At 43.5% G+C, this 58,772-nt stretch overlaps 2 protein-coding genes across 6 annotated transcripts; one reads left to right on the top strand and one right to left on the bottom strand.

Annotated features, from left to right (window-relative positions):
• Positions 1-252: 252 nt before the first annotated feature.
• spred2a (sprouty related EVH1 domain containing 2a) lies at positions 253-17,306 on the bottom strand. Of its 4 annotated transcripts, none has more exons than XR_010879306.1 (7): positions 16,974-17,306; positions 9,702-9,879; positions 9,245-9,413; positions 9,044-9,108; positions 3,778-3,933; positions 2,156-3,664; positions 253-2,119 (listed from the first exon to the last, which is right to left on the bottom strand). XR_010879306.1 is itself a non-coding variant. In XM_067259706.1 (6 exons), exons 1-6 carry the CDS (start codon positions 16,997-16,999, stop codon positions 2,987-2,989), a joined length of 1,272 nt encoding a protein of 423 aa, XP_067115807.1. In that variant the 5' UTR covers positions 17,000-17,306; the 3' UTR covers positions 253-2,986. The 4 variants fall into 4 exon arrangements, 1 of the variants encoding a protein (XP_067115807.1); XR_010879305.1 differs by having other exon boundaries at positions 253-2,111; XR_010879307.1 differs by having other exon boundaries at positions 253-1,241; positions 2,159-3,664.
• A 3,706-nt stretch (positions 17,307-21,012) lies between these two features.
• Positions 21,013-48,439, top strand: meis1a (Meis homeobox 1 a). Of its 2 annotated transcripts, XM_067258899.1 has the most exons (13): positions 21,013-21,426; positions 22,664-22,884; positions 23,619-23,760; positions 23,979-24,029; positions 24,297-24,347; positions 24,829-24,972; positions 27,120-27,231; positions 31,036-31,181; positions 38,313-38,389; positions 42,811-42,869; positions 44,316-44,405; positions 44,899-45,000; positions 47,546-48,439. In XM_067258899.1, exons 1-12 carry the CDS (start codon positions 21,415-21,417, stop codon positions 44,955-44,957), a joined length of 1,164 nt encoding a protein of 387 aa, XP_067115000.1. In that variant the 5' UTR covers positions 21,013-21,414; the 3' UTR covers positions 44,958-45,000; positions 47,546-48,439. The 2 variants fall into 2 exon arrangements, with proteins under 2 accessions (XP_067115000.1, XP_067115001.1); XM_067258900.1 differs by lacking the exon at positions 42,811-42,869.
• Positions 48,440-58,772: the final 10,333 nt, after the last annotated feature.

Genomic DNA, 58,772 nt, shown 5'->3' with positions numbered 1-58,772 from the left:
CTCTCTCTCTCTCCTACAAAAGGAGGGCTGGGAAACTAGCCTACTACATTGGGAGTCATGCCTAAAGCCAAGACCACAAGTTCTTTATGAAAGCCACAAACCTATATGTTTGAGAAGCTCCTGTGTGGTTTAACTTAAACCCTTGTCAGCGAAAATGAGGACATGGGTAAATAAAACTCACAATTGCGCACACACACACACACACACAGTACAGTGGAAAGTACGCATTATCCAAGCCATGCTTTGGTTAGTTTCCATATGATGTATTGGGATTTGTACAGATCTCAATGTCTCTTTTCTCATTTTTTGTTTTTAAAAGCAAGTCGCGTTCGTCATATTAGGAACAATAAAAAAATAGAACTTAAAATGTACATAATACACTTGATATATATTGTTTAGCTTTTTTACAGAGGTAAAAATGCATATTGTAAAAAAAAAACACACAAAAAAAAAAAGAAAAACTGAGAAACCAATCCATTCAACAGTTTTTTTTTACATAGCAATTATTATTTTGAAGTATACATGAGGACATAAATGAAGGGGATGCTTCAGGCACTTTCCTTTAATAGTTAAATGTGTGCAGGAGCTAGACACTGCACCAAACAGACAAACTGCTTTTGGTTAACTTTTCTTACCACAGATAGAAAAATAAAACTTGGATCTTCTCTACAATGAATGGCAACAGTATTGCGAAGCTTAACAAACAGGAACATACAGTAGAGAAATGGGGGAATAGAAGGTGGTGGGGGTGGGGACGGAAAGACAAAGACATGGACACAACAACAGCTTTTAATACAGACCCCGCAACTTTAGTCACACAACCCATACAATTGCAGAAATAGCTTGGTAGGTGGATGGTTATGATCAGTTTACCTATGGCTGCAATATACAGTACAGAGATGTCTGTCTACCACACTGAATGCAAATCAAGGTCGGGCACTTCACAGCAATTTGCGCATTGTTCATAAGTTGTTTTTTTTCCTTTCTGATTGGTGTTGTGCTTTTTACAGAGAAAGATATACCTTAAAGGTTCCTCCCATTAAGGGTAAGGTTAGAGGGTGGTATCAATTTGAGGCTGGTTTTTGTTTCCGCTGAACATACATGCATACTTTCCAATCGCACAGGTACTTACACACGCACATGCATACATGTCTTGATAGAAGCATTATGTTGATTCAAGCATACGTTTGTGCCACCGTCTTCCTGACTGATGACTTCATTGGACAAACATCAGGCTCCTCCTGCAACAAGTTGTAATGTAATAATGAGACAAAGAAAACATGATGGGGTTGAAGGTAATAAAACTGGAGACATGGATGAACCACTTTTTTTCAGTGCAAACAGAGAGCCTCCAAGTACTGGCCCTGGGACACTCACTGGATCCCTTGTGTCCAAAAGTTAAATTATAAGCCTGAATGGGGCTGGCACTTTAGGGCACTCTTTATCGACACTTTTGTTCTTTAAGGAATGGGGGGAGGGAGCTGAGCAACCAGGTTCAAGTGTTGGTTTCTCTCAAGCTTAAGTTGACTGAAGTTTAATAGCAATTCCCTGATAGTTAGCGTGGTCGAGTATCCTTTGAAAGACAAACAAAATTAAATAAATGCAAAAGCACCATTGACACTGTAGAGTGGACAACATCCATCTCAAATGCGACAAAATCTCTTCGTTTCCTCCTGGCTGGGTTTACAACGGGACACTTGACTCAAAATAATTCCTCCGTCCCTTAGGCTGGTGTCTCAATTTAGCAAGGAGATAAATAAAACTATTTCAAAGAATATTAAACATGTAAAACATTACATTAACCAAATTTGAAAAAGTCACCTTGCGTCTTTTCCTACATTGTAAAAAAAAAAGGTTGATTGATTTTTTCTCTCTCCCTAAGTCACTGAATAGCTAGATTCTATACATAATTGCTGCACCTCATTTTGAAGTTTTGGCTTTCGTAAAAGTCACAACAATAGTATTTTGAGATACATTGTTGCCCATTCTCTTTTCATTCTCTTTTCACAGACAGGAAGTAACACATATACTTGCACATGCAAGTGTATGCACGTGACACTGATTCTCATACATGTGCAAAGCGCACACACACACACTCACTCACTCACTCACTCACTCACTCACTCACTCACTCACTCACTCACTCACTCACTACTACCCTAAAGATGAAGTGTCTGAAGCAGTATTTCCTTATCCAATCCTCAAGTATCACGTCATGTTGTTTTTGTGTTCTTTGTTCCGATTGATTTATCAAGCAGCTTTGTATACATTGAACCTCGCCTTCTCATTTATCTGCGATTAAGAGAATTTATAAAATATTTTTGGTCAGGGTCATTGAATCCTGATTAAAAAACTCTGGTCTGAGGTCAGTTAAAGTTTTCCTTTCTTTTGTTTCATTGGCTGACAGGTGGCAGGGGGGGGGGGGGGGGAATAGGGAGAGGGGCATGATCACAGTTGATTTAAGTGCCTCTATTAACATGAAGGAACCAGCTTGATCTTCGATTGGTAAGCCATGGCGAGGGAAAGCAGAGCGTCCGTCAAAAAACGCTCACTCTGACCTCACGCAACACTGAGAAAAAGAAATATTCAAGCCTTCTAAAACACATGAGTGTAAAAATATAAAGTACCTGTTTATATATATTTATATATAAATGAATATTCATTGTTTTAGTCTTTGTAATGCAAGACGTGGAAGCCGTAGGGTACCCCTATAGAACAAGGACAGAAAACAAAAACAAACAAAAATAACAATGGGAACCTTTTTTTTCCTTCTTCTTTCTTTCCACCGAAAGGAAAACGTCCATTTAGAAAATAACTTGATGAGCCTATTGTTTTCCCATCTGGAATTTGGCGAGAAGACAAAACAACAACAAAAAAACAAAATACGGAAAAACAAAAGCATAGAGGGCCCCCCTCTTCCGGTCCCTCCCTTGAGTCTTTGCTCCCTCTGCCCTGTCCTGACCTCCAACTGGAGCGAGGCCGTGCCTCAACCGACAGCTTTGTGCTTGCCACCGCAGCAGTGGCACGCCACCCCACAGCGGTAGCAGGCGCGCAGGGGGCCGTAGCAGCACATGCATGGGGCCAGCAGCGACAGCCCCACCAGCGCCAACCAGCGGAGGCAGAAGCGCTCGTCGCTGGTGTCGCACGAGCACGGGTCCGAGTAGTCGCCCTCCGGGTCCGACATACAGTGGTAGAGCAGGCTGTCTGCACACCACATGAAACTGACCCGGTGGATGCATGTCTGGATGGGATCGGGCGCCTCCTGGCAGCGCCCGCGCCCGTTCTCCTCGTGGTTGAACATGTCCCGGCAGTAGACGCAGCGCGAGCGCTCGCCGTCCTCCTTCCGCCGCTTCCCCTTGGGCTGCAGGGCGCGGGGCTGGGCCGTTACCACCGCCCTCGGGATGCCGGTGCGGTCCACGCAGCCAGACTTGGAGTCGCGGACGTGCTGCGGGTCGCAGCCCAGGGGGTAGGGGTAGGTGTAGTCGTGTTTGGGCGCCTCGCTTTTCGCAAAGTGCACGTAGGCGTCCTCTGGCTGGATGAGTTTGTCGCGTGTGGCGGTGGCGTGCCGGTAGTCCTCGTAGCCCGTCAGCCAGGTGCGCTCGCGGGGGTTGATGCGGACGATCTCCTCCTCCTCTTGGAAGCTGACGTGACGGGTGAACATGGGCTGTGGAGGTCAGATCAAATCAAAACATTAGTATTTCAACATGCGCCCTAAACAGGACGCTGGGATCAGTCGTCCCCAGTATATAGTCTGTTTATTTCCTTCAAGGCACTTACCTGATCTAGAAAGTAGTGGTCCTGTGGTCTGTGCTGGTCGTAGAAATGTCCCAGGATGCAGTGGTGCCTGCGGGGCTCACAGAAGCTGGGCGGTGCCAGGGCCTGCATGGGAGGCTCCTTCTTCTGGGACGAGTTGGAGGAGCTGTCAGTGGCATTCTGGAGGAGACAAAACAGAGGACCCACTTTGAAACGGTGTCACCGCATTCGTCGAAGACTGCATTGGGGAAACCAATCTCTGCTAGAAAACTAGCGACTTGAATTTCCCTTATTCAGTTCTTGCTGGTCACGATTCATTCCATAAGATTAAGCTACACACTCACCGGACTAAAGTGTTTTCAAGATAGCAAAAGCAGTCTGGTAGAGTTCATCAACTAATGACACTATGGTAGTCTAAACCGAAATTGGGCCCTGAACTCTACTGACTGTTTTGATGTGATTACAACGTTATTATTGCCGTTGAATACAGGCGGACAAAGGGAAAGATGCATTGAGGTGAACAATGCTTTTCCCAGGAACCTGGAAGATCGTGAGATCACGTCACCCCAATGGGGATGAGATCCTACCTTCCATTGGGCTTTGTCATACAGAGAGCAACCTGCTTACGGAACGCAGTCAATGGGCCGTGACTAAGGTAAGAGCATGGTATGGCAACGATTCAAATACCCCTACTGCTGTATGCAATTAACCAACGCTCAAGCAAAAACTAAAAATAATAGAATGCCTTCAAGGACAAAAGAGTGGTTAAAAAAAAAAGTTTTTCTGAAGTTTCCTTTATTGAGGGTAGGTTAAATGAATTCCAGCTAAGCTTACGACTTTCAGCCTTCGAGCGTCGAACGAGACCAGAAGTGCGGTCGATTGCGTCACCAGCGGTGTCGACGCGGGGCACCGCTTTCATGTGTGTTTGCGAGCGTGTGTGTGTTGGGGAAGGGGGGTGACTTTGTAGAGCTAACTCAGCCTCACCACAACACTGCGCTTTCCAAAGAGTGCGCCGCCCGTGGGCTGCGTTACACACCAGTGGTAGAAGGCAGCTCTCGATGCCTCCGCGTCGCGTTCTCATGAGATGGGCCATAAGAGAGTTGGACGCGAGCGGATTGGACGGCCTTAAGTTATAGAGGCCTAAAATAAAAACGGCGTCTCTCCGTTGCACGCTGCCAAGAGCTTGGTTAAGGATGGAGAAGAAAGGGGGAAAAAAAGTGCTTCTGAGGCTAGCTGGGGCCCCTGTCTGATGGAGATGATTACAAACACAGACCCGTTCAGATATTTACTCCACAGCAGGCTTTGAGAACGGGGGGAGTGGGGAAAGGGGGGGGGATGGGCAGAGGGGAAAATGCAATGCTCCAGAGAACTCCTAATAGCACGAGGCGAAAGGAATGCAAATAGGCTAAATTGCCCATGTTCATCACAAAAGCCACGGAAGTCCACCAGGCGTGTTGATTGGGGAAGATGTGTAGCGCGCCTCGGATTTCAAAGGCATACCTCAGCAGTGTTTGGAGATTTTCATCATCGCTGGGCTTGGGAAGTGAATGGAAGGGAATTAAGGCTGGAGATAAAGGCAGCGGGGGCTGCATCTGGTGGGGAGTGGGGGGGGGGCGGGCGGTGCCATTGAGATAATTACAGAGCAACGCTACCATTGCCCCAGCACACACACACATACACACAGCATGCACACACAGACACAGAGCCCCAGTACTATTCACTTTGCCCTCCAACACAGGAAATAGCCAAAAGGCTAGGGTGTTGTGTGTGTGTGTGGGTATGTGTGTCCCTAAATGCATGCATAAGGGATATATTTGTGCATGAGTGTGATCCTGTTCTGAGTATGATTGCTGTGGCTGGGTAGTTTGGGGGTGGGGGTATATTTGTGGCTGAGCTAATTATCAATTTAGCCTCCAGACCAGACCAGACACAGGAATGGAACTCGCAGCAGCTGCCGATTCTAAAACTACCTCCTGGCCCCATCCACACATACGATGGACACACAGTCCGCTCACCAGCCCATTCACACTGACCCCAATACGCAAAAGGTAGGACCAGGCACCTCCTAGAAGGTGCAAGGGGGAGGTTTTTAAAGCCTCTCTCTTATCAAAACCCCCCACTCCTTCCCTTATCCCATTCTACAGCCGATAAAAGATTGAAAGGAGTCATTCCAAGAATCGGTCCAAATTTCCCCAAGTCACCGAGGACCTTCCAAAGAAGAGGAAGTATTGCATCATCCCAGGGAGTGCCTTATTTACTCTTGACTAATATTGTTCTAGCTCCTTTGGGTGGGTGGATGAGGGTAAAGGTCACTTGTCCATTTGTCCTCGGTCTTCCTCCTCTGGGCTTGGGATGTGTCCCTCTGGCATTTTTTCCCCTCTTCCCAAAGATGGATCCTATCTCCTACAAGTGACCCCCCACCCCTATTCCAGGCTGCCTCGGAGGCCCATAAGGGAATGCAGCTCGGGCTCCAAAATAAAAAAGAGAGAGGGAGCGAGAGAGAGATCAGCAACAGAGGGGAATTAGCCACGTTCCCCTGAGCAGACCTGCCTTTTTCTAAGTAGGGCCAGCTATGTAAACAGGCAGGCAGTGACAGATTACTGACGGCCCTCTTCCCCCGGCCTGGACATCCTGTGGAAACGACACGCTAGGCCTTTTTTTCTCTCTCTCTTTGAAGCCATCGCCATCAGAAGGGTAAAAAAAAAAAGAACCGAAAAGGGAAACGAGTGCGAGACCTGGGCTTCCCATCAGATTTAGGATGTAGGTAACACATGAGTTACAGTGGAAGGCCTTCACAGTCCGTAGAAGGGAAATGTATGATATATTATTCGAGTTGTATTGAAACGCCACACTCACTCTGGTATCTTTAAAAGGTAAAATGGGTACAATTAAAAATTTAAAAAGTGTCCCCTATCAACATGTTGTGTAAGCAAACTACGCTCTCTTAAGAGTTGTTTAGCAACACAGACAGCTCAGTGTCAGTGGAATGTCCATTTCTCATTTTTAGAGCGTACGGCTACTATCTAGCCAATTACATCCCAGCAATCCTGTTCCAGCTAATCACCTTCTGTGAGGCAGCTTTTATTCCTTGGCTTATGTTATGAAACCACTGTCAATCACACTCGAGCTGGAGGAAAGTGCGGAAGTTCAGAAAGAATTGCGGGGGCTGTTTCTCATATTTGAATTTATTCTAGATAATATTACCTACTGCAGCTTTAAGTCATGGGGTACTTGAGACAATAATGTATTATAGTTTTCCCTCTTTTGAGATTTTCAGTCCTGTCTGCAACATGGTTGAGCAATGGCTTCCAACCAGACATTTACAACACATCCATCATCCACTAGGCTCAATCTGTCTCAGAATTACTTCACTCAAGGCATCTCGCCATCACATCAAGGTGGTTCTGATTATAACAAAACATCTGAACCCCACGAAAAAAAAACAATTAGCAACGACAAGATGAGAACTCAAGTCAGCTCTTCCAGCATTGTGGTTCCTGGTAGCGTCGAGGCTGGTTTCAAATTCTCATCACATGCAGAGTCTTCTGCAATACCGCAGGATCGACAGTGCTTTGCTCTTCCCGGGCTACGGCACTTCAAAGTTAAGTGTTAGCATGTTCGCTAGCTAGCGCTTGTGTGGGCTGAGTGAGTACAGTGGGTCATGCAGCAGTGGTTCGGAGGCTGCCAGGCTCAGGCTCCACACTGCGGATGCACCACTATGACTCATGTACGTCTCTCCTCTCCTCCCTGGGAAATTAGGCCTATTCAAAAGCGTGATGTAACAGCAACACTCGGCACAGTTGCAGAAATGGAGAATGTAGAGGAATGTAACCCCCTTTTTCATTGTGCCGGACAGATGTATCTGGTCTGCCGATGGAAGGCGAACCGGCTGTGCTTTCCTTGTCAATGGGAAGGCAGTGGAACTGTTGCTGAAGGAAAGTATGGGCAAATGATTAAGTTGGTGACTGCCTTTGGTAAACATATTGGTGGGTAGGAAGGGGAGGGACAATTTCACTGTGCAGAAACTTTAGTCTATAGGAGTACCAAACCAGTAGATGGTTAGGACTGGCTTAAAGGTAAGCACATGAGTAACAGCACCTTTAGATTTGGATGCCACTGAGTTTTCTAAATGACCCAAAGTGTAGTAATGAAATTATTCTCTCTCAGGTGAGGTAATTAGTGGCCATTTTAGCTGAAGTGTCAATTATTATCCAAAAGCAAAAGCAGCAAGAAACAAAACACTAGGCCATTTCTTTCCTCTAGCTTGCACACTTTGTGGAGTCCATCAGCTGAACGATTTGTGGCATTACTGCCTAACTACAGCTGTAGGTCTGACACAGATTACATTAAAACATGCTCTGTCTATATCCAATCGCTGGCTAACAAGAACTACCATCTGCAGAAATCCACCATGGTAGGAGTCAAAACACAGCTGAAAGAAGCATCAGACATGCACACACTCACACACCAAACCCTCTCTGCTCAAACCATGGCCAAACCCCACAGACAGCACTTCCAGACTGAACTGGGATAGAATGAGAGACAACACAAGGCTTTCCCTTCTCTCTCTCTCTTTCACCCCCCCCCCCCCCTCCTACTTCCACCCCTCCCCTTTCCCCCGGTGTTAAATCACAGAGGCAGTTTGCTAGGAAGCAGCTGCTAATGATAGTTTTACAGGGGGTGGTGGTGGGGAGCCAGAGATGGGAGGGGGGGGGGGGGGGGGGGGGGGCAGGAAGAGACCTTGCGACCCCCGCCTGCTGCTCCTCATCTCCTGTGACGGCGACAAAACCAAATGCCAAGCAGTGGAGAGAGAAGAGTCTGGTCAAAACACTACAGGATACATCCCCCCCCTCCCCTTCCCTTCTCATACCCCAGTCGCCCCCACCGCCGCCTGTTACTATCATATCAGCCATCTCTGCTCAAAAACAAAGAGCTGTTTCATTCCCAAACAGGCAAGGGCCTCAAAGCTAAAATAACCACTACCGACCTCACTTTTGAGGATGCATTCACACGCACTTCAAATAGGAGAAGACAAGACTGTTAGTGGAGATGAAGAAAAAACGATGCTGAACCGGGACAGGGCAAAGGTGGCCTTTCCACAGAAACAATATGAGCGTCAAACTTGTCACCTCATGCAGAAAGACAGCAATGACCATAAATGGTTAATTCATCTCTATAGGTAAATCATCCCGGACTACCAAAACAAACAGCGGATTCTCCCATACACAATAAAAGACCGTCTCCAGCTCTGACCGAAAATGAGAAATTAGGAAAAATGGAGGAGACTCACAGTGAACACATCGTCGTCGCCCAATTCCGCCTCATTCTGAATTGTTGAAGAAGAGGTGGTGGACCCTGGGGAACCAAAGAAATTGCATATCGAACAACATGTGTATCACCGTTTCAGTTGGGCTCTTTCACTACCATGGCCATTCTAAAAAGGTTATCTTGAGGTAAAATGGTAACATTTTAAATCACTCCACACCCTTACCTTCCGTCAGGTCCTCCATTGCCTTCCTTACACCACGGTCAAAGGCCCGGGCATCGGCCGGGCTCTGGAACGTAAGGCCGCACTTCTTGTTGTCCACCTTCCAGTGGTGGAACGTGGGTGTGGCCTTGGTGTAGAGCAAATCCTTTTTCAGGAAGCATTCCAAAATCACCTGGGAGGAAATGGAGGTTAAGCGCAGCCCCCTCAGATAAACTAACTTCAAAGCCCAAGGAGAGAGGACACAGGAGATGACACACATCACAGGAAAATGACTCTATCAGACAAAAGAGAAGAGGAAAAGATATAGGAGTCAACGGAAGGGGGACATCTGACCCAAATTCATTGTCGAAGTCTGTACATTCAACAAATGATTCCGTTCTCACGGCCGCAAACAAATTCGGGCTCTCTCATTCAGCTGGGACGCGATCCATCCGTTCGTCGGCGCAGTTTGCCGGCTCACCTGTTTGTCTTTAAGGCGCTCGCCATAGATGAGGAAGCTGCTCCGGCCAAGCAGCTCCGACGACAGCACCTTGCAGACGCCCACCCTGCTGAGGCAACCCCCGTCCTGGGCCAGCCAGCCGCCACTCGAGTCATCCCGGGTCATGACCACCGCTTTAACTCGCACAATGTAGCTGTCACTGCAACAGGAGATAGATAGATAGAACAATGGCAAAGTCAGTCATTAAGCTTGTTTGGTGAACAAATGACAGGGGTACGGGCGCTATACGTTTGTTAGCATAGAATGAAACATTTCATGTAAGAGCATGTTTGTATCAGCATGATACAACTTGGAATGACAGATAATGTTGCTTTTTCACGAGTGAATCTACTGATAAATGCTTGTTGATGTTAATACTTGTTATGGAAAGTACACAGACACTACAGTAAGAACCGTTCCCATCATTCATCCCATGTAACATAAAGGGTGGCCACAACAGCTAACCTTCTATGCATTGTAAACAAAGTACAAAGTACTAAAAACAAAATGGCGGATGCAAGTGGAATTTACTTTTTAGCATAAGGCTGCAAGATGGAAGAACTTTGTGAACCAAAAAAAAAGACAAGAAAAAAGATTAGCGTTATGAGTCAACTGTACATCTGTGCTATGAAAATGGACTGTGAACATTCCCTGCATCACCCCCTCACCTTCTGCCATCTTCCAATGGACACAAACTAGCACTAATTAAAACAGTCCATAAAATGAACTAACCTACATCATAGGCCGTGTTGGAGTTTTTCTATGATAGTGTTTGATACAAAGCACAGAGAAGTTTGGCAGTGAGGTACAAAACGTCAGCTCTTCCAGATGCAGCATCTCCCAAGATGTTCAAGAGAAAAATGATTTCTAGTCTTTTCAAATATTCCTTCTAAAGGACAGTCCGAAAGGGACCTTCCACAAAGAAATGATATGCCATCATAACCCGACATTGGATTTGTATAGTCGTTACATTAAACACCAACAATGCTGCACCCTAATGCACAAGAGTATTTAGTACTGGGTAATTCACTATACCAGGATAACCATTTTATCAAAATGTTTCCAACCAATGACAGATTGAAAATTCTAGGGTGTCCTTGGCTTTTTTACATGGTAAACTGGCCATCTGGCTTTGCAACAACAACAAAAAGAAATAAAGTATATTAGGGATGGTGCACCTCCAACAACACTCCCACACACACAATCACACACAGACATACACACGCTATCTGACAGACAAGCAACCAGGCCATAAGACAGTGCACACAGGAACAAGCCAGAAACAGACCGTAATCTTTACGAGAAACTGCAAAGACAGGTACAAATCAGCAGTATTACATATCACATTAGTACTACATGTCAATAAGTGGGGCGATTTATTGTGAAAAACCCGACAGGCAGCATTTAAAATCATATGGAGGATGACTCCACAACCCACCCACCCCAGAGAAAGATAAGCTTGGGTTTTGTTGACACCCCTGGAATGTGGCAGCCATGATAGGACCTACTAAATAGGAGAGTAATTCCTCTCCCTCTGCAGAGGTCACCCCTCTCCCACATCTCTATGACTGACACACACACACACACACACAATGCATGTATGTGGCTACCAATCACTACCCCGTACACACTACACGCCAAGGCAAACCGAATACTGCTAAAGGAAAAATATGTTCAACGCTTGCCTTTGCAAGCAGGATGGTTGATCCATTTTCTATGGAATCTACGGAACACAGACCAACACATGGATGATTCATAATACTGACCGAGTGCCAGTGCACGCACTCACCTATGATTACACATCGAAAGACCCTGAGAACACAGCTTTATAGGCGCCTAAACCGTTGCCTGTAAAAGGCGGCATTGCCTCGGTCGTCTTGTTCATCCACAGCCAAAACAAAACCTTATCCTAACCAAGCCAGTCACGAGGAGTAGCCCCTCCAGCAACATCCACACAGACAGCGAGAGAGCAAGGAGGACATTGCAGTGTTGACACAGGAAGACATGGTGAAGAAGAAGAAAAACTGAAGAGGCACAAAAAAAAAAAAAAACGCAAAGCCTTGCCTTTTATAATCAGACATCTCTCCTACATCCCTTTGCCACGGTCACAAATTCCTCATGGTCTCCGTCGACAGACCGTCGTTGCGCGCGCGTCGACGCGACACCCCAATCATCCTGATCATGGTTGAAGCAGTGCTGCCTGATTCCAGGCTGTTTGCTCAAAAGTGCTTCCCCACGAACCGTATGATTCAGTCTCCTTGACAAACAGATGGTGCTTGTGTGTGTGCCTGAGAGAGAGAGAGAGAGAGAGAGAGAGAGAGAGAGAGAGAGAGAGAGAGAGAGAGAGAGAGAGAGAGAGAGAGAGAGAGAGAGAGAGAGAGAGAGTGTATGTGTGTATGTATGTGTGTGTGTGTGTGTGTGAAGCATGAGTCATCGGCCGGCAGCCATTCCGCATTTGCCGGCAGCCTGCAGTGGCACACAGCACACACTCCCATCCCCATCCCTCAGAAGGGGGGAGAACGTGGCCTGAGCCCCATCACTACCGCCAGACGCAGAGACCGAGAGCTGAGCTAAGCTAGTGAAATCAGAAAAACCTCCATCTTATTCTCAGTCACGGGGAGCCTCGCACAGCCCGGATGCCATTCAAGCCAACTGGAACCGTCCATCAGTAAGGTGTGTGTATTGTATAACCAGAGAGAGCGTGGTGCACATTCAATGCTTTCACGATGGGTTTACACAGGTCAGAATATGTGGGTTGTATATTACTCAGCTCCAGAGTTCTTTCTTATCGGGAGTGTGTGCTAGGTGTCCTAACTTTGTCAGGCTCATAAAGGTAAGGTCAAAGGTTTACAATGTACAAACCCAACCCTGCAGGTAGGTGTGAAAGGCCTGGGATGATGTCATCCCTCGCTCGGAATAGAGGAGCAGAGGTGATCAATAGTGCTTTTTTCTTTTCCTTCTCTCTTGCCCCCTTTCTGGCAGCTCCTATTGAGGACAGCTCATCAATTTTCCCAAAGCTTTTTTTTCCCCTCTTGCACAGGTCATCAAAACTGGTCATACATCTAATGATTAGGAGTTTGAACAACGATCTGGGTCCCAAACTAAGTTAAAATTGGTCAGTTCATATAGGTCCATTTTATCACTTCAATCTATTGATGACCAAGCATACACTGTCAATGAGCAATGGGTCACCCACACTCATAAGTTTAATAGACAGGAAAGGAATACGATTTCAACACCACGATAATGTTTAAACTGATTATGCATGGCCTGTTATCTAAATGTTTTCAATATCTAACATTGATGTAGCAAGCCTCCAGCCAAATGGCAGGCAAGAATATATGCACTTGTTTATATCTCTGGGAACCTTCATGTGGAAGGTAAACTAAATTCAGAATGAAGATGTCACAGTGTGGCTGGCAGCTGAAATTGGATAGAAAATGAGAAGCATGTAATCTGTGGCTACAGACCACATGCCTGGCGGTTACATTTCAGATGGAGTGCAGTAATGCATTTTATTAATATACACCAGACACTCATCAGCCAACACTACTATAGAATGAGGAGGAATCCCTGTTGGGCCGCCAAAACAGACTTTCCAAAATATACATTTTATAGGGGGGATTAAAAGACGTCACATTTGTGAGGAAAAATCTGTACACCGTGACTCACTTAATCTCATACATTTGCATATCAATTCAGACTTGCTAAAGTGCTGTTTGTTAACTTTGCCTGCTATATTCATTATGAGGTGCTGGTATTAAAGGAAAGGAGCCTCCAAAATGTAACCTTTATACTCTAAAGTGTAATTCCGATAAAGATCTAAATGCATTGCCTCAAGTGGTTTACACCAAGTGGCTTGTGTAGGAAGCAAATACAGAATATGTTGAGTTCCCTAATGTTACTTTGCCTTTGTATAACCCAAAGCACACCCTCAGAATATCTAATAAAAACTTGATCTGGACTTTTGCTTTATCCAAGAGACCGGACGTCAAGTTTTCTGGTGTTCTTCAAATCAAACACCAATCCTATTTAGTACTGCAAAGATGAAGTTACAAACACAAATCTCTCGCACTTAAAGAAATGATAGAGCTATTGTGACGAAGGATGTTTGTTGTGGTGGGGTCTTTCAGAAACTGTTGTGCGGAAACAACTTCCCTCTGGTTGATGTGAAGAAGGAGAGTGCAAAAACAGTCTTGCGATTCAATATCACTAATCCTCGTCAAACCCTTGAAAACCCATTAAACAAATGGATGCACTCTTACTGTAACTGCAGTGCTGCTGACCTAATGCCAAGGAGGTCCCACTAGCCGGAAGTCCCCTACTGAGCATTACCCCTGAGACCTAAGACCAGCACACTGCAGCCTCAGGTGGTCTATACTGACAGTAACAGCACAACGCATGCAAAGTCCACACGTGCTCATGACATCATCATCCCCGTACAAAATGGTAGGATCTCAGTTCCCCCATCTCAGCAGGGAGCTAGAGCAGATGGCGTTTCGCTTCTCCTCTGCCAAACATTTGAATGAGTTTCCTCCCTTGTCACAAAGAGAGTAACTGTGCTCTTAACCAAGTCAACCAAAACAAGGGGGGGGGGAAAGCACTCGGTGACCTTGTGGGCTGTTTTGCATGCGGTCCCTTGTCGACAGATATCTGAAACGTGAGCAGGTCTGTGGCAAAGTCGATAGAGAGGCAGAATGCAGGACCTGTGCGATGCCACTATTGAGCTGGAGTAACGAAAATCCATCTTCCATTAGCCATGTCCTGTTGCCATTTGGGCATCAGATACAACGACAACTCTACCCTGTGACTTACCTCAAAAAGGTAGCTCTTTTGCAAGATAAATATGTATGGTATGGTAGGAGATGGATGTTGGTATTGATATGCAGGCAAAAGACCAAAAAACGCTGCTTTAAACGTACTGGTTTAAACTTGAGTAGTGGCAGTAGTTTTTGTAAAGGTATGACGCCAAAAAGCTAAATATAGCACACTGTAATGGCATTTGTTTCACAAACGTGTGGAAGATAATCTAATTATCAGATCAAGAAGCTGGGAAAAACAATGGTCTTTCCAGATGCTGGGACCATAAGTAGCAGTTAAGAACATGACAAACTGCTACTTATTTAGCGCCACTATACAACCATCTCCTCTTTGCAAGATTTTGAGAACAGCTGAGCCCTGGCAGCTTGAAAAAAAGGAGGGCTGATACGTAATCAATCCTGGGCAACAAGGCTGGGAAGCCAAGGACGGTAACGTTGACCTTTTTCAATGTCATTTTCCATTTTTTCCCCTCTGTGGAACTATTGACAGCTCAGGGTTGGCTGGTTCTGGGGCATCATTCACCTGATCAATACAACTACCCATTCCACAGCCCCACCTTCTGCCCTGGGAGGGGGGGGCATAGATGGGATGCGTTTCTGTGCCAATGGGGAACATAGCAAGAGGAGACTTTTGTATGCAAACTTTAGTTCTACCATGGTTTTGAAGCCCAGGTTCTCTTAATGTCCAGACTGTGCCAGGAGGTTGCTCTTGCTATTGACTGAACCACTCCATTAATCTTCTTTGTGTGTTTTGATTCAGTTTCTCGGGTATCTGGTGAGGAAAACTCTCCTCCAAAAAACCTGTTCCAAAATTCCAAGGACCAATGTATGTTAAAAGTGAATCAAGCATTGCTCTTTTATACCAAAACAGCACTGGGTTTGTCCAGGCCAGGGACAGGACTCAGAACCAAGGTTTACATTCCAGGGTCAGAAAACTTAGGTTAAAACCAGGTTGCTTTTGTAAAATGGGATTAGCTTGGGCAAACTAAATGCTGAATTTATTTGCACTCTGATGAATAGCAACAGTCTTAGTTTTAGACTGTGTGTATGTGGAATTCACAAAGGCTTCTGTTGTGTAACTCTACCATGTTGCTGCAGGCTACTCAAACTTGTGATATCATTTGAAGTATTGAGGCATCCCACATATCCTTTTGTGCACACATGTAAGAAGAGTTATTTTTCCAATTCAACGTGCCCACCGTTCCATCATATTCAATTCCGTCAACGGTTATGTGTTGGAGTCCCCAGCTACTTTCTGAGTAAATATTTCACAAGCCCAAACTATTATATCTCCCTATACATGACCATATGAGTCATGTGTTTACCTGCAGGGGTGTGTAAGAGAACAATAAATCAAAGTAAGATAGCCTGATCCTTCAGGTCATGGGCTATTGCCAAATCTCTCTGCTAGGATAAAGAACTGGAAAAGGGATATAAAGTTATGATCAATGGCAAACCTGTTGCACAATCTGTGCACTAGTGTTACAAATCTATAATATGCATGGGGTATGATTCTCACTTTAAGATTTCAAGGAGTGTGATTTACACTCACTGAAAAATAAATAAATAAAAACAACAGTGGACAGTCCATGCCCAAAATGAGGAGTTTATTTCAATACTTCTATGGCTAATATTATTACTTTGGTGTGTTTATGCCATAAGTAATTTACTGCTTTAGGTATGTGTCTATATAAACACATATTGTAGGAACTGTGTTTCATTTAATGACTGCAGTCATTTGACAGGTAAACTACACGTGAAATTCTGGTAGAATAATCTGTCAAACTGAAACTCGTATATCCTCGAAAGATTTGGCTACGGATCCTAGTCACTCTACCAGTGACACGCGCTCCCCCATCGGGCTCTGCCATTGGTATTTTTATGAATGAAGGACAGTATGCAAATTAGAGCGATTCACCAAAAGAAATGGCGGCTATTGCATATCAGTCCTCCACAAAGAAAGTCTTTCTAACCCCCAACGTCACAATGCAAACGGTGTCTACTTTTACGTGCTTGTGCTAATAAATCGTTTAGCACACGCCATATAAAGTTGTGGGGAACATGACCATCACAATAGCACATTAAATCCCGCTAGGCTATATAGTACATTTTATAAAACTATTCAGCGCAAATCCCTTTACAAAATGTTTCCGATTCAACCCCTCCCCCTCGTCCCTCCCTCTACCTCAAGAGTAGCCTAGTCGTTCAGTGGGGAGTGCGAGGGGGCCCAGCCACCCCGCGCCTCTGTCCACTAGACATTGGGCTACATTGTAACAAAGCATTTTCAACTTGGAGAAAACATGGAAGTTGAACTTCTCATCCCTATGCCAATCGAGTGACATTTAAAAAAGCAGCACAACACATGGAAACTTACGTTACCTCATGCATAAATAAGAATAAAGACAATTTATCCGCATCTATGTAGGCTACTTACTCGTCTGGGTGTGTTTCTTCTGTCATTTTTTCGTTTCACCTACGATAATATCCCACAGCGGGTACATGGTGTGTTGTCTTCATTCTTACTTTCCCTCGTCCTGCACACCTTTTCTCACACGCTGTAGCAATCGAGTTTTCCTATCGTTTTTTGTTGATTGTTTTTGTTTCCCCCCCCTTTCGTTTCACAGTACTTCGCCTAAATTATTCGCGGGTATCCAGGAGCGCATAAATCCGCCTAGAATAGCTCCACCGATTTAATCCCGCCGCGTCCAGTGCTGAAATGCGGTAATTGACAATCGTGCGTTGATGTCGGTGAGGATGGCCCCGTACGAGCCCCATCTCTGGTTACTCCATGTTGGATTCTGTAGGCAGAAGCAACGCCACCGACACTGGAGGTGGAGGGGAGTGGGGGGGTTGCGGAAGCGATGACGTCAGACCCAAAGGACTGCAGACTGTGGAGGATTTTCAGGGATGTCCAAGTCAAGCAATGGGCCAGGGGTGATCTGGACAATGTCTTCTAAGCAAGTGAAAATCTAAGGTGACTTTACACATTTTCACATGGTCCATGCATTAGCTGTAGTCTGCACTACAATTTAGTCGACATGTAGCCTATGGTGTTTCGCATTTAAAGTAGATCCACCTGGTTCACAATTAGGCTACTATTATTTGTGAAAGTGGTTTCACAACTTTAAAAAAAGAAGAAAAAACATCTAGATTTCGAAGATTAAAATTCAAAAATTTGAATCTGTCCGTTTTTAGATCGTTTAGGGTAGCCTACCCTATCTCCATCTGTCGTTTGTGGAGTATATGAAGCGTCATATCCAGCAGCTAGCTACTGAAATTAAGCAACATTTTAAATAATAATCAAATATTTGGATACTACAGCAAGAAAATACTTAGTTTACGTCAAGCTACTATCTAGCCTAGACGAGACAACATAAGAGCACACCAAGCACATTCTTTTATTTCCAGTTTAGACCTAGAGTTATGAGTAAAACATTTTTTTTCATTCAATCAGTTCAATCATTATATATATATTTTTTAATGTTTTGTATTAGTTGAATCATACACCTTATTACATTCACCATGAAGCAAGGCTTGAGCAAAACCCATTTCCTGTCTTATATCTACACCCAGTGGTATACTAATGACAGTACAGCTTGTAATGTCCAACGTGCATTTTGCACGTTGTAAAATATTGCTGTTAGAAATGTATAATTTGAAACAGGAATGTAAAAATTACATGTAAAACCTTGGAAAATCTGATGTATTCTATATGGCATATCACTCTACATGCCTTTCTCTTAGCAGCAAAGAGCAGTTTTGTTTAGGCTATTTACTTTACTGTACGTGATGATATTTATTGACTGCACTATTTCTACTATATGTGTTAATACTGTACATTGGTATTAAATGTAGATTGCAAAGAAAACATCTAATCACCTCGATTGTCAGAGTCTCTCAGCAGTTACATCAGGGCAGTAGATGGAGCCAAAGTCGTAAAGCATGATCCAGACTTAATTACTCATTTGAGTTTATACTGTGATCCAGAATCAGTTATTCATCTCCCATGTTTTCAAGTTAAAAAAAACTACAAACAAGCCTGATTTGTCCAACTGCGTCATTTTCTCGATAGAAGTTTGTGTGTGTACGTGTTTGGGTTCTAAATCAAAGGTCCATATCAAATATGTATTCCCCTTTAAACTTCGAAACTAGAAAATAAACTTAGAAAATAGAGCTCATTCACTGGGGGTTTAAAAACATTGACCATTTGCCCCCCAAAACAGCAACAGCAGAAGACAACAACAGGACAAATACTGGGGCTGCTCAGCTGTCACTATGGCCCAGGCTAGAGATAATTGTAGCTGTGACCTTTATCTGTAGTCTTTCCTTACCCCGCTCTTTTCACATTCCATGCAGATCTGAATTGTCTTGTGCATGTGGAAATGGAAACAAGGATGACAACGCAAGCTTGGATGACACTACACCTCAGTCATCCTAGCTGTGGATACTGGGAAGAGTTAACATTAGACTTGGAGAAATTAGTCAAATTCTGACTTAATTATTATATTGTCATCAAGTTCATTATTTTCACTAGCTTTCTTCTCGTTAAAGGATTGTAAGAAAATTATTGCATAAAATAATAGGGTTTATGTATACAATTATAGTACTATACATAGCATTATGCTTTCTTGTCATGGTGTGTGTCATGTGTAGATGTGTGTAATAAACACGTTGAGGCTAATTTCTGATTCTAAAGATAAAAAAGTCTGACCTGCCATACAATTCAAAGGTCTTATGTATTGTGGGTTATGCTCCATAGAACACTTCAAACAGACAAACACTGATTCCTTCATAGACAAATGCACACACTATTGGTTACTTATTACAACTTGCAGGCTTGAGAAAGCCACATTGTAATAATGTTGCACTTGCCAAAAGCTAGATGGCGCAAGTGATCAGGTTACTACAAAACCTCACTAAATGATAAAAGGTGTTTAAAAACATGTTTAATTAGTCTTAATTAGGCCAGTGACCTGACCAGATATGCAATGTAATCGATCTGAGTTGCAAAACTTTATGATGCCACAGATTTTAAAATGTGATATAATCAAAAATTGTTAATTTGGGAGACAAGGAGTAAGATATCGTAATTTTAATATGTTTAATGCTAACTGATCTAACTTTAGTCTTTTTCTTGATAAATTCTAACCTAATAGCCTACATTTTTGACATGCCTGCTTACAAGGAGAGGTCAAATATGTTTCCACTGAAGTAATAATAGGCCTAACTGTTACTTTCGAGAAATGATATTGTCCCAGTTATTTCTGAGCTGCAAAGCTAAATGTCAGACTACAGCCTACAATAACAATGAATACAAAACAAAGATTAGGCTATATTGTGTTGCTGCTATTCACAGTATTTCAAAACATTAGTAACTGTACATTGAAGAATGTTTTTATTATGTCTAAACTGTAAACAAATCATTGTTTTGTGGCTTAAACTTCCTACTATCATATTGTACACAGATTGCGGTAGTTACCTGGCTGTCCTACATTAAAACCTCTTCTTTCTTTATATTTTTTTCACATATTAATCTAAAGTAGGCCCATGGCTGTAATCACAATATAACTTTAAATCAAAACAGCTTTACCTGCAGGCATAAATTAGGCTATGGGTGTGCATCTAGGTGTTTATCAAGCCCAACTGACTTTAGGCTCATATGGACTTTTTTCTTTTTGATCTATAAAAAGAACAGTTAGCTGGATGTTAGGTGACCTTACTCACAGCTCTTTCACTTCATCCCGAAAAGCAATTGAACTGTGACTTTCTGTACCCATAAGGTGTTGTTAGTCATTTATTTTACAGCTGTCATCAGACATTGGTCATGTCCCCAATTACTCAAACTAAAACTTAAAAGAAACTATCAGTGCCTATAGAATGGAGCGTAAACATTTCTATTGCATAGATGTATAGTTGCAAATGAGGCCGTTTTATGTCAGCCCTTTAACATTGCACAAGACATCATACAACAGAGAGATTTACTGTCTGACTGAAATGATGGGCTGCTCTTCCTTTAAATAGCATACCATTTGATCCCTATATCCGTGTACTTCATGCATGCATTATGCAGATCAGTATAGTTTAGCATGTATTTTATCGGTTTATTGTATAAAAAAAACATGCTTAGTATCACGATCATTTGGGGTTAGGCTATGCCTTTTATCTGTTTCTGAACGCCCCCCACCTGGTTGCCCATTTGATGTGGCTCATTCCAATACGTGACCAGTTATGGCCACCACTACTTCCGGGTTTCCACAAATTGGTCAACGCTGCACCCCACTCCCTGTCTCCTGTTCAACACACACAGACACGCGCGCGCGTCAATTGCACATCGAGGATCCACAGACACACGGACACGGCGACGGCTCCTTTAAGAAAAACTAAGTCAGAAAATATCACCCCTCCTTCTTCAGATCTCACTTGGCTGGTATTGCATCAAAGAAACCTTCAGTAGAGTTGCAAGTGATCGAGGAGACGATGGGGACTGTTTTTGAACATCTCTACATGAATATCTAAGTAAGGGAAGCGCGCAACGAGTCATCTTTAATTAAGCCCTTTTGACAACCTCGATATTGATTGACAGCTGGGTTGAGGAGTGAGACGACTGTTTCCTGAGAGGAGCATTTTACGCCAGTCTTCGGTCGTGCAGACCGTAGTAGTGTTGCCTGTGGACGTTGTCCTGGAAAAAGCGAAGGCACGACTACTGTGTGTTATTGTCTGTAGGACTTATGCTGACGATCTGGCAACCATTCTCTCTGGAGAGAAGCAAACGGGATTCTTAATCTTGCATTTGGAGTTTGGTGTTTATTTTTCCTCAGCCCTGGCCTCGTAGGAGACATTTGGAGACCGAGGGAATCGGATAGAGTGACAGGCCGATGGCGCAACGGGTGCGTATTATCAGAACTTTAAACAATTGAAAAAAAGCTATATTTTAAAAAGAGGACATAAACAAAACGCTTTTTCATTTTGTGGCAGCAGTGGGCTGTTATGACTCCTCACTTTTAAAGATGCTACTGAATAACCAAAAGCCTACCCACACGCTATTAATTCAAACTATATTTATATGATAAAGTATGGCTACATTTTAAGACTTTTTTTTTTTACAGCAAACGTTCAAGCTAAATTATATTTAAACTGCGACTTTGACATAATGGTTTGATATTCATCCTATTGTAAACGATGCCTCCATCTTTGCATCGGCCAGAAAGTTGCTATTAAACAAATCATAAGCTTCCTGCAAATTATTATTTAGTTTGATCACAATAGCATGAAAAGCTGACTGTAAATCTTTGCTGGAATTGGCCTATACAAATCTGCATACTATAGGCTATTGTTAAAATAACATATAGCCTAAAAAATACATGTAATGTTCTACAATTCTGATGCTAATTTGATGGAAGATACACATGTATATCAATTGACATTTTGAAAGTATGATTTATAAGCCTATACAGGATAATCACATAAAAACTTTCTCAATAGACTTGTATTAAAATAGACGGCAGGCCTGTATTATTGTGCTAGCCTACTTGTTGATGATGAACCTTTTTCTTTTTCTTTATCATTATTATATTGTTTGTATGTATAGGACAATATTCTACTGTAATATTACTATCAACTTGTGTAATATGTTATAATACGTTGCCATTTTAATAGCCATTTTAGTTACCCTTCTTTGTATCTGCAGGACTAGACAGGCGACAAACTTTTAGAATCAAGCCTAAGTTGTTCAGGACGACTTGTAAAAAAAAGTTTTTATGGCAGACATTGATTTAGTTTGTCTATATAGTTTTTTATTGGAGTTACATTCCAGAGTTTTATCCAATTTGCGCCATAGGCACACAGTACTGTTTGCATATTAACACGTAACCTATTTAATGCACTGCGTTTGTCTTTCTAATAGACTAGTAGTAGACTATTTAGACTGTTAATTATCATTTAACTAGCCACTTGCATTTTAAACGTGGCACAATTCCAGAGGCCAACATAGACTTGAACTTTAAAAAAACAATCTCATACCCCCCTGTTTTTGTGATAGCCTACACGTAGGCCTATCTTGTTATTTCGTAAAGTTGTGCATATCAGCACAAAATTGGTTTTCATATTGCCTTGTCTCTGACTCAGTATGAAGACCTTCCCCATTATGGAATGGACGGAGTAGGGATTCCTTCCACGATGTACGGGGACCCTCACGCGGCACGGTCCATGCAGGCGGTTCACTTGAACCACGGGCCTCAGTTCCATTCCCACCAGTACCCGCACACCACACACGCCAACGCCATACCGCCCAGTATGGGCTCCTCCGTCAACGACGCTATAAAAAGAGACAAAGATGCCATTTACGGGTACGTTTACTTTACTGCCGGCGTAAAATGTATGGTCATCAGGGACATTAACAACCACAAATGGGAGTGATGAAGTTTTAGAGAGAGCCCAATGAGTTCTCAGACTTGGGGAAACTCATGCTACTGTTCTGCAGTTGCAATTATAAACTGTTGTGTAAATGTCTCATATAGGCCTATTTGATTCCGGCATAAATATCTTGAAATATAGAGCCGTTTTGAGCTGTACTATTAATTAGCCTAGGCTTTAGGCTATAACACGTGACCTGCTTGTCGGTTGTTGTATTATATGAGCCTACCCCCTTGCACTAGTTTTAAAAGTGTAAACCACAGCTAATTATCTTGGACATTTCCATTTCGAATGTCAGATTGTTTTCGATTATGCTGGTTTAATAAATTTTTGAATTGTAGATAGAGGGCCGTTATCAGTTCTTTCTTTCATTCATTTTTAATGTTTAAAGTAAAAATTGTTGGTATGTTCCTTGAAATTGTGCATGTGAAATAACAGATAAGTATGGGCCCATTTCTACAGCAGAATTGGTGAATTGGTCTTAAACATGTTTAAGTTAAGTTTAGAAAAGTATTTGAATACCTTACAATAGGGCAATTCAAGAATGTGAGTTTGGACAAAGAACAATGTCAACTTTTCTATAGGCTACCTACCGATTTAAATGAGCACCGACTTGTAAACTCTCCAAACCTGCAGTCAACTCAATTGACTCCATCTCTCCATTTAGGCACCCCCTTTTCCCACTTCTAGCACTGATTTTTGAGAAATGTGAATTAGCAACTTGCACGCCGAGAGAAACTGGGGTCGCTGGAGGCGATGTATGTTCCTCGGAGTCTTTCAATGAGGATATAGCAGTCTTTTCAAAACAGGTTTGATACTTTTTCTATGTTGCCAACTTAGGCTGCTTGTTTGAAATTGTGTTATTTAATGTAGAATATTTGCATGCGTTGTATGATAGGCCTAAACGTAGCTTAATTGTGAAATCCTTTGTTCAGTTCTTTTTGCGTCAGTATGGAAGTAAAATAATAATTTTATGACACTCAAACTTGAACTTGTAAACTCACTTCTCCATTATTATTTTTTTCAGATTCGATCGGAGAAGCCTTTATTTTCGTCAAATCCAGAATTGGATAATTTGGTGCGTTCTATTCTTTCTGGTAGAAGAAAGTATTTTTAGCTTTGTTTTGCCGAACATATTTTAATCAAACGCTAACCATAGGCTGCTGTATCAAAATATTGTTTACTTTGACACATTTTCTTAATTTCTGCTGACAAACCGGATCTTATTCACCACAAGCAATGAATGGATCCATTCACACACAAACACACAAGTAGACCAATCATACTTTGATAATATCCTATCATCGGCAATATTTTAAACGCGTCGCTTATTTTTCATTTTCAGATGATACAGGCAATTCAAGTTTTACGGTTTCATCTGCTTGAACTTGAGAAGGTAGGCTATAATTTACCATAACAGGCGTGACTGATTGTGACGGTAAATCTGATGGGCTACAGTAAGCTATCTTAGTTTACAGTAGGCTTTTAAACTACATATAGACTAGCCTAACTTTAACATAAACATGTTCGCTGCTGAGAGACCAGAAGATTAGCCAATATGTTATAACATTGTCACAATGGTTCCCATATTTCCGAGCAAGTGACCAACTAAAACACGTAGGCTGTATAAAGGTTATTTTGAAATTAATAACTGAATCATATTTTTTTATCCAAAGCTCTGACACCCTTTGTTTTTGACCCAAAACGACATTAACCAAAATATAGTCTATAGGCAATCAGACTATCACTTAGACATTTCTATTTGGATCAGGAGAGATAAACTGATTTTAAAACATGAAAAGGTATATGACTAAATAAATGATGTTGCCAGATCAATTATTGATTTATTTCTAAAGATTGGTTGTGTTATTTTGTAGGTTCACGAGCTATGCGACAATTTCTGTCATCGATACATCAGCTGCTTGAAAGGAAAAATGCCCATTGATTTGGTCATAGATGACAGAGATGGAAATAAATCAGACACTGAAGATTTTACTAGATCATCTGGAAATCTTGATCAGGTAAGCAAGAGCAACTCCCCCCCCCCCCCCTCCCCTATCGTTCCACTGCCAGTAAAGAGACAGGTGATTTTGATATTTTTTTATAGACAATTGAAGACATTTGTCCAGTTGACTGATATTGGAAATATTTTTTTTACAATAAGACAATGTCGGTTTGCTGTATCGAAAAATGACGAATAGGCTACAAGTCATTTGCACCGCACGTGTGTCATTTGTAGGCTAACAATAATTACGTGAATACATACGTTGCCTGTAGCCTATATCTTTCGTCGACACTTTCAGAGGGTTAGTCTAGTAAAGTAACTATTTTCGTTCTGTAAAGAAAATGTGGAGTCTGTAATTATGCATCATGAATATATTGCTAACGTCATGCAAACAGTCTTATTAATACAGGCCTTACATTTAACCTATTTGTCCTTATATGTTTCTCTCTTTCTTACTGGGTTATTGTGTTCATTCTTCTGTGATGTGCATGTGTTGAGAAAGACATTCTCTTCTATCACGAATGAACAAGAGGTGAAAAGTCAAGTCGTCTCCGTTTTCATGTGAATGCAACCGAGCCAGTTCTAAAATCACGCTGCACCCTTCCAGCAAGCCTTTAGGTGTTGAATATACATCGCCCCTACTTCCTTAAAGTGCCATGTCAGCCATAGTGACTTGTTAACCATTTAACTATTTATTCACCAAAGCAACAAGTATACATTTAAGTAGCTTAGTGTCAAGTGGCACAAGACTCGTTTTGGTGTTCCATTTCAAACAAGTAGCTTTGATGACTATTAAGTTTTGAGTGTCCAATTTACTTTTCTCAAAGCAACACTCAGTGAAACAATGTTGGGAACATTCTGTACTATTTAGTGGTATAATTTCATCATTCATTACAGATGTATTTATCATACAGTATTGCACAGTATACATGCACACTCATCCAATTTGCATAATATTCAACTGGCCATTTGGGATGACATGCACTTGACAAATGGAATTGTAAAATCGCCTGCAGTATTGATAATACTCTACGGATGCACAGTGATCCGTGATTTAATTGTATCCATACTGTTGACATTTAAATTGATTTTACAGAATAGCCCATTGATAGCCATAGACATGTACTGTACTGTCTTGTTGCAATAACCAGTTGAACGACCTCTCTGCTCTCCCTTCCACATCTGAGTCCTTGATCCGACACCAACCCTAACAGGAGGGGCACTTAGAACCCAGGCCACCCCCCAACCCAACAGTGTGCAGCTTTCACACATAATTCCACACCTCTGTGAAATGGGGGTGTTTAGGGACTATAATACTGGATAAGGGTGGTGGGGGTGCAGGTTGGAGGGTGTGTGTGTGTGTGTGTGTGGGGGGGGGGGGTTCGCTCTCTGTGCTAGCTGTACCTTCTTTCTCTCTCCTGGGTGGGTTTCTATTTTATAATTTACACACACATGAACGCATACATGCACACTCACTTACACCCCCCCCCATCCCCCCACAAACACATACACTCTCATTCTTCCTTATTCTTTGGGAACTCCTCATGTTGAAGTTTGCTGCTTTAACCATTTGCGTTCTGAGCATATGTTCTACATTACTACCCCTTACTGCATTCCCTTGGTATGCAGCGCAATGCATGATATATATTTCTTGTTTCTTTCTTTTTTTACTTTCCAAAGAGAAGTCATTATTCAACGGGTGGTCAAAGACAATTACAACTAAAGGGGCACGCTGACCTGAATGTAGCTACACATCTCAAAACAGAGAGCAGTAACTAGCTCATGTGCAACACACAGCTGGTTCTATCTGTTTCACGTATTGTTTAAGTACCATAGGTCACAAATATTTTAAGCTGTCCACATTTAGCCTTTGTTTGCAAGGAGGACTTAGTAAAGTAAATGTTTTATGTTTAGTTGTTATAGCAGTCATGTTGCAATATAACAATGTATGTCCCTTCTTTGGTAGTGTCATTGCATTGTGTCACATATAATACCACTTCTCATGACAGTTAGCTAAAGGGTCTGATAGTACAGTGGGTTCCACAATTTACAATATTCAGTAGGTACAGTGCTCTGAATTTGCTGTGCCCTGTGCTGACTGGGCAAAGAGGATGTACGACAGAGACTATGAGAGTCTGATGGCCGTTTTGCACCACCGGACAGATCTCGTGGAGCAGAGACCACGATGACGCGGCTTCTATACGGTCCACGGGGACACCGGGGCCCTCCAGCGGGGGCCACACGTCACACAGCGGAGACAACAGCAGCGAGCAAGGTAGGGGAGTTTCTGATTGGTCAAACCACAAGATAGGTGGAACTGGTCTTAGGTAGACTTATCAAATACTGTCAGATCCGTGGGGAATAAGGAAAGAACACGAGCGAAGAGGATTGGGCCTCCCCTGAAGGTCATGTCATGTTTTCCTGAGTTTGGATTGGATGTTACACTGAAAAGAAAAAGAGACAGGAGAGAGAAAGAGGGGAGAGTGAGTGATGAGGGTTGACAGAAAATGTGGAGGCAAAGCTGAGACCGAGGATAGGATCTGGAAGAAAGGGCGCATTATATTCTAGTGACTGAGAGACGATTTATGTACCAGCCTCTGCACCTCTTTTATTTGGACATGGGGAAAGAGTAATAACAGAGCTGGGTACACACACATGGACACACAACACACACTCAGATTCACACACACACACAAGCACACACACAACTTCTCTAATTCCTAATGGTTGGGCGAGGGCAAGACTGAAAAGGGGCCTCTCTTCCTATTGGACGGCTTTATGTTCCGGAGGACTCTGAGTTTGTGGCCTCCTGCTCACTGTCCAAACAGTTTCAGTCAGATGTGTATCACCTATTACTGGGACCATTTGCAAGCCAAGGGAAACAAGTATGCACGGTCTTGTTATCTCCCGCATACATTTGCAGTTTAGCGCCGCCACGGGTGGACTCCTCCCTGGGGATATCTGTGTACTTAAAACTCCCAAATACAAATATGGTCACACTGCCTCAACAAAGCCCCACTAGAACACAAACATGACTATTGTCTTTTCCCTTCCTATTGGTATGCGTTTCAAAGCACTTTCGGTGGTATTAGTTGGAAAAAGCCCTGTGTTGGTCAAGCTTCTGTAGAGCAGGGAATTTGTCAGCCTCGGCTCGTTGAGTTCATTAAGCATGACCAGTGGCTTCCAAACTAATAGCCTTGAGTTTAGGTGGGGTGAATGGACGGGTTGTGTTCCCCTCCAGAGACGTAATCACCCAACGTTTTAGGAAACACCTGATAGTGACTGAAGAGATATACTGTGTCCCACCTGTAACTAAATGACAGACTGTAGTCAGAGACGATATCAGACACAGACAAACAAAAGAAAGAGGAGGAAAACAGATAGGAGGATGGATAACATCTCTGCAGACGGTTTTTTGAAGAGAGGGTTCATCGCTATAGCTACGGTTGTAGTTTAGTCACACAATTACGTTCTGCTCAGGTTGCATGGTGGTGTGTGTGTGGGGGGGGACAAAAGCTCTTCTGCATGAGGGTCAGAGAAACAGTTAGCAAGGAGCCGTCAAACAGCCAGCATGAGAAACAGTCGGCCCCTTCAATCTTTCTCTCGTTCTTCTGTTTTAGTCTCTCCAGTTGCTTGAAATTACCGCAAGCCCTACATCCTATCCAGCGAGGTCACTTCCTCTCTCTCTTCAATTGGTCAGCGGTCACATGACCCCTCCTGTAGGGCGGCGGGTCCAACTAGCAATGGTCCATGGTAGAAGCGTGAATGCAAAATAACCCTCTCCGCCATAGGCACCAGACCACGGCCAATAAAATTTTGTGCAAACACTTCTGAAACATTCTGCGATCGAGGAGGCCAGCAGCTGCTCTCCTCGGAGCTTTGACAGCTTGACTTATAACTTGCGTCTTGGAAAAGTGTGAGTGGACATTTTTTTTGGTCAGGGTCTGGATGTTGGAAGAGAGCGATAGTCCCACTATTGAACTGTATTCGAAAAAAGGGACAATGGAATGAGGCCAAATGGATAGAAAAAGAGAGAGAGAGACAGAGACCGAAGGAGAGAGATAGAAGGTGAGAGAGAGAGAGATGGAGAGAGAGAGAGAGAGATAGAAGGAGCAACTAACACTTTGTCTGGCATGGCTACTGGCTACTGACTAGACTGCAGATTCAAGGTTGTATTGAGCAAAGCTTAGTGTTGTTTTGGGGAGGAGGAGGAGCAATTCCTTCTCTAACTTTCTCTTCAGCCAGGCAGGAAAGCGTACAGTAGCAGAGCCTTCTCTGTCACTCTCTGCAGCTGCGCCTCTCCAAGTCTTCCCCTCCTCCTTCCATTTTCTCCCACTCTGTCGCACGGGCAGCACCCCTTCACACATGGGTGGATCTGGAGGAAGATGTGACATTTTCAGTTCTAGTCATTGCAGAGCACTTCGCAACCCCCCTTGGTCTGACCCCCCCCCCATCATCGCCCCTTACGCCATCCTCTTCTCTCTTCTTCGACCCCGCATCAACCCCTGACTGCAGTGCACAAGGTTGTCGTGATGTTGACCTGTCACAAGCCATTAGCGGGTTGGACCAAAGTCACCTAGTTTCCCTGTAGCATCGGTAGAATGACAGAGAGGAAGAGGATGGAGAGAGATAGATTGACAGAGTGAAAGGAAAGTACAAGAGAGAGTGACAGGGTAAAGATAGGGAGGCGCCAAGGCGGAGGGAGGAGAGTGAGAAGACAGGAGGAGAAAGAGAGGAAAGAGAGATAGAGGAGGGAGGTACAGTACTGTACAGTCAGAGAAAGAGAAGAGATGACGAGAGAAGGGGCGAGGAGGGAGAGGAAAACAAATGGAGAGAAAGAGCGAAAGAAGATTGAAAAGGAAGAAGTGAAAAGCAGAAAGGAGGAGAGAGTGTGGGCATAAATCAGCCTAGGGGAACCGACGGTTCTGCCTAATGAGGCTGAGAGCTTGTTTATGGACTTGAGCATCATTTTTATGATTATGTCCACCTTTTCAGACTCCGGCACTCGACAGAAATCTTGCCTCTGGTTTCAACGGAGGAAAAGACAAAACTAAACTGGAAAGAGTCTCAATGAAGTCACCACTGACATTTGGGCTAATTCAGACCCCAAAGTTCCTGCAACATGTGTCCTCAGACCGTACCTCTAACCTTGCCTGTCCGCTGTTAAAAGCCAGAGAAAAAAAAAACTCATTAAAGTGGTAGAGGAGGTGTGGAAAAGGTGCAATAAAATGACTGAAAATGCTGTGGATGGTTGTTAGTGAAAACGTGAATTCATGACTTTATTTTGTGGAGTCGTTTTGATAGCTTTGGTTGGCTTGACAAAGCTAGGTGTTGGCAATAGTCTTGAGAGTTGGTTGAGGAGCGCAAATGTCTTGGCTGACCAGGTTGAAGGTCAGCATGGGTTCTCTTAATGAACTGGACATGATTCTGGGTGGATGCCATTTCTGACCCACACGCATTAGCCTAAATAATTGATGTGAATTCCAAAACAGCAAGAGGAATAAACTAGGCCGTTTGGTTTTGAATATCTTTGGGGAAGGAAAGATGGCAGCAATGCTGTTTGTGTGATGAGTTCATGTGTCGATTATTAAATTGTTAAGGCTGGTTGGGAGAGTATTTAAAATACATGTAATGTGTAGAAGATAGGCTACATGGACCACAGCAGACTTCCCTTCCTCAGTCAAGTTGCTGACACCCTTTTAATGAAGATATAAGACAGGACTTTCTGCTACAATCGATACAAAATATATACTCTGCTCTGATTTCTAGCTTTTTCTGTATTCTGGAAGACCTAAGGAAATAATCAGGTTAGGAGAGCTTACAGGCGGAATCGATGAACATTTGTAAGTGTTCCCTTTTCACAAAGCTGGGGAAAAAAGACAAAGAAAGTCAAGATTGTGGCTTTTCAGGTTTCAGCAGTAATCTTCCTCCCCTGAATTTACTTCAAAAGGACCCTGTTTTACATACTAAAAGCAAAATTACATTTAAAATGATTCCCTTGGCATTAAAAGTCTTTACTGTGTTGTAACTACTAGAACATCCACAACCACCCACAATGCATTGTTTTGGGTTTGGACAGGAGACTGCCTGGACAACGGGGTGGCTTCTCCCAGCACGGGGGACGACGATGACCCCGACAAGGACAAGCGGCACAACAAGAAGCGGGGGATCTTCCCTAAAGTAGCCACCAACATCATGAGGGCGTGGCTCTTCCAGCACTTGACGGTGAGATAAGTGGCATATCACCATTACAACCCCCCCCCTCTTTTTTGATGTCGTCCTACGGGGATATTTTAAGCATTAGGTTGTGCTCTTTGGCCTTTGTTACGGTCCAGATATGTCACAGAAAGCCAGTTCATGGATCTTTTAAGGTGTCCTGACAAGACCAACATTTTGAGTTAACAAGGTGCGGCCATTTTGGATTTCTGTGCTTGGAGAAAGAAGTTCTGTGAAGCTGAAAGAAGTTCTGAGAAGTTGTCAAAGTGGACTAAGCATGCGGGTCCAAACACTGGTGTTTTGACATGAGGCTGTCAAAGCTAACAGATATTTTGCTTACATTTCATCTGCCCTTTTCTACCAGTGATTCTAAGAAGTGTAGAAGTAGAATCGAGTGCTTAAAACTTGGTCGGAGTAAAACTAAGAACAAACACGTTGTGGAAGGGAGGATATATTTGGCCTCAGTACTTGGACACAGGCATATACGTGTCATGGCTGAGTTTGGCCGAAGATGAAAAGTAGAGTCAGTTGTCCAAGTACTGAGGTACAGATAGAAAAATGAGAAAACTTGCTATGAACCCGTTTTCACGCCATACATGGAGAGGCTAAATTAGGCAGGCTTGGCGGGGGTCAGGGTGTCTGCCAGGACCCACTGCTGAAACTGGGGGTGACCGAGGAAGGCAGCAGATGGAAGAGGGAGGGAGGAGAGTGGAAACGCAGGTACCTGTGAGAAAGAGTGGTCGGGATAGGAGTGGGAGATTTTGGACTGTTAACCACAGATAGTCTGAAACGTTTTTGAGGGGGAGTGTGAATTGTGGGGGGGGGGGGGGGGGGGGGGGGGCGGATGTGTGTGCAGTTCATTGAGTGGAATGATTTGTGGAGCGAGGAGCTTAGTACTTTTTTGTAGATTCAAAGGAAGCGAGTTTAGGTTTATGGACAGTACTTGCCCTCATAAATTCCTTCATAAGGCCCTTTGTGTATGCGTGTGTATGTCTGCTGTTTGTATAAGCATGCTTGTGTATGGGTGACCGGTTTAGGGTGGAGTTCTGTGTGTGTTTGTATGTGCTGTATGTATGTGTAAGCTTGTGCGTTACATGTTTGGTTTGCGGGTGTGAGTGGGCAGGTTTTTCTGAATCCTGAAGCGAACAGGATGGAACTCCAATCATTTAGCAGGCAACATAGGTCCTAGTGCCCCCCCCTACGCCCACTTTTTTCACTGTACACTGAGTAGGTGGGAGGTAGGGGGTAGACTCCCCAATGAAAAGGTAATTACGTGATAGGGTAATAGGACAAAACACAGGCTTCAGATTGTTGCCATGCACACACATTGTGCGAGGTTCCGCTGGGATTGGCGGGTCGTTACCACGGCGAGGGGGTGGGGGGTGGGATGCATAACCCCTTCCACTAGTTGTACACAGAATGGCCGAGCCTGCAGCGAGAAGGGAGCCGCAGCTCGTAAAGAGCGAAACCACAGCCGAACGTGCTGTTTTCCCTCTGCACGTTTTTTTCTTCTCCCTCCTCTCTTTACAAAGTGTTTCATGTAACGGTGAAAGAGAAAAAAAACTAAACTGGAAGGCATAATCCCTGTTAATGCAATTAGTGTCTAATTTGCCACCCTCTTACTCACAGATGTGCTGTAATAATGTGCTTAAAAAAAAAACCTTGGAAGCACATTTTACAAACATGAGCAAAAACAGGTGGGGAAAAGGTTTGCGCTGTACACACTTGTGTACTGTAAAAGCTTGTTTTCTATTAAACTCAAGTACTAAAGCTGGGTTTACAGGAACGCCACAAATTTTAGTTGCAATTTATTAAAGCTTTGAATGCGTTGCTGAATATAGTTTTTCATTGAAAACACCATGCAAAGCCATGACTGAGACAGGACTTTTTACAAATTCACGCACATTATTACAGGAAAGGGTTCCACCCTCTCTTCCTCTCCTGTGGAACAGACATGTGAAGCTATAGAAATCAAAAGAGAGAGAGAGAGACTGAGAGAGAATGATATAAGCCTGGTAATGTTTTATCCCTGGAAGCCCCAGGATTGACCTCACACCCCTCAACCATGGGATCCTCAAAGGTCAAAGGTGGCTGGGCATCTGAACCCATTCGTCATCGGTTGTTTATTGCCAGGCTCCTTCGAATGTTGGCACATTGCTCACCCGTGTCAACCCCTCTGTCATACACAACCTGGCAGGCAATCCCGGGTCAACTTGTACCAGCTAGCTAGCCTTCTCTGTCCCTTCTTTCCTATCCTTTTGTTCTAAGACAATGTGTCCAGTCCATAATGTGATCGCTCATCATGATATGCGGGACATGAAATAATAACTTTACTGTGCAGTCTGTCTCAAATCCCTCTCCCCGCCCAAAATAACTAAACAACAACAAACAAAAAATATATAAATGTTCATGTTTTTAGTGACCATAGGGAATATTGACACTTAGGTATGACAAAGTCTGCCATATTCATATTTGTAAAATTCAATTTAAGGGACCTACGCCTGCTGATTACTTCTTAATTCCATCCAAGCAGCGGGTAGAATTGTTGGCGCCACAGAATTAAAGAATAAATGTCATTACACATAAGTGTACTAGTGTTTATGCCCTCGGTACTTAGCTTATAGCCTGAAAATATGAGCGACGGTGCCCCCTCTTCTTTTTATAGCTCAATGTACCCCTTTGTCGAGTCCACGATATCTGAAGCGGCCTTCTGCCGTGTTTTTTAATTTTTCTTTTGCTCCTTCTTTTGTTGCTTGGCCCCCGTCTGACTTAGCAAGCATGCTAGCTAACAGGGAGACATTTGGAAGTAATGAGCGGACGATTATTGGAGTCAGTGGCAGAAAAAAAGCAAACCATAGTCTTTTAAAGTCTTTTTTAGGGGGGAGGATGGAGTAGGGAGGGGAACGCCGACGGGGCATCTGAGTTCATTTATCCACATTGGCGTCCCATTGTGTGGAGGGGATGGGTTTTCTCTGGTTCCCTCACCCTGCAGTGAAAACATCATCCATTACCTTTCTGACAGGCCCCCCGAGACTCTCAGCCCTCCTCTCCGCGGGGGTTGCCTTTATTGACCTCCCTCTGAAAAGTCCAGCATGTGGTCACATACATCATCGGCACGGCCTTTTTTCTCTGACAAGGTAAATGACCAGTGTTTAGGCCGACAGATAATGAGCTGGGGAGGGTCGAAGGACAGGGAGAGATTGGCAGATGGCATCGCGTGGTGGGAAAAGTAGGATGAGCCTGGATCCTGAATATGGGAATTTGATGGGATAGTTGATTAGTGCAGAGTGTTGACTTGAGGGCAAGTGTGAACGTTCCCTCAAACATGACACTTGGTGCCTCCCCTGCCTTTTGTGGACCTCTACTGCAAACACAAAATGATTGTGAGATTAAGAGGACTTCAAACTAACGTTAACCTGCCCACGTATGTCTTATCGACATGTTCAATTGTTTAAATTCCATCTTCTCTTTCAAAGGGAAAGGGGCCTTATTACTATTGGCTGGCTCTTCCTTCCCTGTGTCCTAAACTGTGTGTCAGGTCTGGGTGCATCTCACTGCCCCCGGAGCGATCCTCCTCACTCCAAATGAGGGGTAATTACAACCTATAACAGGTTTACTGGTCCAGTAAACGACATAATCACCCCTCCTGAAAAAATCAGGCTGATCGCTCACACACACACACACACACACACACACACACACACACACACACACACACACACACACACACACACAGACGCAAAGACTCAAGCATGTGTTCACACACACTTGTGGCTTAGAGTTGAAGCTCAGTAGCTTCCCCCTTCCCCTTTCCCCATTTGCTTAGAACCTCAAGCCAAGCAGGTGTGGATCTGTGGAGGTGCTAACCCCCCCCCCCCCCCTCCCTCCCTCTCCCGCCTCCCTCCCAACTCAAAATGACACATATTTGGTTACCACCATTTAGCAACACGGATGGGGTCTGTCGTGCACTCCAGTTCATTAGAGACTCCTCGTGGTTCGTTTGAGCTGGAGGGGTGAGGTGGTTGGCTAAGCCGTTGAGGCTCGCTGAGGCCCGCTGAGGCTAGCGTCGGAATGTTGCCCATCCCCAGGGGCTTTGGCTTTTTTTTGGGGCCTTGTAGAGATCGTCAGTGGCCTGCCTGCCTGCCTGCCTGCTTAGTGGGAGACTGGTTCAGCTGACCTGTCACCACCTTGGCAGCTTCGCTTGCCACAGCCCGGCGGCAGCCACTTAGCGGTTGACACCACAGGCACCGTACCCAACATGTGGGCTGTAGCGCGGCTGTAGGTTTTGTCTTGGTGTGTGTGTGTGTTGTACTATGTGTGTGTACGGCATGAGCAGGTACGGATGTACTGCAGGTGTGTACAGGTTTATGTGAGTGTGTTACTACAGCCTAAAATGTGAGCAGTTTTCGATGCGTGTCTGTGTATGTTCAAACACACGCTAACATACTCCAGCCCTACCTGGGGAATGTGTCCAGACCTGCTGGTATTGGAGAGCTGACCCCCCTCTCCCCACCCCAACCTATTACTGTTAATGTTGTGATGAAAGACTTGGCGACAGGGAGTTGGACTCTGAGTGGTCAGGTAGAGATGCACAAGGGAGGGGGGGGGCAGAGGAAAATGTTGTTACTAGCCTGTTGACTATGCCATCCATACATTGGGTCAGTGCTTGATCTGGGCGGGAGATTTCTGGAACTGACTTGCTATAAGCAATTGTTTTAGTTTTAATGATCGTTATACCAAAGGAAATACTGTTTTGTTCCAGTGTTTATGTTGAATGCTGGTTGCTTTTGAAAAAAAAAAAAGAATGGAAAAAGATTGACAGCTTTAAAATTAATATGCACGATGAACTCATGAACTCAACTCAGACTCAGTCATGGCAATTGCACTGCTCTCTCGTTCATACATGTGAATGTGGTTAAACGTGTTTCCACAGAAGTGGAGAACCAGAGATGAGTCGGATACACAGAAGTCTCCTTGTTGGCCTTTTTTATGTTGAAACCAGCTCCATTGTGACTTGTATCTTATATAGGTAACCTTAAAATATCCTGGAGGTAAAAGTCCGACCTGAGCCGCAACCACATATTTGTGTTGATCCAACACTTTGTGGTGTCCTCTGTCTCCTTGGAGATTTTAGGCACTCAGGTGGAGTTTTGCCTGGAGTGCCTGGCGTTGAGCTGTCCTAGCATGCTTAAAGAGAGAGAAAGTGTGTGTATGTGTGTGAGAAAGACAGAGAGAAATAGAGCCCAAGCATAGCCTGATAGTTGATTAGTGGCTTGAAACCTGGAATCAGATTCCACAAATCCCAACCTTAGACATTGCTAGGTTTGATGCTGACACAAAAGCAGTTTTGAGGGCAACTTCAACCTGCAAACAAATGATTGTGACCTTATTTGTCTGGGTCTAGGTCTTTAAAAAAAAGTAGGTTGTAGTTTTAAAACGTTTTATACGAACCTGTTACTTCTACTATATGCTGTAGAGTTGATCCAGAACTCCCTAGGCAAAGCCCTGGCATAACTTGCTAATTACAGGTTTGGAGATGAGTGGCCGCGGTCGGCCTTTCTTCCGAGGTTAGCTGGGAACCCAGGAGCGGTTAGAGCCACTGTTCCTGCTAACAGGATTATAATTTATAATGAGCGGGTGGATCAGGATTAGAGCCCCGAGTGGAAACTTCTGAAATTAGGACTGAGGTTTTTCCCCGCCTTCCTGTGTATTTGTGCATGTTTTTTTCTTTCTCGTCTTTGTGTCTTGTATTCTGGGAAGATGTTAGGATATTAAATTGAGTTGGAATATTGCTGGACATGGTCGAAATATGGAATGTACCGTGAGAAGTTGTTTGACATGGTCTGGGAAGTTTTCGCTTTGACGTTTACAACCCCCTTATGATTATCAATAGAATCATGAAAGCAGTTTTGCTCCGTAGTAGAATGCAGTGTGTTCATGCCCCTGGAATGCTCCTGGAACATTGCCTTCCTCCCAGTTCAGACAGCAATTTTTTTCCAGGCAACCACTTAATGGAATTATCAACTTGGGTAGAAAGGGACACCCATGAGATTGGAAAGTGCCTGCTAGATGGATGTTGAAAATTTGATGAGGCAACACCACAATTATCACTATTTGTTGCCAATTTGAGCCAGTTTAGGTCAATTACAATAACCTCACATGAAAACCACGAAGCAAAACATACACTCATAGTTGATTCTGTGGCTGAAAAAAAGCCAACAAACATCAGAAGCATATTTGTCAAGTGTGGTGAAAAGCATGCCATTTTGACTATGAAATTGGCCCTAGGATGTCAGTCGTGGACAATTTGGACTAGTCACAGTACAGTGACTGACTCAAGATGCTAACTAGAGTTAGCGGTTATGAAGCGTTAAATCGGTTGAGGTCTTGCCCTACACTTTTATGCATGGTGTGCATGTTATGGTGAATCTGATTTTGACCTTTTGACAGTATCCTAAGTAATACATGTTTTTGCCACTGTGAATCTCTGTGACCTGATGCCATGCCTTGAAAGTAATTTTTACTTAAGCTATCTAACAAATAGACTCGTTGGAGCAGGTGTCCAATTGCTGTTATCACCTCTAGCCTTTTGAGGTTGGCGTGGATGAAGAGGAACAAATTAAAGAAAGGAATCGTGCACAAACTGTTGGGATTTGAATGCATCCCTAGTGCCTTATCTTTATTCGGGGGGGACAAACGCACTCATACACACACACACACACACACACACACACACACACACACACACACACACACACACACACGTAAACTCTGGAGACCTGGTTTTGCAGCCTCAGGCCTGCTCTGGATCCCCTGGTGCTGGGGAACAGTGTTGTCTGAGCCCCATCAGGAGCTTCTGTAGCGTAGCACACCACTAATTAATGTAGCTGTTTCTCCACTCTGCTAAACTCCCTAATTGGCTCGCCATTTCTTCACCATTAATTATGCTCCATTTCATATTCCGCTAATGAGTTGGAGCCACACCTCCGTTCTTGAGCGCTAATTAGCCTCTGCTTTTAGACTAGCAGTGCTGACAACAACAGCAGCAGAACAATAGTTGATTTTTTGGGGGGTTTGTTTCTCAACCAGCCTTTTTTGTATTTATGCCCTTTTTTTCTATTCTTCTTTCTTTTGACACAGCATCCTTATCCTTCGGAAGAGCAGAAGAAACAACTGGCGCAAGACACCGGGTTAACTATTCTCCAAGTCAACAACTGGTGAGTGGGGGTCTTGAAGCAGCTTTGTTGTGTTTAGATAGAAGAAATGGATTTCCCCCCCAGGCAACCTGTGGCTAATGATTTGAATGATTAATTCCGCTGGGAAAGGCTTACTCAAACTCCCCTTCCCCCTTTACAGTTGATTGGTCTCAGATAATTGGAATAAAGGGAAAACCTCTGAAATATTCCAGTATACACCAAGCTATATATATATATATATATGTATATACATACACACATACAGTATATATACAGTATATACATTACTATAAATACTTTACAAGTTTCTTCCTGAGCAAGGCAAAAGTGTAAAGATAAAGGATGTCATCAAATAGTTTATGAACAATACAGGCTACACATTGTATATTTCTCTGTCTAGAGAGACTTCCATCTCATCACTGACACGGGAATCAAATGCAACTGCAAAAATCCAGTTTGGAATCAGACTTCCCTGAACAGAACGTTAATGACTAGTGAGCGCTCGCTTGCGGTGCACTAGGCTAGCTCAGCCTCCTCATTGGACGGAGCTAATCGGCTACACAGAGAGACAGGTGCTGGAGCCAGGTAGAGAACGCAGCAGGGCTCCGGCTCGCTCAGCAGCATGCTTCTCCTTCTTCAAGGACGCTGGCTTGCGTCGGTGCCGACACAAACAGACTCAGCTCTGAGAGGGGCGATGGAGGCTCCACCTAGCATGCTGACATCATTCCGGTTGTGTGGGCAAAACATCATGGGTGTCTTCGAGAGAAAGCGTACAAAAACGAGAGAGTAAGGAGGGGCAATGTGTCGAGGTACATTCAAACAAATGGCTTGACTACACAAACGGCTTGACTTCATGCTTTGGAGTGTTTTTTAATGGTTTTGAATCCCACTAGGTAGAGAACAAAAAAGAGGATGCAGTTTCCATAACAAGAACTGATGGAGATCCATCTCTGTGACCAACAAGGGTTTGGGTCACTAGACCATTTGTGCCTCTTAGCCCAGGTAACATGGCACTAGAACTAACAAGGAAAGATCTCCCACCACACCAATAAGATTCACTGAGCCATCCAAATACATGATATTGTACAAGGCAATGGGTGGGTGAAATATCAGAGACCGTTTCTGAGTTTGTCTTCTGCAGTCTTTAGTAGACCACTTCTGCATTGGATGTTTTTTTGCCGTTACTACGGCAACCCGAGGCAGTCCAGATTTTCCCATTATACCAAGAATTATGAGTAAATGAGCAATCAGAGCCAACTGGCCAAAAAAAAGCTGTGAATGAAGCAATCGTGCTTGGATTAAGTTGCACACCCGGCATATAGCCTCTTCCTTATAAGTTATAGATGTGTAGTGTGTGTGGTTATCCCCATGTGTGTATCAAAGCCCTGTATGCGTACTGTGCATGTTCAGTATGTGTGTGTGTGTGTGCGAGGGCTTTGCAGTTTAGTTAATGGAAACACTCCTCTGAGTTTGGCGCGAGGTGCCCTCCGAGGGGGGGGCGGGGGGATTGGGTGGTGAGGTAATGGCCGCCCACTGTTCAACAACAGAGCCTAATGCTGCCATGGGGACTTGTGGGAGACCCCCGCGTTTGTTCTCGCTAAAAGCACCAGCCTTGGGATGACATACACACACATAGATACACATGTAGGCACACATTGCTTGTTACATTGCTGCTCTTGTGTGTATTCAGTGTGTTACTTATTCTGTAACTGCACACTGAGTTACCTGAACTCTTGAATTTCCTTCAGGATCATTAAGGTGAATTGAACACACATTTGAACATGCATATACAGAGAGAGGACACACACACACACACAACCTCCCTTGCAAAAGCATTCGGCTGCATAACGCAGTGCAATGTTAACATGTTGGAATTCAGAGGTTGCTCGACCCTCTTAATATACTGGCTGGCATAGCAGACTTCCGCCTGTACTATTTTTTCAATATCCTCCCTGTATCTGATGAAAAATGGAGAAGCAAAGCCAATTTCCAGAAAACTCACTGAAACACGCATACCTATCATGACATACTTGTCTTTTTTTGCAAAATGAGGTTGCCAGGAGGTTGGCAGAACCTTTGATACCCTTTGCCTCAGCACAATATCATGTGCTGGTTAACAGGTGAGACAGACAGTGTGTGTGTGTATTAGTGAATGTTTGGGCGTGTTGGTGTAAATGGCGTTTTCATGGCAAACAGCTGGACTGGTTTATTTAAACACACTCGGGGTGGGGGGGGGGTGGCTGGTATGGGTTGGGGTGGTGAGTGGGGATAGGAGAGGGGGGGATGGTTGCAGGGTGTTGACCTGAGAATGACACCCAAGGAGGCGGGGTTTGGGGCCATTTTACGAGCAGGGGAGTGCTGGTGGTGGTGGTGGTGTGGGGGGGGGGGGGCAGCTAGCAGTGGAGGGAGCACTCGTTTGTTTAAGGCTCACGAGAGGCGTGTCACCATGCGCCTGCAGTGGGCCAGACCAGATGCCCCTGGATGAGGGAATTAGCTAAACAGGAGGGGGGGTACAACTAAGATACATCACAGTTAAACATCCCTTCAAAAAGGAAATAGTGCTTTGTTTACGTTTGGCGACTTGGCAGGGTTTTGCTGTGACTGTGTTTTGTGAGGTCGATGTTAGGCCGCGAGTCCACAGGCGCTCACTTAGCCAAGTGCACAAGTCAAATTTTCGCCAAAGCCGTTGTGAAAAAAAAGAAACGTCCAAAAAACGTCAAATTACATTTCCTGTGAAAAACAATGTTTTACGAAAACGGTTTTATGATTCGTCTAGCATAAGAAGAATAGGCCTCTATTGTGGGAGTGGAAGGAGGGGGATAGTTGCGCTCATTGTGCGGTGGGAAACGATGGGTTGCGCGGGCCGTAAACGCAGTCCCATGGTGTGAAGGGGGTCGCACAGGGGTGAACTTTTAACTCCCTAATGGAGGGCGCAGCTTCAGCTCTCCGCATGGGTCTCTGTTCCTCCTTTCATTGGCTGCTTAACAGGCGGAGCCAGGGGTGTGTGGCGCCCGGCTCTCACAACAGAACGCCACAGTGCTCCCTCTCCTTCTCTCTCACTCTCGTTTCCTTTCTTTCTTTCTCTCACTCCTTCTTTCTCTCTGTCTAACCCATGAGAGACCCCCCAACATAACTACCACCCCCAGCAACCACCTTAATTCGTCACAGCAACGTCAAGGATTTGAACTCTTGGGGAGCCACAGCAGCCTTTAAGACATTGGCGCCTCATTTGTCACAACTTTATTGAAACTGGGGTCATTTATTCATTTTCTTGTTTGCATTTTCTGACACGGGGCGCACGGACTCCATCATATAACTCTGTTTGCCTGAGTAGTCATCACTACACTTTTCTCTATCTCTCTTCTTACAATCGTCTCCCCCCCCCCGCTCCCTGTTAACCCCTCCCCCTCACCCCCTCTCCTGCCTTTTTTGCAGGCCTGAACAGAGTGGTGTGGCTTTTGTTTCCTGAAAAGGAAACCCGTTACTCCCCCTTTTTTTTCTTTCCAAAAAGATGAAATGGAACCATCCCGCCAGGGGTAAAAAGCAGGAGGACATAAATCAAGTGGGAACCACTGAGCTTTCACTCCCCCGGGTCAGGAAGGGTCGACGGGCGGGTTTCAGAGAGGGGCTTTAGGCTGAGCAAGAGCAGAGTGCTCCTCTACTGAGGGCGTGGGGTCACAGGGTCGCAGGGTCGAAGGTCATGCATACCAGGATGATTTCGAGAGTATGGTTAAAGAGGGCCGAGTATGAACACCCTACAACTCTGCACAAACATCAATCCCAAAATGCACTCCGATTAGGTTTCCTGTTGTTTTTACTCATGTTTTTTTGTTCAAATTATTATTTTTTGTATTACCTTGTAAAACTATATTGAGAACTTTACAGTTTTGGCTGGCAGTTGATTTGTTTTACATGAGGAAAAGGTAGCAGGAAATGAAATGACAGGCAAAGAAAAGAAAATTACTTTACTGTACTTTTAATTATTTCTACTCAGGATATTTAAGCCGTTATTTTCCACAGTCGTGTCATATTGCTGTGGAATCATAGATGATCCAGGTGTTTGGTGTGGCAAGACTCACACACTCACTGTCCAGGCCATTTTTGTCCTTCAAAAACTGTGGGTTGAAAGGAAGTTGAGGTTTCCACGTTCCTCGAGGAGAGCGTGGAGGAGACGTCTGGACAACGTCGGGCCGCCGCCGCTGACAGCTAGTCCATTTCTTTCTTTTTTTCTCACAAAGCCAAAACGAATGAATGTTTTTCTCTCTCTCTCTCTCTCTCTCTCTCTCTCTCTCTCTCTCTCTCTCTCTCTCTCTCTCTCTCTCTCTCTCTACGGCTCCAAAAACAGAACATTGAAATCATATGCCGCTCGCCAAGTCTCATTTATAACGTGTTGCTGTCTTCTCTCCTCTTTTGTCCCACCCCCCCTACCCGGGTCCCCTCAGGTTCATCAACGCGAGACGGAGGATAGTTCAGCCAATGATTGACCAGTCCAACAGAGCAGGCAAGTTGTTTAATCAAATTCCTTAGTTGGCACCAGACTTGCGCCAATTCAATAAAACAAACAACAGATTTATTCTCATATAACTCATTTGGGAAAATGCTGCCATTCTAAATCAGTGGAAGATATTGACAGTTCAGGACACAGTGGCAAGGCATCCCCTCCCTCTACTGCTACTGTGGGCTTTGCCCCCTTTGGTCCTAAATGTGTTTAACTGAACGGACGGACTTAACTTCAGAAGTGAATGGCCACTAAGACTCAGGGGATTAGCCGAAACAATGACGCTAATCGCTTTGACTGGCCAGTCCATTGAACGTTTTAACCTTGGATTAGAACAAATAGAAGCCTAGAGTGAAACTGAAGCTAAAATGTGCCACTTGCCCTCCAGCTCTCTAACAAATGACACTGGGGTTGACTTTTCGGATAGAAAGCCTCAATGCACAGCTAAATTACTCATTGGATGGATAACCATAACAAATACACTTTTACACACAACAAAGATTTTTTTTTTATTTCTCTGTGTCTGGCTACCTTGTTGCCTTATTTCTCCTTATCTTCTCTCTAGCCTGTCTCTTTTCAGGGATTTTTTCTTTCCACCTTACATGCTCTTACACCCTTCTCTTGCTCTTTTCACTCTCTCTCTGTCTCTCTGTCTCTCTTCATCCATGTCCCCGTTCTCTTGCTGTTCTGTTGAAGACAGACCAGTCCCCTGATGCATGCCTTGTTGTGGAGCTGCTGTCAAATTTATGGCCTGTGATGGGGGGGTTATGGGTTAGGGCTGCATTGGTGGTGGTGGTAGTGGGGGGGGGGGGGGGGTACTCTGTTAAGTTCAAAGCCGGCTGAGAAGGCTTGAACTGTTGCTCGGGCTAAAGTAACCAGAAACAGCCCTCTACCTGAGGGCAGCGACTGCCTTTTTATGATACGAGGGAGACAAAAAAATAATAATATGGAATTGCAGTCTGCGTCCATTGACACTAGGGCAGTTCTTCCTGTGCCACTAATTGCCCCTTGCCGGTGAAGGGGGGTGAGGGTAGGGTTTACTTGTCGGAATAGTGGCCGTTCCTCATTAATCACAAACGGCGATAGGGACTGAGTTGCGGTCCAAGCAAGTCGAGTTGTTAGATGGCTTAAAACATACTTTTTACGGATAGTGAATCACATTTAGGTTTCTCCAAACTTTTATTTTTAATGTAAAGTCACCTACCACACGCTCATTTGGTCAAACTATTTAACGACCAATTCATATTGGTTGCCTATGCCTTCAAAACAATTTCTTGCCAATTATAACGGATAAAAAATGACAATTAGTTGACAATAATGAGATTACCTAGAGGGGGGTTGATGGTGGGGGGGTGGGGGCATGGTATGGAACAGGACTGGACCGTTAATTCAAATGCATGTAAGATTCTAATTAGTATTTCCTTCTGTTTCTGACCACTGTGGTTTCAGTGAGCCAAGGAGGGCCATACACCCCAGATGGTCAACCAATGGGGGGCTTCGTCATGGACGGCCAGACACACATGGGAATCAGACCACCTGGTAAGACCCTATCTCTAGATACACGGACACGCAAATGTCACACACACTCATACATATGCACACACACACACTTGCATATAGACAAGGACAAACACAGATATCCAGACATGCACTGCCGACACAGCACTCCAGACCTAACTGAGTGCACAAGCAGGGTTGTCTACCCGTGCCCCCATGCAGGTGGGGTCAGTCTCACTGCAACACCTCTCTTGCTCCTCTGACCCAAATCTCCCTTGTGCTGATTAGCTCCTGTCTAGACATAGGTCTAGCATCTACCTATGTACCCATATGCAAATGCTAGGCTAGGTCGCACGCAGTATGCATACATTAGTCACTCATTGGCCTGCAAGTGATGGTCAGTGACAAAGACAGCTTTCATTGACTTTATTATCCTCTAATAAATTGACACTCCTGACAAATGTTCTGTTTCACAAACGTTTGACCTGATATCTGACTTGTCATCTTGCTTCTTCTTTTTCCTCTCTCCCTCCAGGCCCCATGGGTGGTATGGGCATGGGGATGGGGGTGGAGGGACAGTGGCATTACATGTGACCCTTCATGGGAGAACCTGGCGTACGGCAGAGGGGGACGCACTGTAAGTGTTCATGTTCAAAGCAGGAAGTTATTCTTCCCTCGTCCTTCTCATATGCTAAATGAACTGCATCTCCTGACTAAATCTAGTCAACAGTGGCATCCATGTTTGTTGTTTGCTCAGTCCACATTTTCAAAAGACAACATTTAAGTAATTTATGTGGTGAGACACCCACCTGTCGTTAGATGAAGTCAACATATTGTGGGCAAGACAAATGTAAAAAGCAATGGCATCACTTGATTTGATTTTTGTTTACAAAATAAGAAACAATAGGAGGTATCCAGCACCAGCTTTTTGTTCCAAGAACTTAAGGAGTAGAAACACAGTATTAACTATTATTAGAAATGCCAGTGAGGGTAGGGTGTGATTTATCACCTTCTTATGTCACGGTTAAAGAGTGCTGTTTGGCGTTTTTGTAAAAACATGTTAATACCTTGCTCTTACTCTACAGATACCTTCATTTCAAAATATTTATTATTTACCCTGCAACCACAACTAGGCAGTGACATAACCAGAACACTAAAACTACGATACAGTACTTTCCATGAAGATTAACGACAAAAACTGCATCGTTTTTTCTTTTGATGACCCCTTCGTTTCATTTCCAAGCACATTTCTGAATGTATTAGTGAGGCATATTGGCACATTACAGCATGATAGGAAGACCGACGAAAGCTAATTGACTTTGTCCAAATTAAATATGCCTGCGCCAGCGGGGGTGACCAATTGATTTATCTGACTGGTCATGTGGACCGAAATAGAGACCTGTTACTGTAGGCGCGCACACATCTGTCACGCAATCCCTGAAAGCCACACACACAGTACTGTACAGCAGCTATGTGGTCAAACTAGAGCCAGTGAGAAAGATGGAGGGTTTGCCTTGAGCTAATTGTTATCCTTCTTATTTCCAAAATGTACAAAAGGCTGAGTGCTTGAACTTCACTTCCGAGGCTATAGTGAGACTACATTCTGTAAACGGAATAAGCCTGTTGGAATATAGTTGAGGAGGGAAGTCTAAAGTCCCAAGGACAGAGGTGAGAAAGATAGAAAACTACTCTGGTCTTGTAGCTAATATCTAGAGAATTTATTTTTACACTGGCAAACTGTATCTCTGCCTAGCATGGCTAATTAAGATAAGCCGCCCTCCCCTCCCCCCACCACTTTAGATCCAAAGGACAATTAATCATACAAGATGCTTATATTCCGTCCTTTTGAATGAATTGCCCAAAGACATAAAGCAGTCTCCCCCCTCTTATTTGATTACGAGGTCCAGTTACTTCATAAGCCATTTTCATTAAAGTTTGGTGAATGTTCCGCAAACGGGGGAGATTAAGCAGACGTTTATGAGATGAGCGTGGGTGAGGCAGTGTGTGTGTGTATGTGTGTGTGTGGAGGGGGGGGGTATAGAAGAGTCTCAACACTTGGAACTACACTGAGTTGGTTTTCCTACCGCTAGTCACTCACTCGGCAACATTGCTCCCCCTGACCAAAGTCAATTAAAGACTCTTCAGAAGGAGCGTTACACTTTCTCCCCCCCCCCCCCCCACCCTCCACCTCCTCTACCGTCTCCCCCTCCCCTCTTCCCCCTTGCGATTATCGAGCTTATGGGTCTTGGGAAACAATACACCTGTCAGTTCGGATCGGACGCAGCGAGCCGTGCGGAAGCCCTGAGACCCGTCCGCCGCACGGAAATGACTGCTTCATGGCCATTTGGCCCCCGCTCTTCCTTTTCTCCTCTTCCACAAAATTTGCCATAGCTGGAAAGAAAAATGTTCCCCCATCCGCTATTATGGGCCAGCAGTAATTATAACAAGTGTACAGGATTATAATTTTTCCCCCTTCGTCTACTTTGTTTATGTTTTTTTTCTTAGTTTTTTTTTTTTACCCAGAAGCCCCCTTTTTAGGCATGCTTTGATGAACTTCTTTTAGTGACCCTGGCACATTGGCCTAACACCACTGGAGGCCTTTGTTTAACAGAGCCTCTTCCCCAATTATTGGTCCGAGGTTTGCTAACCCCTCAAAGAAGGGTCAGCGTTGCCATCTTCTAAGAGAAGGACTTGTAAAGGGACTAGAAAAAAGAAAAAGAAAGGGGGTGGGGCGGGGGGACAAGGCTTTACAGGTGTTTAGCCTCTGCTCTCCTGCGGGAAGTAGCGCCTGTTGATTGGGTCCCCTGGTGTCTGTGAAACAGAACGGGTCAACCGGGCCACAGTTGGCTCGCTCAGACGGCGGGGCCGGGTGCTCTGGTATTGATTGCTTTTCCCTCCGCTCTGAGTTGCTCATCTGTAAGCTTTGGGTGGGATGGGAGGCAAAAGCCGTGCTGCAATGACGAGTGTCAGTTCATTTTCACTTTGCAAAGCCAACTTCTCTTCTTGTGAGAAGAAGAAAGCGTTTACGTCGAACCATAAATACGTTTTCCCCCAAGGCCCAAAAACCTTCTACAGGCCGACACATAAAATTCATGTTTAGTCTATTTTACAGTAGCTTTAAGGATTTCAGAAATGAAAAGTAGCTTATGTAACATATGTTCATATCTGTTTCTTCCCTACAGAACGAGCAAGATCTAACCTGGGGATGGTATGTCACCGGGGTGGCACGACGGGCATGGACAAGGGCATCACTCTGACCTCAACAGGTGCCCATCCTCCTGGCCTGTGCCACTTTCACCTCTCCCCTCCAACCTGCCTGGGACTGGACCTCTTGGCGCAACCTCCCCCTGCAGGGGGTTTGAAACCTCCAACCTCCCCCCCCACCTACCCTACCCCCGAGAATCTACTGTTGGTACTGTCCAACTATGACCTGGAGACCTCAGAAACCACATGCCTTCCTGGGACTGACTCTACAAGGCTCAACTTGTGACTACAACTGCAGGATGCCCAGAAGACATTTTTAACTTCACCAAAACAGTACCTCGTGCTTTTTCTCTCCTCCTCTGCTGCATGCAAATGAGGAGGGGTGGTGGTGGAGGACTTCTTCTAGCAAACAGACTTTAAGCAAGAAGAAATCAGATGTCTGTATCACCTGGGGATGTATCTCAACACAGGCACCCTGGAAGCTATGTGAAAGAACTGAAAAGGTCCCACTAGTGAATGGAAAATTGGCAATAAGGTCACGAATCGAGTGCTGTTTACTGTTGTACGATGAACTCTCTGCAGGCGAGAGATTAACATTAACACAACTCATTGCAAGTGCTCCGGTATTGCTTTTGCATACTACGCCGTTTTTTTCTCAAAGGATTTGATTTGTCTTACTTATCTTTCACACTATGTGTGTGTCTTTTTTTCTCTCCTACACACCCCTTTGCGTTTGAAAATAAAAAGAAATAAGTGAAATGACTAGTTATTTATTTTTGGGGCACTATAAACAATTAAGATGGGAACCAGCTGCTACGGGTGACAACAAAAAAACATGCTTCTTAAATAAGTGGTTTAAAGCTGCCGCTATAGCCCGGTTTCTTACAGACAGACTTACAATTGTAGAAACTGGGGATTCAATCAGTGCTTTTATTAGTCCTCATCAGGCCAAGCCCAGTAGTTACTCATCAATTTTGTCTCTGTGGTGGAAAAAGGTTTGCGAGGACCTAGTGGTGGTGGGGGTGAAGCAAGAGACGCTATCTCTCATTCCTCTTTGGTTTCTCAGCTGTTGGTCGAGGTGTGGTTGAGAGAAACAGTGTCAGGGGCCAAAAGGTTGGTCTGTCAGAGGTTGTCACGTCTAATACACACCGATGAAGGACCAGGTGGGCTTGGGGGCCCCCTAAATGACCCTCACATTTTTGGGGACCCTAAACTTGATGCTGTTCATGTACGTTGTGGTTAGGTATTGAAATCCCTGATGGTGTATGTTATTGAGGGATCTGAACACTCAGGTTAAAACCAAAATAATGATACGTTTTTGATACAATTTCGAAGTATTTTGTGGTGACTGAAACGTTTTAGAAGAACTAAGTACTGCTATGTCTTTCCAGTTAGTGGAGAAAGAGCTGTGGCTTTGAGTAGGCATAGTTGTGGTGTTATGTGTGGAACACTTGCATTGTTCCAAATAAAAATATGCATTGCTGTATATCATGTGAAACACATGGATCCAAAGCATAGTTTCTGTGGCTGCATACATTCTGGCTGCAAACAGACATTAAAATATTATACTTACTTGGAACAGAGTCTTAAGCTATACATAGACTAGCTAAATCAGACATGTTGCTAATGCAATACATTTCCACAGACAAGAGGAAAAGTAACAACATCCACTACAATTATGCACAATAGCGAGGGCACTAACTGATACAAATGGGAGTCTTCCCTGGAATTTGAGGTGAGGGGGGAGGCGATTTGCGTAAATCTGCCTCAAACACTTAAATGGAGAGATTAGTTCCTCCTCATGCTCCAGTTGGCCTGCTCAAAAGATCTGCGCTCCCAATCCGCTGGGAGTTTCCTAGATACACCTCATTTCAAAGCCTTCAGCCACAAAAAGAGATTATTTATCTCCCTCTTAAAATCAATTACTAATTTGGTTTGAGCATATAAGGGATGGCAGAAATGCAGGCAGTTATTTACTAACACATCGAATTGACTACACTGCAGATTTAGAAAAGCACATTCAGTCGAACTTGGATGCTGCATACTACTCTTTGTACACTAATGATTCTTTTTCCATTTTTTTAAGATAGACATAAACATGATAGTTTCAGAAATGAATGTTTTTTTGTGTCATGCTCCCCCCTCCTGTCTCTCTCCTGTGAGTCTTGAATTTCTGAGTGACTTGCCATCTACTGAGCTAAAGAGAGTGCAAAGTCCCATGTATGACTGCCATCTTTAGGGGGTTTTGAAAACTGCCTTGATCCACAGATTTTTTCTTCTAAATGCGTGAAAATATCATCAGCATATTTGTCCTTTAGAGATGTTATGCCACTTGATTAAAAATGCAAAAAGCACTTTAGGGACAACTCGTCTGTATACGGAAAGTTTGCGATGGAGACTTTAGGGATGACCCTGTGCCAATTTCTAGCTGCACATCAACAGAGAGGGAGGGATATTAATTGATTTAAAGGGTTTTTAGCAATCAGTCAACATATTTTTATACATTATATAATAAATATCATACTTTAGACAGTATGTACATTTCTCAGTACATGCACATTATCTGTACACTATATTAGAAAGGTATCTATCAAAATCAATGTATTGATTTTTGTTGGTTCTTTTTTTTACAAAGAAATGTGTGGCAAACACACCAAAATAACTCACCAACACGAGGAAAGAAGAGACACAGAGATAAATGGCAGTGAATGTAAACAACTTTTGTCTGAGATTCTGGAAAAGCAGTCACCCTGAAACAATGGCTGGAATCAGCAGGCCTCGACCCCCGGGGGGCTCTGAGCCTGACACCCAGTGACGGATGAGCGGTCTCCTGCGGACGGGGGTTTTGGGGGGCAGAGGGGGGGGGGGGGGGTCGTCAGTGCATGACTTGGCTGTCAGGGTGCTGTAGGCATGACAGTCCAGGCGTTAGCAAGAACCTAGCCAAGTTGAGAAGGGGAGGGTGCAGGGACTAAGAAAAGATACTTAATTCAAACCAACTCCATTATCAGGAGATGTAACTGAGGTTCACTTTTTAAACTTCTTTGTTAGATTATTTTTATTGGGCTGCGCTTATAAACTTTATGAGTCAATAATTTAAAATGCTTGATTTCCTTAGTTTCTTTATTTCACATTTGAGTGATAACAACCCATGACTGCTAACGTATTGCTAACGTCTAATTCTGATTACACAATACATTGACAACACTGTATAACTCTGTTCAAGTCTGGTACTACAAGATGCGTGGATCCTCAATCTTATGGTTGTCTTAGGTTCTGAGTCTCTGGGGGAAGAAACATAGACTGGCTAACATTTGAACAAGATGGCAGATAAGGCTTGTTCTCTTATGCTATCATGAGAAGAATTTGTTTGTTATTTCAAATGTGGGCTAAAACAATCAGTTACTGCTGGTGCAGGACAATACTTAAAGAAAGTTAAGACTAAATCAAAACCAGAACACCAGAACACTTCAAAATATGTACAATTGTAAAAGGTCCTGAATGTTCTGCTTAGTCTTTGATTGGAAATATTTGCGTTGCCTTGGCCTTTAATATGAACTATAAACTTTCCACTTACATTCCATCTTATCCTCTTTATCTTATTTACATCCTAAGAACCAGAACATATAGTGATAGTGATATGTGATAATAGTGATAATAATGTGATAATGTGTGATAATAATTAAATGTAAGGCTTTTTTTCCTTTACATAACTTGTATAGGTCGGGTCAGATTACTACTTGAAATATAATCAGTTACTGAATACAAATGTTTAAAAAATCATTTGTATCGTAATCTGTTGGATTACTAAAATGTTTTAATATCATTTCAATACTTTGGAATTACTTCAAAATCAAACATTGAACAAATTGAAACTTTAACCCAAAGAATTAGACAGCCACACTCATTTCTGTTCCACAAATAATCTTTAAAATAAAAGGCATTTAGCATTTTCAGCATTTACAGTAGTAATAACTTATTATTTATCAGTAATGAGTACTGGTATCCAGCAATTTGTGTACAATTTTATTAGAATAGTTACTGAAATTGAACAATGATTTTTCACCAGACACCACTGGTTAATAGCATTGACTATTGCATTGGAAATTTTTAAATAGGAATTTTTAAAGACATAATCAAAATGTAATAAAGTCATCCTTGACAACGTAACTTTAAATATAATTGCAATTTTTTTCAAATGTAATCTGGTCTGATTAAAATTACATACTTTTTGTAATCTGATTACATAATCCCAATTACATGTAGTCCTAGACTACCCAACCTTGAAGTTACTACAGATACAGAACCTAATAATAGTAATTACTAGGCAATTACAAAAAAAAATGTTTGAAGACTTTGTTGTTCTGAATCAATACGGTTTATGTTAGATTTTGATGTAGATTTTGATGCAAAGCACAAAGTCAGACAGTCAGTCAGTCAGACGACATACAAACACACCACTCTGGCCTGAATAAACAAGGATGACAAGTTGAGATTAATGGAATTCTCTTGGTGACAAGGCCATTTATTTGTCAAGGTCTCTGGCAGTTGAACTTTGCCAGTATATTTACATTGGGCTGCAAGGGTCACACAGCCTCCCTAATTGATTGTGACCAATAAGTGATTATTGGAGCCAACCCATATGACACGGTCTACCTCTTTGGTGCACCAAAACTAGATTTCATGTTGTTCTTTTGCGCATGCAATTCACATTTACAATAAACAAGAACCCATACAGGCTATATCCCAAAAGCTATTCCTAATTTCAAAATGTCCTCCACATGTTTGAGTTAAACCTGCCCAAACTAAACAAGATTTTACTTTTTGTTTAGTTTTTTGTTCCTAATCCTTAGCTAATTCTTCAGTATGGAGGCATGTAGATACAGGCAGTCAAAACATCAGGCGTACATTGTAAACCTATAGGCATTATATAATCTGTCTCCCTGAGTTGACAAGGTGTATGAAGGGATTTTGTCACCATCTCACAAGAGAGCAATCGGTAATTCGTACGTAAACACCGGCCTAGGAGGTATCAAGATATTTTACTGGTCCCAACTTTGGAAAAAATGTCATGGAGCGGTTAATGAATGAGCTTTTTGGGGTGTTTTTTTACTGTTTTACTTTTGGCGGATTTTCCGGTCACGCTAAAGGCGGTGCATTCCAGACCTCTCTCTCTCCGACACTTTCCCTCCATAAGTCCCACAGCAGCCTCATGTCTGACATGTCCGTTGTACTCAACAGACTAGAAGGGGAAGAGGGGGGTGTTTTTTTGTGTGTGTTTGTGTCTGTGTGTGTGTGAGCATGCGTGTCCGAATGTCTGTGTGTCTATGTGTGTGAGTGCAAGTCACTGTTTATGTGTGTGAATGTAGTGTTCGGTGACCCACTCTGTGTCTATCCACTACTAAAGTGCGTATTCCTGCCCATGTGTGTGTATTAATCGGTAGACGCTTTGACTTGAAGCAACGTTCTCATGTCCCTCTCTGGGTTCTCTCAATAGGAAAGAATGTGAGAGATACATATGGTGATAAATACCCATAAGAAATAAATTGAGCTAGTGCCCAAGGGATGACCCCTTCTGGCTGGAAGACGAGGAGTCGAGAGAAAGAGAGGTAAAGGGTTTAAATAAACAACACAGCTCCTAATTTGGACCACATAATGAACATTAGTCTGAGCAGACGCAAATTCCTGTAGGACATCCATCTGAGAGTGAGGTTTTCCCCTTACCTCCTCCAGGTCTAAGTCCGTGACCTAGCCCATCAATAGTCTGCTTTAAAACAACAACTTGCCATGAGCTCATTCCCAGTCTTGAAAACCCGCCAAAGTTCTTCTCTACAAAGGCTTAGGATTTGTTACGCCTGTACAGTCTGAGTGAATACAAATGAAAGTTGGATAATTTATGACACTTAATTAGATACTTGATGTAAGACGGATTAAATGTGTTCCTCCTTGGGCTTGGAAGGGGGGGAAGGTATTGAGTGTCGGACAGAGGATCCAGGAATCCAAGAGAGTCGTGGATCATTATTACCTCAGAGGAAGAAGAGAAGTCAAGTTACTCCAATGGGAGACATCGACCCACTGGGCAGGAAGTCACCCTCATTTAAAGAAACAATTATCATTTATTTTCCCTAAGAACTTAAGAACACTTCAAAAATGGCAGCTTTTACAGGCAAGCATGAGGCAAGAAAGTGTCCTTTCTAAGGAAGTAAAATAATTGCTTGCACAAACAAAGGCATATCAAGCCTATATGAAGCAATTATGAAGAGTTAACTGTAACTGCTGCAGATATAATTCATAGTATAACATACATCACAGCATAACAGACTGTTATACGTAGGTACAAGAAAGATATTCTAATGCTGAAAGCCAAGATGCCATGTTTATCAAGTGTTTTTCCTGAGAGAGGAAGGTCCCCATCAGAAGTTTGTCATTGAAATTGCCATTGGCACTTGGAAACCGTCATCCTGTTTTGTTAATGATTCTTTCTCTGTTTGCCTACCCTGTCTAGACGAGGGTCATTTTTCCTGTTTACTGAAACACCTAATGACATGGAATGACAACTAATCAATATCTAAGAGGAAAGTGGCATGTGGCGGAACCGTGTATTAATCTAGTTAATGACACTCAGTGTCTTGGCCTGACTCTGGTCCATTTACCTTTAGCGCTGGCTCAATTAGCTAAGCTTGTTAGCCTCCGGGCTAGACCTAAACAGATCTATTTTTCTGGCATTGTCAAGCTGGACAACATTCAATGTTCTGAGTCATGGTTTGTGTGGTGTAGAGATACTCTGTGCAGTTTGTAATGTTTGTGACAGTCTATAATTCCAAGTTATGTGTCGTTTTCCCTCTGTCTCCCTCTGTCATTGTTCAAGCATGTAACTACCTAAAGGTAGTTTTTTTACGCATTTTATACAGTGCAATTGATCCCCCTATTGTGGTGTTTGCCTTCAGTAACATCACTCATGAAAAAGGTTTCAACGTGCATCTGTTTGGGTAAGGTAGTTGAAATAACATGAATGAAATGGAGAATGTATATAATAAAGTGCTGCACAAATAATCACTAGAATCAAAGTAATTAAGATAAAAGCTCACGGCACACACATGCACCCGCGCACACACACACGGTCTGGCACGTACTAATGATCAAAGCTACATCCCTCCTCTCGACCTCCGTCCCAACCCCCAATTTCCAAGCTACTACTTGGTCATCGTCAGGGGACGACCACAACAAAGAGCTATTGGGGGTTGTAGGGGTTGGGGAGGGGGGGTCCTGATTTGGTGGGGCAAATGACCTTGGCTTGATGACATCATCACGAAGGAAGAGAAATTAAGCCATTAGCCGGTGGCGGCCGTCCCCTTGCTGTAAATCAAGCCCTTTTCCAATAAGCTGCATCCCTGTTGGTCATCCATCACAGGGGTGGGCGGCGGCCGAGCGTGGCGACACAGGAGCTGCCCGTCCCAGGAAGAGACATAAACAGTCATGGTGAGCCCTGTCTTGGAAGTGGGGGTCACACCCCCCCCCCCCCTTACCCAACTGTAAGAAATGGAAAAGCAGCTAGTGGGCTAATAATGTTAAAGCAATACACAATACTGAAAGAGTTTCTATTTTGTCACTGTCTCATGTCTTTAAGTGACTGGGATTGTATTCTGGTCATTCTGTTTGATAAGACAAGGCAATGGGTTTGTGCTAGAAAGTCTGAGACAGACTTTATAAAACTGAGTGAAGTACAGCCTGTACACATGGTAGCATATACAGTACTCGATATGGCTACAAATGGTCAACATTCTATTGTGTTAACTGTGTTGTATTGTGTGACTACTTTTAGCATAAGACAGGGTTCTGCAAATAACTAATAACAGCCAAATAACAGCCTTTCCATTGACATTTAATTTACAATAGGCCCTTGGCGTAAAATAACTTAATTTACAATAACTTTTTACGTCTCTCTGATGGAAGCGCACTTTATGTTCATATCTCAGGGGTCCAAGCAAAAGGTGTCCATAAAAGCAGCACAGATGGATAGAACAGAGAATTTTTAAGCTCAGGATCTGTAAGAACGATGCAACAGGCAAAGGAACATTTCAAGAGCTGTTTAAATGTTTCAAATCAGTGCATACTGTATTTGGTCAAAATAATACTGTTGGCCAAGACAAAACAATCTAAGAGTTTCATTGCAAAGCAATGATTGCATGCTGGTTCCCAATAGCCTAGTAAAGCTTCTCCATAAATTGAAACAGTCCGCGCCTCTAGAACAGCAAACAGGCTTCACTTTACTATATGAGAACTGTCAAGGGAACCAGGAGAGAAATTAGTCTGGGAAGAAAGTTAGGCGGTTATACAGATGCCTAATATCTTTGGGAACACATTCCCAATGCAAAATAAAGACTAGTTGCAGGTGCAAAAAATCTTGTGATAAGACAGTTTTAGTTAGCTTCAACTTATAGGTTCCTTGACTTATTAGAGACTAAATAAGGCCTCCATGAAAATGGTGTTTCATGCATTTTTCTTACTAAGCTAATTTACCATATAAAAGTGAATGTGCTGCAAGCACTGAACCGATGCTTTTGACTTGTTTTCAAAATCACACTATGAGGTACCAAGGGCAATTGGTTTTATGCAACATTCATTAACTAAGCTTCTCAGCCCTCAAACACAGCAGTTCCATTTTATTGTTCCTAGCCCTGCTGGAGGACAAGTCCAACCATGAAAGAGCACAGTTTTAGTTAAGGCTCTGCCTGTTTGTCTGTCTGTCTGTCTCTGTCTCTCTCTCTGGTAGCTAACCACAATAAAGCAGTTCCTGTGCCTGCAAAGTTTGCATGAAGGCAGTTCCTGTACATGGAAGCACATTTCCAAGGATGGTTGGACATCTTGGGCACCTCTTGACAGGACGGTTTCATCTCTTTCCTCACGGCAGCAACGTTATGGGACTGAGAGAAGCAGTATTAAAGGGCTGGGAGCCATCTGACACACATTACAATGGAAAAGTCAGTGGCAATAAATGCTGTATTAAACCCAACCTAAACACACGCACACTTTACATTGAAGCGAGTAAGTGGGCACTTTTTGAGGGCAACTTTTTGGACCACTTTCAGATGGAGCTGACTAAGCCACTTAACATATAATTTATGGGCCGGTAATGAAACCGTAACTGGAGTCATTTGCGCACATTAAAGTGTGTGTTGAAGTGGAAATCGGAAGGGGGGGGGGGAGACTGCTTTTGAAACATATTTCAAGTGCAGAGTCCATAAATGGTAAATGATGCAGCTTTAGTGTCCTTTTCAAGTTTTGCCAGGAGATTTCAATTCTGCACATCGTCCACTGTTAAAAATTATTTCTAAAAGTTAAAGGAAGACATTGGACGCGGCCAATGACATCATGTCTGTTTGGTCGGTTTCTCTGCTCCATGTGGCATCTTTGTCAAGTCAACGGCCAACACCCATGTTCCATTGAGTTTCATTTTCTCTGAAAAAGAACTTCACACTCACAATAAATACTTTCCAAATAACACTCCCTCTCTTGTCTTTCTGTAGTTAAGCAATGGTCCCACTGTTTTGAATTAGGACATCTACGTATATTCTGGATCACTTTGAGTTCTATTTTTCTGGATGACACCATTTCAGGCTGAACGTTCCTGTAGAAATGCCGTCAAAGCAGACCATTTTCCATTTATCGAAAAATTCCAGTGCTCCCAAAGGCAGCGAACCACAAACTCAGTTCAGGCTACACTGTCTTTTTTGGAGCACCCTCTTCCTCACAATGACCTCCAGGCATTTTTTGGTTAAAGAAGGAATAGCGAGGAAACACACTGACAGTTTCTTGGAGATGGGGTAAAATAATACCAGGAGAAACAAAAATAAGCCATCACAGTGAACAAAGAATAAATGTGATCCACAAAGATCATAATGTTGATAATGTTGATATACTTTGTGAGGCTCTTCAGTTGAGGTTGAACTGAGACCAGGGCTGTGGATTCAAATACAATAGACAATGGTTTTTAGCTTGCATGACAAACGATAATTCACAAGTATGTTCTTAAGACACTCAAAGTCGCAGAGAGTGTGGTGCGGATGACAAACGTCAACATGCCATTGCAAGTGGAAATTCCTTCTAATGTGTCGTGTAAGCTTTGGTACACTGAAAGCTTAGGAAGTTAAACAAATGTTTCTAAAAACAAAGGAACCCTATCTGTTGAGTAAGAAAAGGTTCACATGACACTGCCAAATTTGCTCTGTGACTCAAGAGTCGTGTATGAGTTACAGTGACCTGTAGATCACGACACATACTCTTATTAGGCCCCTAAAGGATCGCTGGCACATCCAAGTAGATGATGATTGATGGTTGAGATTACTGTACACAGCATCTGACACAAGGCTAAAATCCCATACCCTAAAATGACTGAGCCTCTTTATAAGAGCTTGCTCCATTGTCTTGGATCACATTTCAAAGACCAACAATGTTTTTGATTGTAGAAAGTCATTCACCCTTATGCCACTTTAATGCAAAAACCAGGTAGATACCTTTTCCTCCTTGACAGTTTCACGATGGATTCTTTTTCAGTGCATAGAAACACAATGTTTTCTTTAGCACAGCAGGGTATTCTATTCGAAGGCACTCGCCATGAAATATTGTGCATATCTGTCTTTGGCCACGAGCCAGTTCAGTGGTAAGGCATGTCAAGCTGAAGGGACGTTGATGAATGCTCTATTTTCGTCACAGTCCAAAATCGGCAGGGGAAACATAACTTACTCCACCCTCGTTGGAGCCTTGCGAGTATGTAAACACACTCACAATTAAGTAGGAACAGGGTTGGTGGAATATTTCACAATCTGCGTTAGGTCTAGAACATGGCTGTTTAGCAATACAGCAATCCAAATCTCATATGCTGGAATGCATGCCTAGGGCCATACTCGTTCTCCATGAGCTTGTCCCCGCTATTGACAAAACATTCAAGAACACCCCTTACACAAACAACCCTGGCTGAGCTGCAACTGTGGTCTGTAATGTGTTCCTCACGATTACAGCAATTGCTGTATCTCAGCAAACTCAAATGAGCTAATTCCTCATTTGAGACCAACCACCTATGGGCAGTCAAACAAATAATGTGCCTAGTTGTGTGGGGTTTCCTCTGCTGTCATGGTGTTCCCTGCAAGGCAAATGACATTTTGTTCGAGAATTTGCAACAAAAGAGGCCACTGAGGGATATGCCAGCTA

Source organism: Osmerus mordax, chromosome 21 (assembly GCF_038355195.1).
Source record: "Osmerus mordax isolate fOsmMor3 chromosome 21, fOsmMor3.pri, whole genome shotgun sequence".
Lineage (NCBI taxonomy): Eukaryota > Metazoa > Chordata > Actinopteri > Osmeriformes > Osmeridae > Osmerus > Osmerus mordax.
The sequence above is the reverse complement of the archived record's forward strand: the minus strand, read 5'-3'. Positions and strand labels throughout refer to the sequence as shown.

Coding starts and splice junctions, on each gene's coding strand:
- meis1a (XM_067258900.1), top strand. Junction 24,030..24,296: donor ATCCAGAATTGGATAATTTG/GTGCGTTCTATT, acceptor TTTCATTTTCAG/ATGATACAGGCAATTCAAGT. Junction 24,348..24,828: donor ATCTGCTTGAACTTGAGAAG/GTAGGCTATAAT, acceptor GTTATTTTGTAG/GTTCACGAGCTATGCGACAA.
- spred2a (XM_067259706.1), bottom strand. CDS start 16,999: ATGACAGAAGAAACACACCCAGACGA. Junction 3,934..9,043: donor GCGACGACGATGTGTTCACT/GTGAGTCTCCTC, acceptor TGTCTCCTCCAG/AATGCCACTGACAGCTCCTC. Junction 3,665..3,777: donor ACCACTACTTTCTAGATCAG/GTAAGTGCCTTG, acceptor TGACCTCCACAG/CCCATGTTCACCCGTCACGT.